The sequence below is a fragment of the Myxocyprinus asiaticus genome, chromosome 30, assembly GCF_019703515.2.
Source record: "Myxocyprinus asiaticus isolate MX2 ecotype Aquarium Trade chromosome 30, UBuf_Myxa_2, whole genome shotgun sequence".
Lineage (NCBI taxonomy): Eukaryota > Metazoa > Chordata > Actinopteri > Cypriniformes > Catostomidae > Myxocyprinus > Myxocyprinus asiaticus.
The window spans coordinates 43793778-43865866 of NC_059373.1; the positions used below are offsets into that span (position 1 = coordinate 43793778).

The 72089-nt window shown below is 39.8% G+C and overlaps 2 protein-coding genes across 2 annotated transcripts; both read left to right on the top strand.

Annotated features, from left to right (window-relative positions):
* The first annotated feature begins 10639 nt into the window (after positions 1-10639).
* Positions 10640-21972, top strand: spaca4l (sperm acrosome associated 4 like). The gene is made up of 3 exons (XM_051664684.1): positions 10640-10805; positions 19100-19210; positions 20218-21972. The coding sequence occupies exons 1-3, from the start codon at positions 10754-10756 to the stop codon at positions 20442-20444; spliced, it is 390 nt and encodes a 129-aa protein (XP_051520644.1). The 5' UTR covers positions 10640-10753; the 3' UTR covers positions 20445-21972.
* Positions 21973-43035: 21063 nt separating this feature from the next.
* lye (lymphocyte antigen-6, epidermis) lies at positions 43036-46990 on the top strand. The gene is made up of 3 exons (XM_051664050.1): positions 43036-43188; positions 46168-46278; positions 46541-46990. Exons 1-3 carry the CDS (start codon positions 43134-43136, stop codon positions 46753-46755), a joined length of 381 nt encoding a protein of 126 aa, XP_051520010.1. The 5' UTR covers positions 43036-43133; the 3' UTR covers positions 46756-46990.
* The last annotated feature ends 25099 nt before the right edge of the window (positions 46991-72089 follow it).

The following is a 72089-nucleotide window of genomic DNA, read 5'->3' on the forward strand; positions in this document are numbered from 1 at the left end:
CTTGGAGACAGTGCTTCCTTTCTGCTGTGCACCAAAGCAGACAAAAAGCTGCTCAGAGATCCTAAAGCTCTGCGTGCGATCCAAATAGATGCGTAAAGCACGCACCGGACACAGCAACGACAGGGCTGGGTCTGCCTCCTCCTGGGGCAGTGCTCGCAGATTCACCACCTGGTCCCTAAAAGGGGTCGTGGGAACCTTGGGCACATAGCCCAGTCGGGGTCTCAAGATCACGTGAGAGTTGCCCGGACCGAACTCCAGGCATTTTTCGCTGACGGAGAACGCTTGCAGGTCACCTACCCTCTTGATGGAGGTGAGCGCAGTCAGGAGCGCAGTCTTCAAGGAGAGTGCCTCAAGCTCAGCTGACTGCTATTCTCACGTGATCTTGAGACCCCGACCGGTTCCCACGACCCCTTTTAGGGACCAGGTGGTGAACCTGCGAGCGCTGCCCCAGGAGGAGGCAGACCCAGCTCTGTCGATGCTGTGTCCGGTGCATGCTTTACGCATCTATTTGGAATGCATGCAGAGCTTTAGGATCTCTGAGCAGCTCTTTGTCTGCTTTGGTGCACAGCGGAAAGGAAGCGCTGTCTCCAAGCAGAGGATCAACCACTGGCTCATTGACGCCATAGCTATGGCATATCACGCCCAGGATGTGCCGCCCCCGGTAGGGCTACGAGCCCATTCTACCAGAGGTGAAGCGGCCTCCTGGGCCCTGGCCAGGGGTGCCTCTCTAACAGGCAACACCCAACACCTTTGCGAGGTTCTACAACCTCCGGGTGGAACCGGTTTCATCCCGGGTAGTGGCATGCAATACAATCGGATAAGCCCGGGATAGCCGGCCATGTTTGTAGTAACTCCTCCCCCGTAGGGTTGGACCTACCATGAGACTTCTCCACATGACATACTTCCGACATAGTTCGGCAAGACCATGTGACGTATTTTCCACTTAAATATCCCCCCTCTCTCTGGGTGAGATGTGGTCCCTGCAGTGTTCTTCCCTTGGGATGGACACCCCCCAACTAGACCTGGTTGGATATTCCCCCTTTTTTTAGGGAGTGGAAAAAAAGAAGGGGAAAAGAGGCCACGACTGGCCTAGCCTGTCTTTATCTTTTGGGTAGTCATCTTGTCCCCAAAGGGCGATTCGACACTCATAACTATGTTGGGGAGGTTATGTGTCAGCCTGGTGCGCTGGCTACGAGGCACACAGTTGTCTGCCCATCACACACAGCCAGTTCACATAACACAGTTCAGCCAGTTGTGGTGTTTTGTATAGGGACACCTAGTGTCACTACATCGACACAACGTCAAGTTAGTGACAGATAGGGAAAGTCATGGTTACTTGCATAACCTCTGTGCCCTGATGGAGGGAACGAGACGTTGTGTCCCTCCTGCCACAACGCTGAACTACCCGCTGAAATGGCTGGACCTTGTCTCGGCTCCTCAGCATAAAACCTGAATGAGTGGTTGCACGCCAGCTCCTTTTATACCCGTATGTCCGGGGGAGTGGCATGCAAATACCACTCGCCAATTTTCATTGGCCTTTTATCAAAGACCAGAGGTGTCTCGGGCTCCCAAGAGTGACCCCTAGTGTCACTTCATCGACACAAAGTCTTGTTCCCAACAATATTTTCACAAGTGGATGTGTCGCTTGGAGACCGTCTTATATCACAGAGTTCTAGCACACATCCTTATCGATGCATAATAGAATGACTTACCAATTATGGTAAAGATGCCCTTGAAACACTTTTGTCTGCAGGGCTCTTTTACAAAGACACAGCTGGTCATATGGATGTGGCAGACCCCGCTGGGGGTAATCGCGGTCTGACAAAGAGAGTGGGCTTTACCAACGGCAGTAATGTGGTTGAGCTACTCGCACCCATTCACAGTGATATTTTCTTTCAAGAAAAACTGATGTTTAACAGGGTGGACATTAAAATTTGCATGACGAGAGGTAAAGATGAATTCTGTTTGATGAGGAGTAACGCTGTAGCCTATAAACTAAACATCCTGTCAGCCTCGCTATTTGTGAAAAAAGTGTCTGTATCACCAGCTGTAAGACTGGTGCATGCACAAGCACTGCTCTCAACAACTGCCAAGAACCCCATCGACAGAATGTGCCTGAAAAACTTCTCAATTCCGGCAAGCTCACGTGTCTGCAATCAAGAAAACATATTCTTAGGAACTCTACCAAAATCTGTTGTTCTAGCGATGACTGATAATGATGCGTTTACAGGATCCTATAATAAAAACCCATTTGCATTTAAAAACTATGACCTACAATTTTTGACCATTTATCTGGACGGACAACAGCACCCAGCGAAGCCTCTGCAGCCTGAATATGAAAGTGGTTCTGCAGTGTGGGAATTTTACCAGTTAGCGTTGGCTTCTGGAAATCATCTTAAAAATCAGGCTCTATTTATTGATAGGGAGGACTTTCTGCATGGCTATACCCTCTACGCATTCCATTTCACACCAGATGAGGAGTGCAGTCAGCACATATCGCTTATCAAGTCTGGAAATATTAGACTAGAAGCTTGGTTTAGACAACCGCTACCCCGAATGATCAACTTAATTGTTTATGCCATATTCGACAGCATCATCAAAGTGTCAAATCGCCGACAGATCCTGGTTGATTACTATTAATATGTAAAAATGGACACTGTCCAGCTTACGACTATCATGGATAAGATCTCATGCAACATCCATTTTCTCTGTGTACTCCCGTGTGACTATCTACCAAAAGACCCTTTAAAAAAATTACCATCAATGGTTATAATCAACACACATCCTTCAGGACTCCCAGGTGAACACTGGTTAGCCATCTACATAAATGAGGATGGTGTGGGGTGTTTTTTCGACAGCTTTGGTAATAAACCAGATTACCCCCGTTTTCGCAGATTATCAAAAACTTTCTAAACTGCAATTTTAGTGTGGTAGAGCATTCATCAGTGCAAGTCCAAGATTTTTCATCAGAGACTTGTGGTCAGCATTGTGTGTTCTTTCTCTACCACATGGCAAAGGGGTATGATTATGCTTATGTGTTGAAGCTGTATACCATTGATTTAATTAAAAATGACAAAAAGGTGTCAGCTTTTGTGAAAAAACTAAAACTAAAACAATCTCATTGTAATTAAAATGTTTTCAAGCGTGTTCAATGTGTTCAGACAGGTGAAATGTTTATGTCTTATGCTTAATATTACCAATAAAACAACTAAAGAACAGAAATTTCTTTATTATACATACAACACATTCAACAATACAGATAATAACAAGATCAAAACATGAGAACACAGAACATACAAAACTCTGAGATTAAAAACTTAGCCACTGACACTGTCTTGTGATGATGAGCGTCATTGGACGTGTACTTCTCCAACACACCAGTGCATGACCTATGGAAGACCACTATTTTAATGTGTAACAACTGTTCAAACCGTGTGATATCATTAAACGCTATCTTATACTGTTCTGAATATCCCGCCATCTTCTGCATCGCCGCTGCTATAGGTTCTAGATCTGTGTGTGGTTTTTGAGGGTTTAGAAAATGTGCCAAGCAGATTGCAAAACACAGATTATTTGATTTGTTGATGGGGCAGAACAGATTCATCCTGTTTCTGGTGATCACTTCGTTATGGGCAAGATCACGTATCTTTCGATACACACCCCATTGTTTACTCCTTGTTATAGTCACAAGTAGATCCAAACTATCATCAACCTGCAATTCAGAGTTACTTTGCATTATCTTTTCAATCTGATTTGTGAAGACATCCACACTGTAATCATTGCTAGTTGACAAGACAGTGTTAACATCAGTGGTTAGACTAGGACCTCTCAATGTTATGTTACTTAACCCGTCATCCCCAGCCAACAGTCTGGAAAATGACACTATTTCGGACAAAATATCATGCAAAAATATAGCGTAGGCTGCTAAATCTGTGGCAGATATCACACGCAGATTTATACGCCGAAGTAACTCCAAACTATTGAATCTGAGTCTCGGGACCACAATATAACCACCAATGTCACCACCCTCTCTTACAAGCATGTCAATATCAGTGGGTGTTAATCCCATATTTGGTGCTGTAGGATCAAATGAATGATACGGATGGTTATCTGTATCCTCGCCCACCTGGTGAGAATTGAAAACACTGTCTAATGCTGAATTTGGATCTGGTTGATCGTCTGACATTGATCTCACAATGTTTAATAATTCTAGCAATGTACCAGTTGTAGACTCAGATCTGTTCATCTCCTCCATTGTCTGAATTAAATAGAGCAATGTTTCTGTGTTGCTGCACAGTTCAAGGGAGATCTCACTGTCGTCGCATCATCTAAACCTAGCTGCCGGCCCCTGATCACAACATCTGACTCCCGACAACGTTTTGCCATTTTTAAATCAGATCATTTTTTATTTAAACCACACTTAGGGGTGTACACTTAAAATAACAAAGGATACAACTAAGGAAATAAAACTAGACCCATACAGTAAAAACAAAAACAGTACTGAAAACATCAACTATTACAACCAAACTAAAATGACATACAGTGGGAATAAATATTGAAAAATAGATGGTATAAAATATACACAGTTAAAAAATAACGTTTTTACAACTCACCCAAGTTTCTTTTTAAGCATAAGTATGACCTACTTTAATAAGTCCGTTGTCAGGTTCTGATCGGGGGCTGCTCGTTGGCTCGCCCCACCATGCAAATGCTGCGTCGCTATCACTTGTTTAATCCAGATACCTTGTTGTTGTAGCCATCACAAACTGTTTATAATAATCCTGCTTCTTCTCAAAGGTATCCAAGCGCTCCTCAATGGCGTTAAAACGTCCCTCAATGGTCTTGAAACCGTCCTGTATCAGTCCGATTATGTGTTGATTGTCTATAACGGGATGTGTTCCCCGTCTGTAAGCCTCCTGATTTGAAGGCAGAGCCTCAGGGTCGGAATCTGCCACAGACACCACGCGTTCATTGGATTGATCATCCCGTTGTGTTTCTTTAGGTACCTGGGAAAATGCACAGGCTTCCCATAATTCTATCAGTTCATCACCCTCATTTACATCGGGTACCGCATGGTCATCCACAACCAGCTAGGGAGGATATATGAATTAGGAAAAAGATAAAATAATGTTTTTAACATATTTATTTATGTTGGCTTTGAGAAGTCGTACATATTGTTATACTATTTAAGACTTCAAGCCAACATCAGTGTTTGTTCACAGACTTTAGCATCTAGTTACACACACACATACCAGCTGATGCTCTGAGTGAACGTCTTGACCATTTCCGTTCTGGTGTCTGTGGTATGAAATCAATATTTCTCACACCCCCATCAACCGGAGCGTGCACCTGGGCGACCATAAACGCTTTACGTTTGAGTCTTTTCGGCTTTGTTGCAACGCCATGGCCGCTAGCCCTCATCATGTGATATTCGCTTCCAGACGCACCGATCTTGTTTACAAGGTTTGATAAATCTTCTGGAAAAAAAAAGAACACATAAGAACATTTTAAACAAATCCAACAAATCATGTAAATAATGCTGCATTACAAACACTTACTGAGCAGCGGGATGTTCGTACTGTCTCGCGGAGATGCACGCTCTGATGTTGAACTATGCTCCGGATTCGGCCCTGCTGGTAAATACTAAAAATATGATCATTCTACACATTCACAACACACTATACGTAGACATGTAACGTATATAATTAGGTATATATACCACTCGCATGGTTCAGGAATTGAATTTCCTCAACAATGACAGAAAAGTCTACATCATCCACAGCACCTGGAGCGTTTGAGATCCTGTTTAAGCATTGTATCAGAGCCGTGACTCACTTATAAATAAATGTTCTTAATAATAATACGAGATAATAAAACACACTTACTGTTAAGATAGACAGCCATCTTCTCTTGAAGTACAATTACATTTCAAAATAACAAAACTTGCCGTAAAAAAGTAATTTGAGAGCGAAGATTCACTTATACCTCACAGACACTAACACAACTGTATGGTTTGATACTGACCGGTGTGTCTGACTCCGTTTTTAAACACCACATGTATGCACTGGGGGGGGGGATAAACTGTGAAAAGCAGGGCTCACAATTAAAATCATTAACATAAACACACCATAAACAATCGCTGACATCCAACGACTGGCTAATACACTCCAGGAAGAACTTCACAAAGCTTTTCCACAATGTAAACTTTGTCACGCAGTTCATGCATAATAGTGTCCACCATCCCCTGAATCCTCTGGGGGTGAATCCTCAAACCACACCGGCTCAATGCTATGATGTGTTTCAGTCCAGGTTTAACCAGATTATGAGACAGGTCCTCAAAGTACGCGTCAAAGAAATAGGCGTCAGGTTCAAACAAGCAGGAATGTCTAATCTGACTCGGATGGTCCACCTCGCAGCCCAAACAGAGATCTTTCAGCTTTTTGTTGATGAGATGTTCCAGAAGGACCACGACAGTCGCTTTTATGATTTTGAAGCCGTCAGAGCGGATACAACTGTCTGTGTCATCAATCCCAACATAGGCCGCAGCTCCAGCTATTGCTCCAGTGTTGCCGTATGGTGTTGTAAGGAAGGTCAGGTTGTGATACCCCAGATCCTTGCAAAATGTATCCAACCAGTTGTTGTCACCAGTTTGTGGGTGGGGCTCCAGTGGTGTTGCATTGTCATCAAGCATCGCCGGTGTAGTCTCAGGAGTGTTGGTGTAGCAGTAGACAGTCATAGATTTTTGAGACATGGTGAGTGTATGTAGCGAATGTACCGAACTGCTGGCGTATTTAATGGCTGTAATATGGGGGCAGACTTAAGAGGCGGTCTTTGGGGTTGTTGACGCATTGCTCAGGGTGAAACAATATCGTCTTTACAGAACTGTAGCGATCATACATGTCACACCATCTAAACATCTTGTCAATACAGGTAAAAATGTCATCAAGCATACGAACATCTTTCCACTGAAAAAAAATGTCATGTCATAGTACATGTGATGTTCAGATTCAGGAATAGGCCATGCACTTTCGCGGAGCTTTGTCTTGTCGTTGCAGCAACCGATGTACAGTGGCTCATCGCCACAGTCATTCAAATCTCTCCAAATGTAATTGTAAAACATAAACCAGTCTTTGGCAGGGAAAGTCAGGCAGGGTTCCTGTGATGTAAAATCAGCTCCAATATCCACAGCATAGAGTTTCACAGTCCGCATTACCTTGTCAAACATATATCTTCCTACACGATTACCAGACAATGAGAAATCACGTTTCGCAAAAACCACATCTTCATGAAGAAACTTTGTCAAACTAACATTTTGTTTTTTCCTTGACGCAAAAGTCAGTTCCTCTCTCATTTCAACAGGTCCTCTTGTTGGTGAAATACACATCACTCTTCTAGGGGTTTTAGGAGTTCTCAGAGCAGCCATTTTAGCATAAAGTTGCAGAGTGTCTTCTGTGTTTTAACTATGGCTTCTTAAAACGTCATGGTTACTTGTGTAACCTCCGTTCCCTGATGGAGGGAACGAGACGTTGTGTCAATGTAGTGACACTAGGGGTCACTCTTGGGAGCCTGAGACACCTCTGGTCTTTGATAAAAGGCCAATGAAAATTGGCGAGTGGTATTTGCATGCCACTCCCCCGGACTTACGGGCATAAAAGGAGCTGGTATGCAACCACTCATTCAGGTTTTATGCTGAGGAGCCGACATAAGGTCCGGCCATTCCAGCGGGTAGTTCAGCATTGTGGCAGGAGGGACACAACGTATCGTTCCCTCCATCATGGAACGGAGGTTACACAAGTAACCATGACGTTCCCTATCTGTCACTCACTCGACGTTGTGTCGATATAGTGACACTAGGGGTCCCTATACAAAACACCACAATTGGCTGAACTGTGTTAACGTGAACTGGCAGTGTGTGGTGGGCAGACTACCGTGTGCCTCATAGCCAGCACACCAGGTCGACACGTAACCTCCCCCAACATATTTATGAGTGTCGAACGGCCCTTTCTGGGGACAAGTCATGGCCTCTTTTCCCCTTCTTTTTTCCACTCCCTAAAAAAGAAGGGGGATTATCCGACTGGGCCGCCAGGCCTAGTCGGGGGGTGTCCCTCCCAAGGGGAAGACACCGCGGAGACCACACCTCGCCCAAAGGGGGGGGGGTATTTAAGTGGAAAAATACGTCACATGGTCTTTCCAACCATATGGGAGTCTTCAAGGTAGATCCTGCCCAATGGGGGAGGAGTTACTACAAACATGGAGACTGGGGCAGAGGGGCTCTGCCCAAGGAAGATGCCGTTTGCCAACAGGGAAACGAATTAGCAGAAGACATAATCGCATGGGGTTAGCCTTACAGGGAACCATCACATGCAGAGCACCTACCCCAGAACAGGGCTCTTAGTTAGCGCGTTGCCATGGACATATCCTCGCAATGAGAACATGACCATCCACGAACGCTGTCTCTGCTTGAGCAGTGCCCAGACACGAAAGACAGTGATCGTGACCGTCAGAAGGCGAAAGATAACGAGCGCAACCAGGAATAACACACAATCGGAAAAGCATCTTTAGAAAGACGCGTCTTTAAAAAGACGTTCCATGTGTGCCGCTCTTTTAGAGAAATATACTCTTTTAGAGAAATATGCTCTTTTATACCTGTCAATCAAGGGTGACGGGGGGGGGGGGGGGGTCATAAATCACATGTCATAAATCAATCAATCTGACATTTTGACATATAGTATAGGTTATAACTACTTATATATATAGAGAGAGAGAGAGAGAGAGTATATTGTGTATTCTATATATACTTTTTTCTTTTCAATATTTATCTATTTTTTATTCAATTTTAATTATTTTTTAAAAGTCTTGTAACTGTTTTTGTATTGTTGTGTACTGGAAGCTCCTATCACCAAGACAAATTCCTTGTATGTGTAAGCATACTTGGCAATAAAGCTCATTCTGATTCTGATATAGGCTGATAAACAGCTCTCTCAAGAAGCAACATAAAAGTTTGAATAACTAATGCTAATGATTTTAACAAAGTGTTTCTAGGGCTGCTTAATTTTGGTTTAATGGAGACAATCTACACATTTTAGCCCTATAAGAACACTTTGTAGTACATCGCCCAACCCACCCAACAGGGAACATTTAGACATTTTTTGGCTAACTTTATGTAAAGCTTGTGTAGCTACATGTTAGGGACAAAATTATTAAAATAATGTTAATTAATTAATCCTTATAATGTTATTGGTATTTTCGTAATATTAAGAGAAAACGTTCTTAGCTCAACATAGTTTTGATGATCCTTTGAACGTTAACATTTAAAGCTGTTTAAACCAAGTGCTATGCTAAAATAATATAATTGTAAATGTGATTTTACTGTTCCCAGTAATAACAAACAAATAATTCAACATATTCATATAGATTCAACAGGACGGCTCATTACTATAACATTTCAAAGCAAGTTTAGAATAGTATCAGAGGCTTTTCTAGGATTTAAAAATATCAGGGGCTAAGGGGATGGGCATTTAAATGATCCCATTACTGTTTGACGGTGAGAGAAACCGCTTCAAGCAATTCAGTCTGTGCAAGATACATCCGAATGATTCTGAGTAAATTGCGAACTGATTTAGACCGTTTTACCAACCCCTTTGAGCAATTCATGAAAAGAACTGACGAATAATTTGTTTGCGAATAATTAAAAAGATAGGCGACAGAATTTATTTAAAAAAGATTCTAGCCAGTCAACAATCCGTCTTTATGAACAAATTACTGAGTAACAATAATCAACATTTACTCAATAACTCCCTTCAGTTCTATTCAAAAAGGTTTCGACAAAAAATATTCGGGGCTAGTCTAAAATCATTCGGGGCGTTTTGCCTTAGCGGCGCCCCTGAGTGTTGCATCAATTAAAGGAATATTCCAGGTTCAGTATAGATTAAGCTCAATCGACAGCATTTGTGGTATAATGTTGATAACCAGAAAAATTTATGTTGACTCGTTCCTCCTTTTCTTTAAAACAAAAATCTGTGTTCCAGTGAGACACTTACAATGGAAGTGGGGGCCAATCTGTAAACATTAAAATACTCACTATTTCAAAAGTATAGACACAATACATAAACAATATGTGTGTAAACATGATTTTATTGTTATAAAATCACTTATTAACCTTTTGTATAAAGTTACTTCCAGTTTTACAACTACGTTGCCATGACAATGTAATGTCAACAAACCCTACTTTAAAAAACTTTACAGCTCAAATAATACACAAGTGCTTTTATAAAATTATAAGCTTCACATTTCTGCCTTTAAACCCTCAAAATTGCCCACCTTTCACTTCCATTGTAAGTATCTCACTGTAACCTCCATTTTTGCTTTTTTTAAAGAAAAGGTGGAACGAGTCGACATTAATTTTTGTGGTTATCAACATTATGCCATAAATGCTGTTGACTGTGCTTAACTTGTACTGAACCCGGAATATTCCTTTAATTGGGAGTTCTAACTAATTCACATTATGAAAACCGGACATTTCCACATTCCCACAACCAAAACAGAATGTTTGGAAGACGTTTAGACCATAATGTGTTCTCTGGTATGTGCATCATCAGTTGGTCGCTAAGGCTTCTTTCGCTTCCTCGTTCGGCGGTGGAACTGGCGGTGCTGTGGGTGTGGACGTATAAATCTAGCGGACCACTGCCGTTCACATCAGTCTGACTGGAGCTTAACGGTCCTCTACAGAACATTCACATCTACAGCAGGAAACATGAACAAAATAGTTTTCAGCTTGTTTGCAGTCGCCCTGTGTTTGGCAGTGGGTAAGACGGAGTTTTTATGTTTTGAACTGGTGTGAGATTACTGAGTGTTTAACTTTATATCGATTATAAATTCATACTGAGGGTGTTCAATTAAATGGAATAGGAACTATGTGATGCTGGTAGATCATCTGTTATTATTTGGTTATTTGACGTTGTTTTGTTTGTTTTTGGGATGAAATGAACTGTTCTCTTCCCACAATGATTCAGTCCTTGTGGAACATCTGTTACATCTGAACATATTAATTTAGAAGCCTGTGGGTTATGATTCACACTGCAAAGATTCCAGTCAACATCCAGTGAGAGATATTCTGTGGTAACTTTTTCCATCATGTGATGTGCACTCCAAAAAATATTTTAGCCTGTTTTTAAGATTTATGCATTTCAATTTCATAACAAAACATCAAATCGAACTGTGTAATGTTTAACAAAATTACATTAATAAAACTTAAAATATTTCGTTATTTTATTTTATTAAAGATGACTTATTTCAATTTGATGGATTTTTGTAATGAAACTGAAATGCAAAAATCTTGAATAATTTGTGTATGTGTGTGTGTTTTTATGGAATAATTTGTGTGTGTGTGTGTGTGTGTGTGTGTGTGTGTGTGTTTATGGAATAATTTGAAATAGGAAATTATGAATATGAATGGTAATGCTGGCTTCCCATGTGTCGTATTTAAAATGATAATCATAATCATATTATATATGCAGGGTTGGGAGGGTTACTTTTGAAAAGTATTCCACTTCAGATTACAGAATACATGCTGTAAAATGTAATTTGTAACATATTCCGTTAGATTACTCAAGGTCAGTAATGTATTCTAAATACTTTGGATTACTTCTTAAGCACTGGTAGATTTTTTCACTTGTTTTGACTATAAAAACTCTGCCAGTACAGTAAGACAAAATACACATGTTAAAACTACATTCTCTGACAAACCGAAATATCTTATGCAGTGTTGTTTCTAAAACAAGATAAATCAAATTGATCTTGTTTTAAGGATTTTTAGATATTTTTACAGGAAAACAATACAAATTATTATCAAGAATATGATTTTTGCCCTAATATCAAAGGTCTTACTAGAAAAAAAGGAATTATGATCCAACGTGAATTTTCTTGATAATAAAATATGATTGTGCCTGGTAACGTGCATGTAAAATGGCTAGAAATAGCATTTTATCTTAGTGTAAAGCTGACAATTTACACAAGGTTTATTTCTATTTCTTCTGCTCCAAACTTACTTCAAACTTACTTCTCTGTCTGCTCGTATGAATGTAACACATCATAAGAAAGTGTTTCACTGCTGTTCAAATGCACTTTGGATCATATCATTTATATGTATAAATGTTTTCCATCTGAAAGGACTAAATATTAAATGAAACAAATGACAATAAAATGCAAAGTAATCTCTTCAGTAATCAAAATACTTTTTGAATGTAACTGTATTCTAATTACCAATGATTTAAATTGTAACTGTAGTGGAATACAGTTACTTATATTTTGTATTTTAAATACGTAATCCCGTACGTTATAAAATACGTTGCGTTATAAAATACGTTGCATTATTCTTGATTTGAGCCATTGGTTGATAGGATATCCTGAGGCAGAGAGACCCACCCAGATGACAACAGCCCTCTGGGCAGAACTTGCCCATTGATGTAGAACCTGTCTGTTTACCTTTAAACCACAAAAGTCCTGATATAAGATCTGCCCTGCCGTTATTTTGAAGAGTACATGGAGCAAAAAGTCAATTAACTGGGTGTTCCTTTGTGTTTGAATACATTGTTTATGACTTAGTTTTCAAAACTCATGGATCCATGTAATCCCATGTTTTTTTATTTGTTTGTTTGTTTTGTGCCCCCTCGTTTTTTTTTTTTTTCACTATTGATTTCCATGGTTGAAGTTTGGTTGGTAAAAATACAGAAGGTGTTTGTCTAACTGTAGCTTATCACACACACCCAACAGCATGCACTGATAGTCATGTTTGTATAAGTCACTTTGGTCATTTGCACAAAAGCTCAAACAGAACAAACACTGAGACTGTTGCAACAGGTTTGATAAACCTAATACATCAATAAAGGAAAAATGAAAAAGAGCAAGAGCAAAGAATGAAAGTTTACATTACATGTAGGCCATTTATTGTATATAATTCAAACATAAAATTTTGGTTTCAAAGTATGTAAATATCCTTGACAAAAAAAATAAAAAAAATAATAAAAATTAAAAAAAAGAGCTATTCACTTTAAATGTGTGTTCAGTCCCTGATGCAGAAGTTTAACGAGGACACTGTAACTTACAAGTGCCCTCTATCTTTGGATTATTACAAGCAATGCAACATTTTCTGGATAAAACTCTTAAGGTCATTAGTTTTAATTTGGGGTTCATTATTTGGGCCGTGAATCTGAAACTTGTAATATTCAAGTGATTGTCCCAGAGGGCGCTGTTTGTTTAATGATCGGGAATCCGAAGATCCATCAAAGCACCCAAAGCTTAGAAACTGTGTTGGGGAAGCTACTCGTTAACACTAACTTACCAAAACTACAAGATAGTATACAAGACTAGAATAGAATAGAATAGAATAGAATAGAATAGAATAGAAACTACTAACAAAAGTATTTCATAAATAGATTCAAAGTAAGCTTATTGAAGCTATTTAAGTTTTTTTATTTTTTTTTAAAATTCAATAGGCTAATTCTATAATCACATTGTTTTTGTACAATCAGAGCAGTATTTATCTGACAGAGTAACAATGTTGATCTCCATTACGATGACAGTATGTAACCTGCAATACACCCAATTTTATGTAACTAAATTGAAAACAGAGATAAACAGGCATATTTGATTAAATAATACATAAAATGCTGCACGGTGACATCTGGGAAACCCGTGATGATCGCTCTCTTATTTCAACATGATGACTCATGGATCAGTCACGCAGACCTCCTAACAATTATTTCAGAGAGAGAAAGAGTGATGTGTGATAATCCCATTGATAACACAATGCTCCCTCTCTCTCTCTCTCTCTCTCTCTCTCTCTCTCTCTCTCTCTCTCTCTCTCTCTCTCTCTCTATCTCTCTGTGTCAAAATGCTGATGCTATCCTGGCTTAATATGCTGAGACAACTATAAGTAAACCACCTGAAGATTAATTTTCCAGAAAACTGTACACACTGTGTCTTTGTTTTGAGAGACCCGTCCAGACTGACACAAGAACACCAACTCGAGCAATGGCATTAAGTGGGGGCGGGACTATTTGTCTGATCAACAGTAGATGGGGGCATATTAGGAAAGCAACATTTTTATATTTGCAGTTCCATTCAGTGGCGCAGAAATGACACACTTCAGCTTTAGAGGAAATGCAAGAAATCTTGTGGAACAATGAAGGGACCCAAATGATTTAAAATAGTAAATGACTTCATATCACATACAAGTTTGAGAGCTGCATTTATGCTCATATAGCACACATTTTCTTACTAAAGTAACAAAAAAATCAAGAAGAGTAAGTTTAAAAATACAAAATGCTGAGATTAGCCATCAACATCCAAGAACACCAACATAGTGCAAAAAATAAATAAAACACAAAATGTTTTTATTTGCATAGCTGGCCCATTATGATCACAATAGAGTTTGAATTTTACATTTGAAACATTTGAAAACATACTTTTAAAGGTATCATTCTTATAGGGACATGTTAAAGATTTTGTATAATTGCATTGTTATATTTAAGTCAGTACAGGTCAAGCTAAATTATTTCAGATGTCCATTGGGTTAGGTGGGCAGGGTAGAAAATGACAGGGTGAACATTCAGTGTGTAAAATTAGCCACTACATGTTTTGTGAAAGATATCCAGAAACTTGAGGATTTTATAACATTTTAAAATTGCATTAATTTTCTTAATATCTTGCCATAAAAGGGTGGATATGTTATGCTTGACCAGTGACCACAAGTTACAGTATACGCTTAAAATAAATCCAACATTATTTTGCACTTTCAAAGTGTGAGATCATTTATAGTAATTCAATTTGATTAAAGGACACAAACAAATCCTCAACTATCAGTGTTACAATTTCACATTTACCACAAAAGAATACATGCTATTGAGAGAATACAGTACTAAACACTTTTTTTCTTTTCTTTTTTATGTGAATATGTAGCACTTATTTTTGTCAAATACATTCAACATGAGGCCCTAAAATTTTTTAACTAGATTATATTCTTTTTAGCAAACTTTTTCAAATTGACTGGAAAGTCACCAAATTGTAAGAATGACCAGACTATCAGAATGAACAACAATTCAGTGATCCACTAGTCCATAGGATTGCCCTTTTTGATACATCTCAGAGATTAGCCATCAGGGGATTAGTAAACGATGCCCTTTCAGAGAGTCAGTGTGTGCGGTGACTCTTGCAGTATGCTTCAGCTGGATCTGTCTCCCACATACCAGGTGTCATTTTAACACCACTGAAAATATGGCTTGTTGCTCAAACAGAGTAAGCCAATCTGGAATGTGAGGTAGCTGTAAATCTTTCCTTTAACAACACATTTTCCATTCATCCATGACTTTCATGATGCACATTTCAAGTAGGCAGCTTTGAAAACTGGTTCAGCAGCAAAGTTTTGTAAGCTGTTGGGTGGCTGTTTTGCACAGTGCCACACAACTTTTGTGCCAAAACCACACACCGTCATTCAGACGAAACTCCATGTGCTGCTTGAAAACTGGTTTAACAAGGACCGAAGTGAGAATTATGAAGAAGTTTCACTGAAGAACTAATTAACAGTCTGTTTATTGATCACCCAGAGCACACGCATCCAGGAATACAACACTCTGAAGGAAGTACACTTGATAGGATGCAGTGACCAATATGTTTACCTGTGTTAGTGACTCATTGTGTAACGCACACAATAGTGGCTATCTGAGGGTGTTAAAGATTTTACAGATAACTGGCCTCTTATCTCTGTGTTTCATGCTGTGGTTTTTATCCCACTAGAATGGTTTAGTTTAATTGGTTCATGTTTCAAAAACCTGTTCTTTAACTATGTGACAATGACAAACTCACAATAACTGTCTGTGATGTAATGTTTCATCTGGCATTTGATCTGAGTAGAGATTTTCTTCTTGTATATGTAGGTACAAATAGATCCCCAGCATTTTAACACAATTTATTTCAAAGTATCTGTGGTACGTCATCATTTATATAGGTGTGTGTGTGTGATCCTCAACGCCTAAAGGTCTTTAACTTAGGGTGTGACCGAAATTAGTATCGTTTGTTATTTCAACTCGTTCCTCCTCTTCTTTAAAAAAAAAAAAAGCAAAAATCTGTGTTCCAGTGAGACACTTACAATGGAAGTGGGGGCCAATCTGTAAACATTAAAATACTCACTGTTTCAAAAGTATAGACACAATACATAAACAATATGTGTGTAAACATGATTTTAGTGTGATAAAATCAATTGTACAACTTTGTTGCCATGACAACTGAACATCGTAAACTCTAAAACGACTGTTAAAACGACAATTTAAAGAACTTTACAGCTCAAATAATACATGAGTTTTAACAGAAGAATTAATGTGAGTGCTTTTATAAAATTATAAGTTTCACATTTCTACCTTTTAAACCCTCCAAAAAGGACAGACGAGTCAATACATTTTTGTGGAAATCAACATTATGCCACTAATGCTGTCGATTGAGCTTAACTTGTATTGAACCCAGAATATTCCTTAAAAAGAAAAGGAATCAAAAGCAAAAAGTCATAAATTAAAAAATCTACTTTTGTGTTCATTGGACATAATAAAAAAAAATACAAATACATTTTTAAAACAACATGACTGTAAGTCAGTTATTTTTTTGGTTTGGGTGGGGGGTGAACTATTCCTTAAAATGAACTTTTGGCATTTCCAGTCACCTTCATGGCTTGAAGAATTTCACATACACATATGAAAATCACATTACATATTTTTTATTATAGATGTTTATTGTACTCCATAAACCAGACCAGTACAGCCTGGTTTTGCTGCAGTTTTTCCTTTTTTTGACCTCAGTATTTCTTGAATACTTCAGGTACTTCACATAACTCGAGCATTTTTCAAGTGAGCGCACACTTGCCTGGACTCAACACTCACATCTAAAGGCTGAAGCATGCTTTGATTTTCAGTCTGCCGCTTCCTCTTGTGTGTTGTCTGTGCATGTGCCTGGAGTGAACTAATGATACTCTTTCTCTCTCTGCCCTGTACAGATATGGCAGAAACAGAAGGGTAGTATGGTATTATGCCTTTCACAACTGAACCAGAGTCACAGGGCAGTCGTAGTGTGCATGTAGGGCAGTCTCACAAGGGATGCGTCACTCTAGGGACTTTTTACCTGAACCATGACAGAACGCTATGTCCTCAGTTTGGGATTGTCGTCACTATTATTCCACCATAGGCTCAGCAGTTTTTGGTTATTGTTTGTGTTTAACCACGATATGCTTTATAATACTTGTATATTAGAAATATATTATTTTGGTGATTATACTACTTTTCTGTAATATAAAAGACTTCATGTTTATACGAGTGCTGAATTGGATATGGTGGATGGTGACAATGATCAAGACTTAAATTTGGGTCAGTTCCTCACACAATGCCGTCATGTGGCTTCCGAAGACTTGGAATCAAGCACACAAATTGCATGGATTATGGATAGCATGTTTATGTTACTTTTTTTTATCAAATTCTTCAGACATTCTGAAAACTCCCTTTGTGTCAAACAAAACAATGAGCAAATAAGAAATAAATAAATAAAAGGACAAATAAATAATGACAGAATTTTCCATTCATTTCATGTTTAAATGTTGCCTTGGGCAAAGTATTGAAATCCTCCATAATAGACCTTATTCACAGCAGCGCCATGTTTGATTTTTAACGTGAATGACAATGGGGCTGTGAGGGATAGACTTACAGTCTCTTCAATGGCACGAACGGTATTAAGCTGTATAAAGCTCCTAGATCACATCTGATTTTACACAACTCATGTTGTCTGGAGTTCATTATATACTGAATGTTCTTGGACAGATATTTTTTAAATGTTTTGTCTGCAGAACGATCCAAAAACACTTTAAACTGAAGTACAGCCCATTGAAGAGACTGTAAGGGCATTTCCTGACCTGTAGACCGTTTGCTTTGTTCCAAAACGGTGACTAAATTGTTACAATGTTGCATTTTCTTCTTGGCTCGGTTCGCTTTCACAAGGCAACATTTGAAAACAGACCAAAACTATGTCAATAGTCACATGTGAGCAAGCTGTCCCCTTATTGGTCACTATGTTTGTTCGCTGTTCGAGGATTAAGCTCATCCATTGATATACCGGTTAAAATTATATGCCTGTAAAAAATGTGTCAACCATTAAAAATTTTAGAGTCACTCAGATGGATATGAGTTGTAAAGTTTCCGTCATGGTTATTTTTATCTGTAATTTTTTGCTTTTGCTTTATTTCTCAATTGAAACGAGCCTGTTCTCACAGATCTCTCTCTCTCCCTCCCTCTCTCGCATGTACACACACACACAAACAGCAGAGTAAAGCGCCCTAAGTCTATCCCTCACAGCCTTGTTGCATTCTCATTAAAAATCAAAGATGGTGCTAGCATGAATAAGGTCTATGAGTTGAAAAGGGAGTTACATTTAAAATGCAGAACAAGGGGGACATTTTGCTGGTGCAGGCAAAAACTCTGAATTCCGAATTGCAGACTTTGGTGTGTTGACAAATCTGAGTCCAGTTGGAGACATTGAGTCTGATCTGAATCTCTTAGTGGGTTTTTTTTTTTTTTTTTTTCTCTCTCAGGGGAAACATTTGAGAAGCAGGAGACTTCTCTCTTGGTGAAACCATTGAGATATTAAGATCTAATTTGTGAACTGAGAGCATAACGGGACATTCACACCATTAATTTAGTGTTGACACTAAGAGGTTTACAACAGAACTGGACATTAAGAATAACTCATGTAGAGAATCAAACTGGAAAATATCTCCACATTGTATGAAAGCAGACACATCAGGGTTCGCATATTTTAACCCATTCATTTCCTTGACATTTACAGTTGTTCAGTATTACTGAATACAGATTTGTTTGTCTAGTATATTAAATATTTTAGAGCAGAGACTTTTCCATGAATTTATAACTTTGTTGTTGTTGTTTTTTATTTCCACGATTTCTCCAGGGTTGGAAATCATCATTTTAAACTCTCCTGATATTTATGTCACTTAATGTTGTTGTTGTTTTTTTTGTTTGTTTGTTTTTTTTGCATCTCTCTTTATGTTGGTCAGGTCAGGCTCTGCAGTGTTATGAATGTACACTGGGTTTTGGGAATATGTGCATCACAACCCAAAAGACATGTGATGCTGGGACCCTCTGCTTCACTGGTGTCGGGATGGCTGGTAAATTCATGCATTTATTATTATTATTATTATTATTATTATTAATGTTATTATTTTTATTTTACCTTCATTTAACCAGGCATGTCACTAAAGAACAATATTCTTTTTCATAATGATGGCCTGACAAAGCTTGATCTTTTGAATTGAGCTTTTGAATTAAAAGAGTTCATTGTATAATGAAAACATACTTTACCCTTCAGATCTTCCTTCCCAGTTTAAAAAGAGTTATAGAGGGTTCCGGAAGTGTTTTTCCCATTAATTTCTTTCAAAGGGCTTCATAAAATCCTTCATAAATAATTGTGCACTATGAACCAAACCAACCAGCTCTGAGGTGAATTAAAAAAAAACTATTTGAAAATATGATAAGAAGACAAAGATACAAGACTGTGTACTTAATGTATTTCATGAGGGCACAAACAATAACACATGCCCTCATGATTATTCAACATGTTTTTTAAAAATCTAGATGAAATATCTGATCGATGGCTTCGACAGAAGCACATTGCATCGATTAACAACCTCGGAGCTCATGGCAGATCTGTCTTTTGTTTATAAGTTATTTCCTTTACAGCAGTGGTTCTCAACCTTTTTGACTCCAAGGCCCCCCACTGTCCAAGACAATATTTGAAGGCCCCCTCGCCTGAAACTAGATGTGTCTGATTAAAATAATTAATCACGGATAATTTTGGATTCTTTCAGAAAGAGTCTGTTTATAATTTTTGGTCATACATCTTTAAGTATTTGTAGCATTTTAATTAAGTTGGATTATTTTAATATTTCTTGTTTTAAATGAATTTAAAGTCATCTTAAGGCCCCCTTGTGGGTCCCAGACCCCTGGTTGAGAACCACTGCTTTTCGGTCTATTATTTTGAGGGAGATTAATTCCTTACGCTTTCTAGCAGGAAGAATGTTTGCCTAGCATTAGTTACGTCACTTGCAAATCAGTCAAATGCCTGTTCTGACTTTTTCATTTTAATCTGTTTTTTTCCTTGTATCTCTGACTCTAGCTAAATTCTTGGAGATTAAGATGAAAGGATGTCTCGAAATCACCAAATGCAACCAAACTGAAAATGTTAATTTTCCAGCTAACTCAAACACCACGTTGTACAAAATGACCAAGACATGCTGCAGTACTGACCTGTGTAACTCGGCTATGGGTCACCCACACCTGTCTGCTGTCAGCTTGACCTTTGCCACTATCTCCTCTGTGCTCATGGTCAAATTCCTCATGTGAGGAACACCATTTCAGCTCTCTATCTCACACACACACAAAATGTTAAAACAATTTACATTTATATGATCCTCATCAATCATATTTATGCACATTCAACATATTCCTGAGAAAAATGTACTGTACATCCTAAACTGGTCAAATTAATATTTGTTTTCCCCTGTTGTCAAATATTTAAGGGACTTAAATTAAGGCAGTTATGAACTTAATGCTTAAAATTGGTCTGTACACTGGAAATTTGTTCAAGTTTTAAATATGTAATTATTTTACCAGGCAACTATTAACCTGTTTCATGTGACGTCACTGTATGACAGCGCCACCATGTTTGTGATCAATATTTCATATACCTTAGACAGGATCATCACAGATGTTTTTAAGTACTGTGACAAAATCAGACCAGAAAACAACGCAAAAACATTTGTAACGTCTGAATGAGAGATGTTTATGTTGATGTACCGGTGGGCGTGTGTACTTGCCGGTCACACATCAGACTCGCCTGTGTCCGTGGATGAATCGTGGATAAAATATCTTTAAATGTCCTCGAAAGTTCAATTTGGCAATATTTTTGTAGTCTTCAGACCCGTATGAACTTTTCCTGGGACTTGGCATGGATCAAAAGCAATTTTTTATGTTTTTCTTGATATCGTTTTTCGTGTTTTTCCATTCACCGGCATTGTTTCCTCCCGCTGATGGTCACAAATATGGCGGCTGTGGGGAAAAGTGACAACACTGAAACAGGTCAATATATAGAGTAGAATATCAGCAATGAAGAACATCCAGCATAAAATGACTCCACACAAAATCAACACAAAAAACATTAAACATCTATTAAACCCAGTCATATATAGTTAGATTGTGTCATTCTAGCTGTTAATATACACATTCATACAAACACACACATTTCCACATGCACTAAAACCTTGTTAAATAAACTTGTTGACAGCAGGTTGCTGTGTATGTTTATGACTTTATTTCTCATTATGTTTTTGTCGTTTCAGTTTCATTTATGATATAGGTCTCCTGTTTGAAATTAAACTAGAGGTTGTCAGAACATGAATGCATGAGCAAAGTTTATCATACATGAGTTTATTAAATCACTTAATCAGAAAAATTTGGGGATTTTTCCATAGTATTTTATATGTATTTCTATTCATTTGAAAAGGTCATTTTGTTTTATAATAAGCTTTTTTCACATAGGCAATTTTGTAAAAAAAAAAAAAAAAAAAAAAAAAAGTAAAGCTTTGACCACTGTTTTGTGTTTGCTTTTCTTTTTTTTTTTTTTCTTTTTTTTTTTTTTTTTTATAATTATTATTATTATACAGCCTTTGTTCTTGGAGAAAAAGAATGTAAATTTTTATTTTGTATACCATCATCAGTTTCAGTCAGGACTGAGATGATGTGAGCTGTAGTCACACTGATCGAGTGCCGTGCCCTGCATTGACAAACGTTCTGTTGTTGTAATTGTCATCATAATGTGTGATGTCATTGCAAATGTACAAGCAACAGAATTGTAATAAAAGAGTTCAACAACCTCTGTTGTTTGTGTTTGATGTCAGTTTCATTGTGACCGGACGAGACCAGCAGGTCCAGCATGAAACATGTTCTTTTCTAACTAAAGCTGATCACTTCTAATCACCACAGCAGCTTGTGCTAGTTCACAGGAACATTATCCATATCTGGATCAATGATGTGGAGCTAATTTTTTTGTACAGATCTATTCAAAAATACATTCTAACGTAATTCACACAAAAAATGACTCAATGATGAACATGTTTTCAAATGTCAGTCGGTGTGGTGTCACCAACATGTAGGTAAACATTTTGTAGTCATGTGACAAGAAAACCATACAATAGAAAAATAAACAATACAATCTTTGCTCAAAGGACGTTGTACAATTTGCTATTCCTGTGTTTGGTCTGAGCTGGGTAAAAAAAAAAAAGTTTTAAGTTTAACGCCCCAAAAACAAGGAACAACTTACAGGAAAACTAACAAATTTACTAAGCTCCCTCTATTGAGTGAATTTACGAAGCATTTAAATAACCTTAAGTATAGTAATATTGTAAATTGCCTTTGTGATATTTATCTGCAAATACTTATGTATTTTGCATATAGTACTCTGTGTAAACGTCAAGAGCAAGGAAGTGAAATCAAGCTTCAAATCATGATTGCACCTGGAGACTGCAGATGGCACGATTTATAGTGGAAAAAGAGTTCTGTTTTGGTCTGTTCTCACCCAAAACCGAGTGGATTGCTTCAGAAGACATGTATTAAACCACTCCAGTCATATACATTACCTTTATGCTGCCTTTATGTCCTTTGGAGCTTGAAAGTTTGGAACCAAGTGCGTAAACTTCCATGTTCTTGCACTGATTTTCTAAATAAGACAACAATGTGTGGTCATATACTGTAAATGCATTAAACAGCTTTCCTTTAGTGGGGAAAGGTCATAAAGGCTGAAGAATAATCGTCACAGGTAGATTTTTGCCTATTACACAAACAGCTTTACCGGTGTTGTGGAATTGCAAAAACAAACCTGATACTAGCCACCACCCAGGTGAAGATGGAGCAGTTTCATTCAGCATTTGACCATAACAAAAATAATTTAAAAAGGGACACAGGGTAAAAAAATTACTATGCAATGTAAACTCTGCCTTCTGAAAAATCCTGTCCACTGCAAACAATTCCACATCAAATCTAAAGAAGCAGTTGGAGGTGTGCTTTACATTGCATCTAATAAATTCCTGATGAACACGTTACCTATAATTTGAATTATGAATCTGTATGTTATAAAACCATGTGTTGCTATGTCTTTGGAAGGGTTTTATTCATCAAAATGCACAAAGACACGTCATTTCATACTCACAATGAAATCCACACATAAATGCAGAACCGATTGCATTAGTGAGGTAAAGTTAGTTTTAGTTAAAAAATGACTTTCGTACTCCACTTCAAAAATGTACATGAAGGTGCTTTTGCGATCAATTTTCAGACCATACATTTACGATCCATGCTTCTAAATGTTTGGACTAAAGCGCCACTCAAAGGATTAGCTTTCTCATGATGAATAATAATGCAAGTTACTAAACACTACTGACAAGGGCGTAGCAGCCGCGGGGGATGTGGGGGACACATCCCCCGCACTCTTTAAAACGTCATGGTTACTGGTGTAACCTCCGTTCCCTGATGGAGGGAACGAGACGTTGGTGTCGATGTAGTGACACTAGGGGTCACTCTTGGGAGCCCGAGACACCTCTGGTCTTTGATAAAAGGCCAATGAAAATTGGCGAGTGGTATTTGACATACGGGTATAAAAGGAGCTGGTATGCAACCACTCATTCAGGTTTTACGCTGAGGAGCCGATATAAGGTCCGGCCATTTCAGCAGGTAACTACGTAACTACCAGTGTTGTGGCAGGAGGGACCAACGTCTCGTTCCCTCCATCAGGGAACGGAGGTTACACCAGTAACCATGACGTTCCCTATCTGTCACTCACTCGACGTTGGTGTCGATGTAGTGATACTTGGGGTCCCTATACAAAACGCCACAAGGCTGAACGGTGTTACGTGAACTGGCGGTGTGTGGTGGGCAGACTTGCTGTGTGCCTCATAGCCAGCACACCAGGTCGACACGTAACTTCCCCCAACACAGTTATGAGTGTCGAACGGCCCTTTTGGGGACAAGTCGACTACCCAAAGATAGAGACAGGCTTAACCCAGTCGTGGCCTCTTTTCCCATTCTCTTTTTCCACTCCCTAAAAAAGAAGGGGGATTATCCGACTGGGCTGCCAGGTCTAGTTGGGGGGTGTCCCTCCCAAGGGTATGTGACCCAGGGAGGAAGGAAGCCGCTCTTTTGCTGAACTGTTGGGTACCGCAGCCAATTGGGCGTGCAGCGAAATCAAACAAAATGGCAACAAAAGATTTTCCACCCGGCCCTCTACCGGGGGATGGAGTGGTCTTTCTACCAGCTCCACGTGAGTGGGTTCCCTCATCCCTGGGTTGCCCGTCTCAGTGGTGCTTAGAGGACCTCTGTGGGTTCTTCGGTACCGGCTGTGAGACGGGTGGCGTCGGCTTCCTGCGGTGGGCTCCACGCCGGGGCCGGGCCGGAGGGGCGGGCTGCGGCGGAGCCGGTGCTGTCACTGCAGGGGGACGCCCTTGGCGACGAGCAGATGGGGTGCGGGGTCTTGAGCCGCGCCGGGGCAGGATGTGCCGGATTGCCTCCGTCTGCTGCTTTACCGTCTTGCGGTACGAAAGCAAGCCGCGACCGCAACGTTGCCATGGTCATGTTCTCGCAGTGAGAACATGAACCATTCATAAACGCTGCCTCCGTGTGGGTCACGCCCAGACACAAAAGACAGCGATCATGACCATCCAAAGTTGAGAGAAAACGACCGCAACCAGGAATAACACACGATCGGAAAGGCATCTTTAGAAAGACGCGTCTTTAAAAAGACGTTCCATGTGTGTGCTCTTTTAGAGAAATATACTCTTTTAGAGGGGAAAAACAGTCTTTCAGAAGATATACTCTCTAGTTTTTCTGCCGAAGCGCCCAGGGGCGTTCTCTGCAGTGCACCAGTGCAGAGGAGGGAGAAGCCGCTGAAATGCGCCATAAGATCCAGCAGAGGTGAATGAACAGTGCTATTCAGCTCAATGAGCATGACCGTTCGGCTCCGAAGAGAAAATCTGAATGAGTGGTTGCATACCAGCTCCTTTTATACCCGTATGTCCGGGGGAGTGGCATGCAAATACCACTCGCCAATTTTCACTGGCCTTTTATCAAAGACCAGAGGTGTCTCAGGCTCCCAAGAGTGACCCCTAGTGTCACTACATCGACACCAATGTCGAGTGAGTGACAGATAGGGAAAGGTGATTTTTGTCCCCTGCACTTTTCCATGCTAAACCCATACCGAGTCCAAATGGTGGATTTGTATACAGTATTCTTTGCATTTTGTTACTTTCATACATCCAGCCAATCACAGGTGAGTTTCATGAGCCGAAACAACCCTTACGTAATAGGCCATCAGTCAGACAGTCTAATCAATGCGGCTCTGTTCATTTCTACAAAGTTGCTTTCAACAATGCTCATTTATCCATGTTTTTATTTGCACTGATGTTGAACTAAATTAATAATCTAGAGATGAGGAACACACAAACGAGAGTTATTTATCGGCATATCATTCTTGATTGGCCGCATTATGTGAAATGCACTGCAGGAAAAAAACAAAGGACTATCCTTCTTTAAAGCACACATTGTAAGTGGAGTTTATTAGTGATCGACCGATATGGGTTTTTTAATGGCCTATTTTATATCCAGAGAGCAGGGTGGCCGATAGGCCGATACTAGGGATGTGCCTGAAGTCGAATACCTTATTTGGAAAGGCGCAAATAATGACTTCAAAATTAATAATATATAAAAAATATATTTCAGTAATTTAAGATCGGATGGGCGCGGTCTCGATTAATTGTGCACATTTGGAGCTTATCAAGTGTAACATTAAGTCACATCATATACACTTTCCACTTTTTTTTCCCACTGGAGGAATAGTCTCTGGGGGCGGAGCCGTTGAAGACTCTGGGGGCGGAGCCATGGGAGGCGGCCGCAGGACCGAGACTGGGTCAGCTCTGATCTGCTCTGGTCTCCTTGGTCTCCTGGCCATCCGCCTGATCTGCCCTGGTCTCCTGACCATCCGCCTGATCTGCTCTGGTCTCCTTGGTTTCCTAGCCGTCTGCCTGATCTGCTCTGGTCTCCCTGGTCTCCTGGCCATCTGCCTGATCTGCCCTGGTCTCCTGGCTGTCCGCCTGATCTGCTCTGGTCTCCCTGGTCTCCTGGCCGTCCGCCTGATCCGCTCTGGTCTCCCTGATCTCCTGGCCATCCGCCTGATCTGCTGTAGTCTCCTTGATCTCCTGGCGTCCGCCTGATCTGCTCTGGTCTCCCTGGTCTCCTGGCCGTCCGCCTGATCTGCTCTGGTCTCCCTGATCTCCTGGCCATCAGCCTGATCTGCTGTAGTCTCCCTGATCTCCTGGCCGTCCACCTGATCTGCTCTGGTCTCCCTGGCCTCTTCGCCGCCCACCTGACCTGCTCTGGTCTCCCTGGCCTCTTGGCCGCCCACCTGATCTGCTCTAGTCTACTTGGTCCTCCAAGCCTGCAGCATCGCTCTGGCTCTCCATCCCTCTGGCTCCGCCTTAGTTTCAAGCCTCCCTGACTTTCCCTTGTTCCTCTGCTCCCCTTGCCCCTTGTGCCCCCTTGAACTGCCGGTTTACCCCTTGTGCCCCCCTGAATTACCTTTCTTCCCCCACACTCCATGGACAATTTGTTTTTGTTTTTTGGAGCGTCTGGAATCCGCTCCTTAAAAGGGGGGCTCTGTCACATATTCCCTGTTTTTGTATGGACATATGTTGAAATTCTTGTTTAGTTCCTGTTTCCTGTTAGTTTGTAGTCCTTTTGTAGTTTCATTTTATGATTGGTTTTCCCCTGGTTGTATTCCCCAGGTGTTCCTCGTTCCCTTGTTTGCCCTTGTGTATTTAAGCCCTTGTTTTCCCCTGGTTACTTTGTCAGTCTTTACATGTGTTGTCATGTTCTGTGCCTGGTTTCCCGTGTTTTTTTGTTCATATTTTGTTCTTATTAAAGCTGCATTTAGATCCTCATTCCTCGTCTGCCTCGTCACAGAAAGACTGACCGTCCAAAATGGATCTAGCAGCATCCTTTGTCCAGTTGTGCCGAGCGAACTTACCAATTAGAGAATACACTCGTCTGTTTGGCACCGTTGCCTCATTCCTTGTCTGCCTCATCACACATTCAAAGAACTAAAAAAATAAATAAATACATTTAAAAAAAGAGCCAAATTCTGTTGAAATACCTCTTCAAATATGTTTAAATGTTCAAATACTGTATATTTATAACATATCATTAGAAATATGCCAGTCATCTTTTGAACTACAAAAGTGGAAAAGGAGCCATTTCAAATGCCAACTTGCTATCTGTGTGCCAGAATCAGAGTAGGCAGAGTATTGAAACAGTGTGTTTGGGATGTATGTTCCACTTGGAAAGATTAACAATTTAATGATTGCTGAATACTATTTTGTTTTAATATAAAAGTAAATTTCCCGAAGGCAAAAATTATTTTTGCTGTAAAAAGTCCAGGCCTTGTGGGTAAAAAAAAGACAAGAACATGCCAAAATGGTCAAACTGTCACTACCTGTGATGCAGGTCTAGTCAGGAGTGGAATGGAAAAACCTAAAATCTAAAATGGAAAACATAAAAGAAAACATTAACGTAATGGGCAATAAAGGAGTCAGGAGGCAGCGAGCTGTCGACTTGAGTATTTGTTTATTACTCTTCAGCACTGTACATAAACTTAAACAAAAAGTCACTCAGTGGCCAAGTAGTCACACACACAAATGAGTAAGGGCTTCTTATCGAGCACACACAGGTACAGTCTCTCTCTGGTCTCTCTTTGTCACTTTGATGCCTCGTGTGCCTTTTTATGTCTCCCTTCGCCATCACTACAAAAAGAAACAGGTGACGAGCCTTACCGCTCTCTCTCTCTCGTAGACAGACACATGATCATGCCCCCATCACCATAGTTAAGTAAATTGTGTCAAAACTACATGGCAAAAGCAACTGATTATACTACACTCTAAAAATGAAAACATTTTAATTACACTGATTATGTGTATGCAACTGTATAATTATAAGAGAAAGAGATACCAAGAGCTGTGCTTTTAGGAAAGTGTTTTTTTCTTTCAGCAAGAACAGAAAGTATAGTGAATGAGTATGTCTGTGTGCAAGGATTTGAGAAAGACTGCAGAAATTAGAGTATGTGTAAAAGAGAGAGAGAGAGGGAGAATGTTGGAGCCCTTGAAAGATATTATATTATTTATATCATCAGTTAGGATTTATTTAGATTATATTTGCTTTCTTTTAATGTTGTTATTGTATAGCAGATGTGGCGGAATGATCCGCCCCTCCGTCTCGTCATCGTCGCCCCGCCTCTTAGGGCTGCCCTTCAGCCAGGCTCACGACGGGAGTTGGGCGGGAGAGCGAGAAGAGGTGCATAATTAATAAGCCTCGTTTAGTCAATGGTGAATGAAGCACACCTGATGGGAATAATGCGACTGACTGACCCAGCCCGTGCCTGGGCTATCCTATGGACACTACCCCGCCCTTTCACGGAGCCCCGTTTCACCGCGAGGATGCCAGATTCCCCCTTTATTATGAACACTATTCCCCCTTGGACAATTTATTACCCCTTTTGGACATTTTACGTTTATTATTATTTCCAATAAATACCTGTCAAAGAGTGCCAATAAGTGTCTGTCTCTTGCTCACCCTGCCACACAGTAGTGCTAGTGACATGTATACTGTTGTTGTACGACCCTTGGTGTGCAGATAGGTTACTGTGCCTTTAAGGTATAAAGGAAGTCGGTAAGGGTTGAATAACTTTCAACCGCACACTCACCGCATGCACGGAGAAGCTAGAGAGAAAGCGGTAATCTATGTATTTGTTTTATTAGTTTTGAATCGATGGTCTGACTGTATTATGTTTGTAAATCAAAATAAAACTGAAACAAAAGGATGAAGAGCGAGTTGTGACTGCAACCCACAAACCTTAGATATCAGCTGGAACAGAGAGAGAGAGAGAACTCTCAAAAACAATTTACACATGGACTCAACTGATCTTTTATATAAGCAGACAATTGTATTAGAGAGTTTTTACATGTTTTAAAATGACAGCTGGTACCATAACTTTATTCTACTCTAAACGGAAGCAAATGCGCAAATGTGAGTGTTGGTGCACGTTACTTGCCTAGATGAAATCCCACTCAAAATCAATGAGATTTTTTAATAGAGAGGTGACCTTCGGATTGACTGTTGCAGACTTTTTTATAATGAGCAATAATTCATGGCAGCAAAATTCTAATTTATAAATGTAGATAATGAACAGCGAATGGCTGAAAAAAGTAAGGAAAACTCTCAATGGATGAATTCTAAGGTGCAGCAAGCCTCCTCCTGGAATTGAAAGCTGAAGACATAATACATGGCAAATGCTGTCGCAACGCCAGGCAAAAAACGTAGAATGGACTCCTTTACAATTAACAGTGCTCTCTAGGCTTAGCACTGCAGCACTGGTCTGCTCTGACATACCTAGAATGAAAAAAAAATTTTTACTTAATGCTTTCAAAAGAAATGTTGATTAATAAATGCTGTGAAAGTATCGTTCTTGGTTATGTTCAGTAATGTAGCTAACTAATGTTAACAAATGGAACCTTATTGTAAAGTGTTACCATTGTCATTGAGAAAACATAATTTCAATAGAAACCATAGGAATATCAGTTTTATGATACCTCCCTAATTACTCAGTGTTGCTACTCCTCAACCTAATCATGACACTTACCCAGCAAAATCAGTCGAGGACTGGCAGGTACAGTACTGTGCAAAAGTTTTAGGCACTTAAGATGTTTCACAAAAACATTTGTCTTAAGATGGTTATTTATATCTTCAGCTTTAGTGTGTCAATAGGAAATACACATTCCCTATCTGTCACTCACTCGACGTTGTGTCGATGTAGTGAGACTTGGGGTCACTCTTGGGAGCCCAAGACACCTCTGGTCTTTGATAAAAGGCCAATGAAAATTGGCGAGTGGTATTTGCATGCCACTCCCCCGGACATACAGGTATAAAAGGAGCTGGTATGCAACCACTCATTCAGATTTTCTCTTCGGATCTGAACGGTCATGCTCACTGAGCTGAATTCCCACAACTGTTCATTCACCTCTGCTGGATCTTATGGCGCATTTCAGTGGCTTCTTCCTCCTCTGCACTGGTGCACTGCAGAGAACGCCCCTGGGCGCTTCGGCAGAAGTAAGAGTATATTTTTCTAAAAGAGTATATTTCTCTAAAAGAGTGGCACACGCGGAACGTCTTTTTAAAGATGCGTCTTTTTAAAGATGCCTTTCCTTTGTGTGTTATTCCTGGTTGCGCTCGTTATCTCTCGCCTTCTGACGGTCATGATCACTGTCTTTCGTGTCTGGGCACTGCTCACGCAGAGATAGCGTTCGTGGATTGGTCATGTACTCATTGCGAGAACATGTCCATGACAACGATGCGGTCGCAGCTTACCTTCGTAAGAAAGAAAGCCACCCCAGAGGCTCCTCGCCTCGGTCTTTCTATCCAGGGGTATGAGGCCAGCACGGCTAGCACTGGGGGTGATTTGGGGACCCCGATGGGACCGCCTCCGCCGGGTATCCCCCCGTGGACTTCCCATTCCCCAGCACGCTCGTCTGCCTCGATCGGGCTTCTGGATGAGTCCGCCGGCTCGTCTCACGGCAAGTTCGACCTCTTATTCGGAGCCTGTGAAAGTGATGAGTTCTCGAGCGCAGCATCAGAGAGCGGGCTCATCCAGTCAGACGTGGAAGGCTCAGCTGGGCTCCTCCCTTTGGGTGCAGTCACCCAGTGACAGGCTGATGCGGAGATGATGACATGCTTTCCCGGGCAGCCGCGAGCGTCGGGCTAGAGTGGAACCCTCCGCTCTCCCCTGAACCCTCGCGGCTCGATGATTGGTTTCTGGGCTCGCGGCGCCGCTCAAAGCCACACCCCGCCTCCATTCCTTTTTTCCCGGAAGTGCGTGAAGAGCTGACAAAGTCGTGGGGGGCACTTTTTACTGCCCGGTCCCGATCTTTTAGCTTCCCCACCCTCACTACCCTCAATGGTGGGGCGGCCAAGGGCTATTCGGCAATCCCCCGGTGGATAAAGGCGCTCACGGTGCACCTACGCCCACAGAGCGCCGCCACATGGTGCGGGTGCCCAAAGCTCCCATCCAAGGCCTGTAGGTTTACGTCGTCTCTGACGGCCAAGGCCTACGGTGCCACTGGACAAGCCGCCTCCGCCCTGCACGCCATGGCTCTCCTGCAAGTCCGCCAAGGCGCTAAAGGAACTGCACGAGGGTAGTTCCGCCCTGGGATTGATGCAGGAGCTGCGCTTGGTGACCGACCTCGCTCTCCGGGTGACGAAGGTCACGGCGGGCGATGTCCACCTTGGTGGTCCAGGAGTACCACCTTTGGCTCAACCTGGTCGAGATGGGAGAGGCCGACAAGGCACGGTTCCTTGCTGCCACCATTTCCCAAGTTGGCCAGTCCAGCGACACCGAGGACTTTGCCCAGCAGTTCTCAGCGGTGAAGCAGTAGACGGAGGTTATCCAGCACATCCTGCCCCAGCGCGGCTCAAGATCCCACACCCCATCTGCTCATCGCCAAGGGCGTCCCCCTGCGGTGACTGCACCGGCTCCGCCGCAGCCCGCCCCTGCGGCCCGGCCCCGGCGTGGAGCCCACTGCAGGAAGCAGACACTACCCGTCTCACGGCCGGCAAGAACCCATGAAAGGCTTCAAAGCGCCCCTGAGACAGGCGACACAGGGACAACGAAACCCGCTGCTCTGGAGCTGGTAAGCAGACAACTCCATACCCTGGTCGAGGGCCGGGAGGAGAATCTTTTGTTGCCTTTGCATTTAATTGTGCTGCATGCCCAAGTGGCTGCAGTTCCCAAGAGTTCAGCAAGAGCGGTTTCCTTGTTCCCTGGGTCACGTATCCAGTGTGCACGGCCGTCATCACGACCACCGTCTACCACTCTATTTGGCAGGTTTGGCGCTCCAGCGGCAGTCTTCCCGACCCTGAGTGCCCAGCTGTGGCACAAATCTGCCCCCAATGTGACAGTCTCCACAGGTCATGAGGACAGGTCTCTTCCTCCCCCATCCCAGGCTGTTCCGGGGGTGGTCACAAGGAGCCAGGTAAGTACTTCGATGTCCCTGAACTCAGCACAGCCATGTCATGGTGTGGCACCTCGAGCTCCACCCCGCCGTGAGGCCCCACCCGCAGGTATGTCCGACGAGATTGTCCCTTTGGTCCCCCTCACACAGAGCTTGGATGCGTGGCTTGCGCTTTCCAATCCGTCGCAATGGCTGATCCAGACCGTCCGACTCGGCTACGCCATTCAGTTCACCAGGCGTCCGCCCAGGTTCAGCAGTATCCACTTCACCTTGGTGAAGGACGAAAATGCTGCTACCTTGCACGCGGAGATCGCCACCCTCTTACGGAAGGGTGCAATAGAAACTGTCCCTCCGGCCGAGATGAAGAAGGGGTTTTACAGCCCCTACTTCATCATACTGAAAAAAGGCGGTGGGTTGCAGCCAATCTTGGACCTGCGAGTACTGAACCGGGCTTTACACAGACTCCCATTCAAGATGCTGATGCAAAAACGCATTCTGGCGAGCGTCCGGCATCAAGATTGGTTCACGGCGGTAGACCTGAAGGATGCGTACTTTCACATTTCGATTCTACCTCGACACAGACCCTTCCTGCGGTTTGCATTCGAGGTTCAGGCGTATCAGTACAAGGTTCTCCCTTTCGGCCTGACCTTGTCCCCTCGCATCTTCACGAAGGTCGCAGAGGCAGCTCTTTCCCCGTTAAGGGAATTGGGCATTCGCAACTATCTCGACGATTGGCTAATCCTAGCTCACTCTCGGGACATGTTGTGTGCACACAGGGACTTGGTGCTCTCGTACCTCAGCCGATTAGGGCTTCGGGTCAGTTGGGAAAAGAGCAAGCTCCTCCCGGTTCAGAGCATCTCTTTTCTCGGTTTGGAGTTGGACTCAGTCTCACTGACAATGGCCTCACGAACGAGCGCGCACAGTCAGTGCTGACCTGTTTGAAGGCATTCAAACAGAAAACAGCGGTTCCACTGAAACTCTTTCAGAGGCTCCTGGGGCATATGGCATCCTCAGCGGTGGCCACCCCGCTCAGGTTGATGCATATGAGACTGCTTCAGCACTGGCTTCAGACTCGAGTCCCGAGATGGGCATGGCGCTGCGGGACACATCACGTGGCCATCATGCCGGTCTGTTACCATCTCTTCAGCCCTTGGACCGACCTCTCGTTTCTACAGGCAGGTGTTTTCCCTACAGCAGGTCTCCAGGCGCGTCGTGGTCATGACAGACGCCTTCATAACGGGCTGGGGCGCTGTTTGCAACAGGCACGCAGCCGCCGGCTTATGGACAGGCCCATAAGCTGTGTTGGCACATCAACTGCCTCGAGTTGTTGGCAATTCTGCTCGCCCTGCGGAGGTTCCGGCCGTTGATCCAGGGCAAGCACGTGTTAGTTCAGACAGACAACACAGCAATGGTAGCATATGTTAGCAACGCCAACATTCTGAACAGCACTAACGAAGGAAAGAGAAACACCTGCTCAGCTCCAGCATCAGTTTTAAGACTTTACACATCTACACATCAACACCTTTACTAACATTTATACTAGTTAACTGTAACAGAATTTTTCATTACAACTGTGGAAGTTGTAGCCAAGAAAACCGCAGATAGCACGGATAGTTGGAAACAAGTCATGGATATATAAGTATTTTGAATTGGACAAAACTGGAAAATTAGCTGTCATCAAACAAGTGATTTCACACATCTGAAGTACCTTATTTTGTTGTGGATGTCCCAATGTGTATACAGAGAGCTAAATAAAATAATCAGATTATATTTTGGTTGCATTTGAGGACAAAAAATAATGTACTATCGAAATATCGATCACAGGCCCCTGAATCTAATTGTATCATGGCAGACTTTGAAGTATTGGCAAATATCAGATTGCAGGCCAAGAGAATTGATTCAAGATCATATCATGATGAAACATCCGATTTTGTAACGATGCTGGCACTGGCAATGACGATGATGAAGACGATAATGATGAGAAGAACCCTCTGATGAGAAGAAAAGTGCAGTTTATTAACAGACGTGAAAATCCAAAAACCCTGACTACAACGTGATCAAAACATAAATGTGAAACATGAACTTGACTTGACATAAACATAACATGACTTGACTTGACTTGACTTGGCTAGGAGCAAAACACATCCACGTACATTCAATACTTGACAAAGACACAATGGAAAACATGAGGCTTAAATACATGGACATGGGGGAACATAAACCAATGAACAAACAGAACTGATAACAAGATAATTAAACAATAAACCAATAAAAACATGACACATGAACATGGAGGGAAACAGGAACTAAACATTTCAAAATAAAAGACATGAATCAACAAAATATACATGACAGATTTACACCCTTAGTAGATTGAGGGTCCTTTCAACATCAGCTGGAGATGCAGCAACCTGAGAAGTATAAAAGAACATCAAATGAGGAATGCACAATACACGATTTTATAACAGCATCTGAGGTGAAAAGAAATAAAAACAATTAACAAAATACTCACATCTGCATGCAACATCAGTCCATTTTCATTTTCCTGAAAATGTGCCATTCGAAGCTTGATAATAAGGTGAATCATCTCCATGCTGTCAGCCTGGCACAGGACATCCTTCTTGTCATTCGATTTGCTTTTAAAATACTCCACATTCTTTCATGGATATCTCCAAATCATGCAGTATATCAGTTTCAGTGAGCAAGTAAAAACTGGCACAGATAGACTTCTGGTGGAACATGTAAGGCCGATGATTCCTAATATCTGATTCCTAATATCTTCAACTGAAGGTGCTGGAGTTGAATTTAAATGCTGACACAGAAGACAGAATGTAGTCTTCATGAGATTCTTTACTTCTGCGCTCTCTACCCTGCCAATCCCCTCATGGCTATAAATGTCCTGTTGTTGCTGACGTTTGGGCTCTATCGTCTTCTCTGTCTCTTCTGGTGGAAGCTGTGGCTGAAATCGCACACATCCATAGGTGTCAGTTGGTCCTCTCTTGCATGCAGAGTTTGGCCTTGATCTATGACTGACAAAACTGCTCTCGCGGTTCAGATTTTCAACTCGCGTCTTCACTTGTAGCAGGAGTGATGTATAACCTCCTCCAATTAAAAAACCATTTGGAAATTTGTCTCCGAAGCTGTCAGGGTACTCCCTTACAATCTTTTGACAGATTGTAAGATATTGAGCTTGTGTTGGGCAAAGTTCAAATTTGTGGATCTCATCAGCCAGAACTCTCACCATCTGGCACCTTTCAGCACATGTGGGTCTTTTTCTTGTAGAGATTGCCGTACGGATTTCAAGAGGTATTTCATCCCAAGGGACTTGAAAAGTCTCTGGCCATGTCTTGGAGATGATGGAAGCTTGTGTAGAGTTTAAACTTGGCCTGGCTGCATCAAAGTAGGATGTAATGCAAGACAGGCCAGAATGTGTTGGACCTGAGAGAGAGGATGAAGAGGAACAATCAGGTGTGCTTGACATTTGAGGTGGACTAGAAAATGTAGACAGACTTGAAACTGCTTCCAAGTTCAGAGTAACCACCACAGTTTGTGAAATTAAACAAAAGTGCTCATGTTTATCATACTATAAATCACACTTGTCATAACACATGCTATCAGAATCATGTGGACAGCATACTTAAAGCACATTACATAAAAAAATGTCTTACTATAATACATCAAATAGAAAAAAACATCACTTTTTCAATTAACTTTACAATGTTTTTGCTTCATTACCTGATTTAATCATTTGAAGCAGTTTTCTGAGTTGAATAACTAGTAAAATATCATTAAGGTCTTCTTGCTGGACAGGTTTTAAGTCTTCTTTGCTTTCTAGTCCAAAGCTCTGAAGTTTCTCTGAAGTAGAAATGATCTGTTGCAGAATGTCTGCGTATAGATTGGACAATGCCTGCAGAATTATGCCCTCTAACTCTTCAAACCAGGTAGGCATTGTTCTACAAAAAGAGAAAAGAGTGATGAAGAATTAGTTCAGGAATGCCACCAGGGGCAGACTGGCCATCGGGAGAACCGGGACTTTTCTCGAAGGGCCGGCCACGAAACGGGGCCGAATGGGCCACATTAAGCTGAAATGGGCTGCCGCGTTATGCAGAATGGGCCACAAAACGGTGCCGCGATATGCCGAAGGGGGCAGCGATATGCAGAAAAGGACAGTGACCCCCCCACCCCCCAATTTGATCTTTCCAACAACAAGCACTTCATCTGTGTCTCTGATCAATACCAACATTTTATTTTTTTGTATGATGTGCCTCTGACTGTTACATCATTGGTTATATTGGTGTTCATAGGTTCAAAGTTCAGATTTGAAACTGACTGTGTGATCTCTGCATTGTATTCTCTGAAATAAAACTGTGCTTTTCTCCACTACAATGTTTTGTGGGAAGAAGTTGCCAGTATACAGATATGCCTGAAGAAGCTGATGTTTCTCAGCAAGTGTTTGACATAAATTCTTAAAGTAATAAGATTTTTGAGCACACTCTTTAAAATGTGTGTTTTCTCTCAAATCTTAGTGTCCACAGACGGATTAGGGCCAAAGTGAAAAATCAGGTCAGGATAGCGACTCACGTAATGGTGCTTTGGTTTTAGTGGGTGACTGGAGAAGGTTTTCCATCGAGAATCCAAATACTCAAATTAAAACCTCCAAATAAACTATCTGGCCAGTGGAAACAGCTGGTGCACATACAAGTTCTACTATTTGTTGTAGAAGCAAAACTAGCTGCCACGCCTCATTTTTAGATGGATTTTTAATTGAGTCTCCAATCAAAATTGGCAACATCATAGGTAAACACAAGTTTTGCACTGCATGGCCAGAAAGTTTGTCAGCCCCTGGAGCAACATCACTGGGTTTGTTGTTGGCATCACTACCCAAGTATGACAACTGATTTATTTGTCGATTTAATTCCTGGTAACTAAACTGCTTCTCCACTGTGACAAGATGATTAAAGTATAAGGCTAAATCATATGATGCAACACCTTCAAAAATATTATGGCCAATGACAAGGCGGTAGCCCAGGCCGACATACGTGAATGTAGTTGAGTCCACTGAACACAGCCAAATTTGACATCGCAAATGGAATTTGATATAGCATCACTCCTCTGAGCTTCAACGTGATTAATATATGACTGTACTTTGCGTTTACTTCCTTTGGACAGAGGATCTTTTTGTCCCCCTGTCTATATTGCAACATCTGCAAATATTCTAACTCTTTGTGAAATTTTCCACAAATCCACCAATACAATGTGAGCCCAGATTATCCCCACAAATTGCAGATAATGTTTCCCGGATCACCTGTCCATCAGGCAGAGTTATGCCACTTGCCTCGATATCTTTGAGCTCTTTGATGAGAGGGCTGAACACTTTCTCTTGTCCAAAGAAATAAAAAGCTCTTCAATGTTTCACACCTGACTTCACAGAACTTGACGTGACATGTTAAATCTGAGGTGAAGAGTATAGGACTGAATTTAGATGTGAGTTTAGAGTTTTAAAAGCAGAAAACTTTTTAAGTTTTTTTTCTTTTCAAGCAGGCAAAGCACAATTAAACCTGACATTGGCAACATGAATGTGAATTTGTATGTGTCTCACATATGCAGGGACCAGTGTTGCCAATTTAGCGACTTTGTCGCTAGATTTAGCGACTTTTTGACCCCCTTGGTGAGTAAAAGATCCATCTAGCGACTAGCGACAATTTGAGTAACTTTTGTAGTCTGCTTTAGCGACATTCTTCCACATCTGTGACACAAAAAACATCAGCTCTATCGTGAATGATGTCTCATTTTTCTCGGTGTTCTAGTGTTTCAAGTAATATGACTGACCTGCATGCCATCAGGATTTGGATTTATGTGCATACGGATGTTCTACAAATCAAATGACAGTTGGTATTTGAACTAAGCTGGTATTTGTTGCGACAATCTCAACCTCAGTTCACGTGCATGCTCTCTGTTTAGAAAAGTCAGCGATACAAGAGCACTGAGAAATAATCTAGCAGGGCGAGAGAGAGAAAGAGAGAGAGAATGGAATGGATACGAACCCCTAATCTATAATAAAGTATAGAGGTAAGTGATATGAACAGATGAGGTGTCACTGTCAAACAGTCATTGTGACACAGTAACACTGGCACAAGTAATACACACTGATGGTTCAGCATCACACAACAGACATGTTAAAAATAAATAAGAGATTTTACATATTATCTCCAAAACAGCCCAATGTGAGGCATTTTAAGACATATAGATCCATGTTTAAAAATAAATAATAATAAAAACATCCCCAACACTACACCACTGCCTACCCATGGTTGCTACTGCTAGGATAATTTTGGACTTTGACATTGTTCAATAATGCAGTTTAATAAAAAATAAATAAATAAATAGAAATCCCCCACTGTCTGAATGTTTGACATGTTCAGTTAGTGATAGCGAAATGATTAGTAGTTAAATACTAATTGTTCAATCATTAGTTAAAAAAAGGAAAAAAAAAAAAAGCATGGTTCTACACCTTTAATAAATGATATCATCATGTGATTTAGCTACTTTTAGTGACATTTCAGCAAGACTTTGGCGACTTCCCATGAGAAATAGTTGGCAACACTGGCAGGGACAGTACAGCACCGTGAGCACAAAGCTTGCTAGAAAATATTTGGCTACTTGCTGGCTTTATGTAATGAAAGATCAAACAACATGTAATTAAGTTTAAGATTAACTTTGATAAACAAGTCGTTAGAAGTCTTAAGTAAACAAGCTACCTTTGTTAAGCACGGTCTTTGTAGCCAACTGCGCACGGTTGGCATGAATTTTACATGTGCAGTCACGTAAACCCACTATATTAAATACTTACCCTTACAAAACAAAAATATATGTGACTATATTGGAAAATATAATGTGATATATTAAATAATAAATGTTCATATATGGGAATCTAGTGCCTATATTTTTCAATATTCTGCAATATATGCATGAACCATGTATGGCAATATATTGATACATATAAAATATATATATAGCAATAACAAGACAAAATCTGTACTACATTTTTACATGTAATAGCTTTATTGAAACACTCAAATCATTTCTCTTTCATTAGTTAAAGCATGGGTTTACATACAGCATTAAATGTCTCAAAAATATATTCCCAATATGCCTACAAAGGTCCCCAATTCTTTACAGATTCAGGCAAATGAAGACATAAATGTAAATTCAGTGACAGATTTGCTTTCCACATAGTATTTCAAACTGTTGGACAAAATCTACAACCATTTTTTTTGTTTTTTGTTTTTCACACATTAATATATATATATATATATATATATATATATATATATATATATATATATATATATATATATATATATATATATATATTAGACGGTTTAAGTTGTGTTGGAAAACCAGTATCTACCGTCCCGTCAAATTGTCACTTGTTCACAATGGGCCCAGGTTAACGACAGTCTGTGTGGTATCCAGCCAGTCAAATGCAGGCACCTGGCGCCAATAAAACAAACACAATTAAATTAAAAAGATAGTGCTCACGAAAAACCACTTAAACTGTTATATACAGACGCATTTATTTTAGCTTTTCCCTCAACGTGAGCTGCTATCTTAAACGAGATTCAAATTATGTTGGAAAAATGCAGGGATACAGCATACATGTGCACAAATCTTACAACAAAAAAAAAGCTAATATATGCTAGCACTAATTCAACAGGTAAAATCATTTAAAATATTGTATATTTTTATCTCTTACCTTGACGTGTGCTGATATCTTCACAGTAGGTTAAAACTGAGATAAAAAAATAAAATAAATACAGCTTCTATACATGTGAAAATGGCACCCCTTTCAGGAGGACATCTCCAACACCCCACGTCACCACGTTTACAGTATGAGACTGTATTTGTAAAAAATGGTTCCATATTGTTAAAAGGTTGTACATTTACAGTAATTTTTTACTGTGTAGGGAAAAAGATAGATATGCTGTGTTCTTAGAACATTTTACTGAAGTGAATAGATATGTAGACATGCTTTTTTATACATGAAAACTTACGTACGTTATTGAAACTCATAATTATTATAAGACTATTATTGTTGTCTTTTGATAAAAGTCATGCTCAGCAGCTCACAAACTGTAGGGAAATAATAGATTTGCTTTGTTCTTATTATGCTTAAAACCTCTACTAAAGTCTCTCTGTAGGTCTGTAGACAACCAGAGGATTAAAATGTTGTTTTGATTGTTGATTCAGTGACTAACTCATTTCACACAAGATATCAAACGTGGCATCACCAGAAATGGTCACTGAATCATTAAAAGGATCTGTACGAATTTTTGGGTACGTAGTCAAAACACTCAATCGACTTGGATACATTTAAATCCCACAATGCGCAAGCACAGTGCAAAAAATAAAATTGTGCACATGCACATTGTAACTGATTAAATAATTTATTCAAGGACCAGTCTTTTATTGTCATGTGTGAAACAGAAGCAAGTGCTCCACAAGATGCCCTTTATTTGTGCAGCTAATTTTGCAAAATTATGCAACTATTTAGCAATACTTGAATCTTTAAAATACTACAAATATTAAAGGTTGAATCCAGGGTGTGCTGAGTGACTCCAGTCAGGCTTCCTAAGCAACCAATTGGCCAGGTTGCTAGGGTGGGTAGAGTCAGGTTGGGTTAACCTCCTCGTGGTTGCTATAATGTGGTTCTCGCTCTCGGTGGGGCGCGTGGTGAGTTGTGCATGGATGAATAGCAACTGAGATTCGTCCTCTGCCACCCGGATTGAGGTGAGTCACTATGCCACCACAAGGACTTGGAGCACATTTGGAACTGGGCATGCCAGATTGGGGAGAAAAGGCATACTACAAATACTACAAATATTAAAAGTGAAAAATCATATGTATATATTAATATAATACTTATATCATACTTATATATTAATGTATACTGTGATATATTAATCCTGCACTGTAAGTGTTGGGCCTGTGCGAGCCACCTACTGACAGCTGTGTCCCCCCCCCCACTTTTAAAATGACTGCTATGCCCCTGACTTCTGATGTGTAACTGTGAGTAAAAAAAAAGTCTATGTCATATCCACTGACCTCCACTTATTGATTCTGGATGTCTGGAAAAAAAAATACTCTCATATTCTGATTCAAGTAAGTTCAAATTCATTTAAGTGACATTATGTCTACTGCTGTGCATTTAAAAAACTTTCTTTTAAAAATATGAAGAAAGTTGTAAAACATTTACATTTAGCATATGCTTTTATCCAAAGTGACTTACAGTACACTTATTACAGGGACAGTCCCCCCGGAGCAACCTGGAGTTAAGTGTTTTACTCAAGGATACACTGGTGGTGGCTGTGGGGATTGAACCAGCAACTTTCTGCTTACTGGTTTTGTGGTTTAGCCCAGTATGCCGCTACCTCTCCCCAAAGAAATACAGTGAAATTTAGTTTGGCAAAGTTTTGATTAGTAATAATCTGATCACAGAGGCAGCAGTTTTATTTATGAATGTGATGAATCTTCCTTATATTACATATTGCATGACTTCCTGGACACAGGCATGTAAATCCGTCCTCAAGCCTGTTAAAACAGTGAACAAGCAAGCTCTTTAGGTACTAGACAAAAAGCCAAACAGAGTTTATCACTGTTGTGTCAAGTATAATTTCTTGAGTTGGGAAAACTTGATTAAATCTGTAGGTGTAATGTTGATTTTTATTTATTTATTTGTTTATTTTATAGTCTTGCCCCACCCATATTTAAACAGTTCATTAATAAAATTACAGGAAAAAATCACAAGGGCTGGTGACCATAAAATACCATTAAGAAAGAGTGCTTTTGGTCAGTGAGCTTTTGCTTTAAGAGCAACCCATGACTGGAATGGACTTCCAGCTGATTTGAAAGATCTAACAAATCATGACGTTTTCTCTAAAAAAATTTTTTAAAAAGCTGGTTATTGTCAAACCAGAATTGTCAACATGGTACTTAATATTATCGATAATGTCTTATGGATATACTGTGTTTTTGAACATCATGTTCTTAGGATTTGTTGATTTTGAATGTTATTGGTATTTTTAAATTATGTACAGTGTGCATAGACTTGAGCACCCGTATTTTAGTGTAATTTTGTACTTTGACATCAACCTGTCCATGGACAGCAGATGCAAATTTGCCATTTTGACGAAATCCGGCACAATAAAATCTATGAGATGTTTGATTAACGTGTATTGTCCCTGACAAATAAATAAATAGAATATGTAATTATATCAGAATGTGTTATGGATATGGTTTTAATTAAAAGATGATCATTTATTTTTTCTCTCCCATTTATTATAGTTTCTATACTTGTAAAACACTAAACATTACAACTAAGACAAACTTTCTAGGAATTGTATGTTTGTTTTGTTTGTTTTCTTTTGTTAGATTTGCCAAAGCTTCCAAAGTCTATGGCATTGAATCTATAAAGGAAATTTATAGATATATAAATATCCCCCCACGCCCCCCCAGTGACAGCATGCAAAGAGCATTTGAAATCTGAATTCAGCAGAAACTATCGGGTAATGTTGTAACACTTATGACAGATGTCACTGCCTTCAGCTCACAGCAATTGTGTGTGTGTGTGTGTGTGTGTGTGTGTGTGGACTGTCAGGTATCTGTCCTCAGTTTTGAGACCTGTAACATAATGAGTACTCTGTCTCTGTGTTTAAAACTCCCCAAACCAGATAGTACTTCTTTCCTCATATTCAAATGCTTTTTCACTTCACTGGTTCAATTCATATTCATTGTCTCCCATCTCTCAAACACCACACCCTCTTCATCGGCACCATATATCTGGACGTATCCAACCTGATCAACTAGATTTTTAGAAGTTTGGAGAAGAAGCACTGGAAGATTTGCTGTGCTGTGTTTGGGTGAACACATCATCAACATGATGAACAGAGTTGTGATTGGAGTCATCGCTGTGATTGGACTCTTCACTCTGAGTAAGTCATTTCTTGTTTAATTAGATGTGGACCATTGGGAGCCCATCAGATTGGGGATCTGAAAAAAAAAAGCCCTTTTTCTAATAACCAAATATTTATATATGACATTCATATATTGAGGAATTTATATTTTAATTGACAGTATAAATTTGATGATTTAAAACACAAGGAGATTGTAACTGATTGTAACTAAAAACTTAACTAAGACCTCTAGGTAACAACTCATACAGAAATTTGATATAGGGCAATCTATTTAAAATGCTTAAATGAAATATATGTTCTTATATGGTTTTCACTGGTATTAAAACCTGTACACATATGGAGCATAAAATACTACAAAAATGGCTGTTTTCATGTATGCACCATATATTTTCCCAAATATTAGTGTAATTTTAATATGGACATATATGCTCAAATACTGTATATGAACTATAATTGTATATATGTGTCCAACTTTTTTATGACTTTTTTTTTCATATATTCTTTATGGACAATAATAAAAGACCACAAGAAGCAATCCTGTATGATATTTGCCAACTAAAGATTCAGTTTCAGATAAGTTTTGTAGACAAATATCAGTAGTGCCTATGTATGAATTTCTTCACTAAACAAAAATAGAAAAGGTCACTGAAGGAAGAGCAAGTGTCCTGCACACATGTGAACTCCTTCAAAACCAGTTTAAAAGCCTCTCAGGATGAAGCATTGAGAGAATGATCAGAGTGTGTTGAGTTGGAGTCTACACACAGCATCTCAAATATAGGATAGTTTTCATTTTGTTCACTGCGTACTTCCATTTGTGTTAATTCATATTCCTGAGGACATCATTATTATTATAAAATGTGGTGAATGATGATAATATAGAATTATTAGGTGTGTCCAAGCGTTTGACTGCTAGTGCTGGTCACAGGCAGTCCTCTGACAATGTGGACGGGTGTCCGGACAAGTGCGTTTTACCGGTGGGTTGAGGTGTGAAGTGACATTTAGGGAGGCAAAAGTCAAAGGTTTCTTTAGATGCGTGAGGACAAATTTTACTCTTCCTATCTTCATGTGGATTCCAAATGAATGACTGATACTCAAGCCAAACTATTATTACTTCTCAGGATTAAATGAAGTGTCAAGATGAACAACCCTTTGTGGGCAGCTGCTGCTCTGCTTTTCTACAATATTCTGTAGAATTGTTAAAGGTGCACTCAGTAATTTTTTCTCCATTTAAAAAAAGTCTTACTCCTCAAGAAATAAATAGTCATTTTGAAACATATGTATAAAATCAAGAGCACTCACATGAGATGAGGACTCTAGTCATATCAGTAACCTTATAAAAGCTGTTTTATTCTACATGGGGGAGGGGCACCTCATGGGGGCTGCCATTTTAGGATCATATGACCAGCTGAATACTACTCACATAATCTCAGTAACAGTCTTATTGGACACTTTCACGCTTGTCTTGGATTAAATTAATCATGGCTGTTTGTGAATAGTGAATTTCTACAATGGCATCTGTAACTGAAAACTATTGACTTTGAATGATGCTGCATCCACACCACTAGGTGTCACTGGAAGTCCAAGATGAAATGAACAAAAAGTTACTGAGTGCAGCTTTAACATGAGAGGCATTTGTTTGGGGGTATTGTTTAAGCAATGGACTAATAGTAGTATTATCAAGAAAATTATTTAAAGTTTTTTTTTACAGTACTGCAACAATACAGAAAAGGGGTAGTTTCATCAAATGAATTCTGATAGCACTTAGAACCAATGTCATTAGTCATTAACTTGAATGATATAATACTTAAGTTTAGTAAATTAATATATATGAAAATATGTTAATGCAATCAAAAAATAAATGATTACATAATGTTTGTTACAAAACAGCAGAGAGTTTTTGAAATACAATTTTCAAATATACTAGGAGTGATTTTAGTAAAGGTAAATATAGTGACATTCTGATAATGCTGTGCATCTTATTTATGTGTGGGGTTTTATCCCTAGATTTTTGTACATACAAAAAAAATGTGTATAACTTTTAAGTATGTTATTGTCTTTGAATTTACGATCAACATATAAATGTGGACATCTTGTCTCATCAAAAAATAATCTTTATATAATCAAGTACAATGTTGTACACTTAATAAAGTACACTTATAATTCTGCCTAAAGTTATGAGCTTTAACTTAAATCTTAAAATTAAATTAACTTCCCCATATAATTCATATTCAACACTGTAAAAATACTTTTTTGTTTTTTAAGTATTTTTTTGTCTCATTTTACAGAGAAAAAAAAAATTACTTAAAGGAATATTCCAGGTTCAATACAAGTTAAGATCAGTTGACAGCATTTGTGGAATAATGTTGATTACCACACAAATTAATTTCGACTCCCTACTTTTCTTTAAAAAAGCACATTTTGAAGTTAAAAGAGGCACTTACAATGGAAGACAATGGGGCCAATTTTTGGAGGGTTTAAAGGTAAATGCAAATGCTGATGATTCAGCTTAACTTATACTGAACCCAGAATATTCCTTTAAGAAGCAGAATGACATAAGATATTAAGGCTTGCATTCAAAAGAAATCTAACAAAATGTAGTGGAGTTTATGCGTACAACAAGAAAAAATATATTTGCCAGTGGGTTAAGAAAAATATACTTCCCTTTGAATCAAGTTTTTTTTTTTTCTTTCTCCATTGGCAAATAGTTTTTTCTAAACTTCATTCAAATTTGTTAGATTTCTCTGAAAATATCTCAAGTAAGTGTTTCTTGTTTAAAGAATGTTGAGATATTTTACTGGAAAACAAGACAAAAATACTCAGTAAGGATGTTTTTTTGTTGTTGTTGTTTGTTTGTTTGTTTTTTCCAGAGAAGATATTATATTTTAACAGCCAGTGTGTCAAAAAATAATAAAATAAATAAATAAATACAAGCATCATTTATGAATGGTTCCAGGGTTGTGTTAATGCTAATGTCATGTTCTGTCTGTGTTTCTGTAGGTGAAGCTCTGACGTGTAATACTTGTAAAGTTGGCATTCTGGGCAAATGCTTTTTCAGTTCACAGGTGACATGTGTTGCATCAGAGACCAGCTGCGTCTCTGCTAAAGCAGGTGACACACACACACACACACAGTTTCTATTATACAGTATATTCAATCATTTCAAAAAAGCCAGGATGACATTTACATGGGGTAAATGGGGTTGTTGTTGTTGTGGTTGTTGTTGCCCTTTTTGTGGAACATTTCTAAATCCAATCAATGCCAATGCTAAATATATGAATTATATGAATCATTTTTGAGAACTAACAAAATAACATTTGACATCCTATCTTCACTTGTTGCTTATGCCGCTTTTGGATATTATATTTGACAGAGTTCAACGTCACTGGGTTTCTGAGTCTGTCCACAAGCGGCTGCACTTCTGATTGTAATAACACCGTCGGGTCCATCCTGGGTGCGGGATACTCCATCACCAAAACCTGCTGCACCACAGACCTGTGCAACGGAGCGAGCACCACACACATGTCCATGACTGCAGCTCTCAGCGCCGCTCTGCTGGCCTCTGTCTGGGGCAGTTACATGTTGTAGAAATAACACTTAACTGTCTGAACCGCATTATGTTCAGCTAGCTCCTTGAACCAGATTCAATGTGTAAAGATAAACTCCAGTTTACATCAGAGTTGGATCTCATATGTACCTGTAACGTTATTGTAACTTTTGACATAATATGCTTACCTTTCTTAATGCAAATGTTATTTTATTTTTGATTCAGTGATTACTTTTTCATTAACAATTACATACATTATAAACATTTAATATTCAACACCGGCTGAACATATTTTTTATAAAATCAGATTACACATGTGGGCTTCAGAAATGAAAATTCTCTTATCATTTACTCACCCTCATGCCATCCCAGATGCAGGGCCGTAACCACAATATACCAATAATCAAACCCCCAATAATCAGATGTCCAGATTGCCCCCCCAATAATTGATATCCTTGTTGCTGTTCTGCTGCAGTCCATTATGCACAGCTGTCTAATTGTCATAAGTTGTTGCAGGAATAACAAAGGTTTAAAAAAATGTTTTATTTTTTACCGCGCTCTGTCGTCTAATACCGCTCGTCAATGTTATTTGAGCCAATCAAATCGATGAAGGCGGGACTCTAGTATAAAACGCTAAATGGGAACCTCGTGGATTATTGCGGCGCGCATCAGCAAGCAGTCCAGTTTAAGAGTGTTTGTTTCATGTTAGATGTAAGTAACTAAACATGCAATATTTGACCACTGTTTTATGATTGAAATGTTGTACTGACCAACATTAATTTCTAAGGTTGCAAACTATTCACTCTTTAATTTAAAATATGTCATGTACAGTACGTGATTTGGATGTCATTCATAATTGTGACTGTGAAAACACAAACGGAGCAGTTTTCAGCATGTCAGGCTTAAAATAAAGCACGAATGTGTGTACATTAAGGAATTGAATGCATGTGGTAATCTGTAGTGCTTTAGAAAATTCACTTGACATTGTCTATGAAAATGGTCCATAAAACACAAAGTAGAGTGTTTTCACCCACAGATTAGCACTAGAACATGGTAAGACCTAAATTGTGGCAAGGACAGTGTCTTATATTCTCAATGCAAATATTATTCAATAACAATTTAAAATCAATTCAATTTAATTGAATTCTGAATTTTGTACATCATCTCCCAAGAGTCTTTTAAAAGAGACATTTTATTTTGAGTGTCTTGTCAGGTTTGTGCTCAAAAAATGAGCCCCCAGTTAAAGTAGTCCACCTAAAAATGGAAAATGTACTTTTACTCACTCATTTACTTACCCTTATGTTGTTCAAAACCCATATGCTGTTACTTTTTCTTGAAACATAAAAATAGTTATTTTTAGCAGCTCTATTCCATAGAATAACAGTTTATAGTGAGCAGGAGCTGTCGAGCTTCATAAAGGTTCAGTATAAAGACATCATAACAGTAGTCCTTATGACTTGTGCACTATGTTCCAAGCTTTCTGGGGCCATACAGCAAGCTATGTGTTATATGGAGTACTTTTAAAATATTTTTAGAATTAATTTTTTTTCGTAACTGTTGAACTATGAACTGTTTTGTATGGAAAAGAGCACCGTTAGGATTCTTGAAGAAAATATTTTGTTAAGATTCTACTGGGAGGAAAAAACAATGAGGGACAACTTGAGAGCAGTAAATTATTTTGTGTATTTTCTTTTTGCTAGCCAGCTGACATGTCATTTTACAGATATATCAATGATGAAGAGAAATTCAAATTATGATCATATATTCTTTGAGACAGTACAAAAAAAGAAAGAAAAGATGACTGTAACAGGTTAACTGCTAGCAATACAGACACATTGTTTGTCTTTTACTGTGTGAACTTAAAATACATGTATCTCTTAAAACCAAAAATTATCACATTTCAAGCCTTTATTCAGGAAATGATTGCATTCAGAGCCTTTACTATATTAAAGGACCAAAGAGGACCATTATACTTGTGACCTAAACACCCGTGACCCCCCGCCCCCAAAATGGTATTGGTGGCATGTTATGTCTGGTGCCGATCTCGTTAAAGGGATAGTTCACCCAAAAATGAAAATTCTCTCATGATTTACTCACCCTCCTGGCATCCCAGATGTGTATGACTTTCTTCTGCAGAACACAAATGAAGATTTTTAGAAGAATATTTCAGCTCTGTAGGTCCATACAATGCAAGTGAATGGGGGCCAAAATTTTGAGGCTCCAAAATCCACATAAAGGGATCATAAAAGTAATCCACACGACTCCAGTGTTTAAATCCATGTCTTCAGACGTGAGATCAATATTTCAGCCTTTTTTTTTTATTATCATAAATTCTCCTCTTTACCCAGTAGGGGGCGATATGCATGAAAAATTTGAATCGCCAAAAACAAAAGAATGTGAAAGTGAAAGTTAAAGTTGAGATTGACAGAGCAGGGAGGAGAATGTATAGTAAAAAAATGTCTCAAATATTGATCTGTTTCTCACCAACACCTATCATATCTCTTCGGAAGACATGGAATTAACCACCAGAGTTGTCTGGACTACTTTTATGATGCCCCTATGTGGATTTTGGAGCTTCAAAGTTCTTGTCACCATTCACTTGCATTGTATGGACCAACAGAGCTGAAATATTCTTCTAAAAATCTTCATTTGTGTTCTGCAGAAGAAAGAAAGTCATACACATCTGGGTTAGCATGAGGGTGAGTAAATCAAGAGAGAATCAAGACAGTGTCATTTTTCTGGCTTTTACGTCTGTCGGTGTTGCCTTTTTTGTCATGATATCAAATAATTTCAATTTATATTTCTTACTAGGAAAACAATTTCTCTACACTAAACAGAGATAAGCGCATTATAGCACACCAATACAAATAACCTTAATTCATATGTATAAAATATAGTTTAAGATAACGAAATTGTTTGCCACTTGATCTTAAATTTAAAAGGTCTTTATTGCGGTAGATGTAAATAACTCTGAAAATAAGTTCTGTTATTTCCTAAACTATTAAAACTGAAATTAAAATATATAAAAACAAAACAGAAGTGCGTCCATAAAATAAAAACTAAACCAAAACTAACAAAACCATTAATGAAATGAACTAAAACTAAACTGAAATGTATTTATTTTTTTAAATGTGAAAACTGTCACACTCACAGATGAGATGAAGGACCCAAATGCAGAGATGGAGGCAAAAAGCTTTAATTAACAGAAAGACAAAATACAAACAAAAACTCACAATGGAAACAAAATGAAAAGCAAAACCGAAACAGTACCAACTAGTAAACGGTAACCGACCGAGAGCTATGAAAGCCGACCCCACACTCTGGAACAGGAAACATGAACTCACAAAACAAACGAGCAGGGAACACGAGACAGAGGAGAGTTTATATAGAGGAGAAAATAAGGGGACACAGATGCTGCAGATCTGTTAACGAGCTATGGCAATGCTGATTGCAGCACCTGTGAGAAATGAGAGGGAAACACACAGGCAAACGTAGACATGACACACAAACAGTCAGGGGAGGCACAGTCAGGCCAGACTGTGACAGTACCCCTCCCCTGACGGACGCCTCCTGTCATCCACAACAGGCAAACCAACACAAGAGGGACCGACCAGAGAGGGAGGGTGGGGAGAAAGACAAGACAAGACATGGAGCATGAATGTCTAGATCCCGACAACAGAACCGTAACTCTCACAGGGGTCTACTTTTCTAAATTCTTGTATATGTGTGATAGAACTAGAGTCAGAAATCAACTTTTCCATTAAGGGGCAATATTTGATTTCCAGGGAAATTTTTTTCCTTTACAAAGGGCATTTTTAAAAAATCGATTCTTACCTTATAAAATGACCCTGTCATCCTTTTATGTTATAATTAAGTACATTTTAAAAATGGCATGTTTCTGTGATTACAAAATTGCATGATCTGTACATGAAACAAAACTTTTTTCTCATTCCCATATTTCCAGATATTTTGTTTATTAAATTAACATAGCCTACAAATGCACGGACACAGAGGAGATGACAGCATTTCTCCAGATTTGAAATGAGGAGCGCTTAAAAAAAACTTAGCAACTTCATGCCAATTGATTTAGAAAATGCAAAAATAAACATTTCACAATGAAAATGAGTCAGAGATATGATTCACACACAAGTGGTTAAAGTAAAATTACTATTGTATCATTAATAACATTTTAATTAACATCAAGGCTATTTATCCAGATATTATTTTTGTTAATATTAATATGTACTACACTGAATCATATGGTTACATAACATTTTGTGTTCTCTCAGAACTGATTAATTTAATAAATATATAACATCCATCCATCCCGCACTTTTGGCTTCTAGCTGGTGAGGAGGCTTTTCAAACAAATAGATCCATAAGTGAAATGAGCCGATGGGCAGGGAAGTAGGCTAAAGCACAGGGAGCGACAGTGTAACTCACAAGGACAGTATATTTTGAATAAATAGTCCGAACTCCGAATAGTCACGTAATTTAGCATGTGAGTACGACACCGAACTGATGCGGAGCGTGGGAAGCGAGTGCCCATCTATGCATGGTTATGGGGCAAGCATCCACCACTGACTCTGACTACAACATCTGCACAACGGACGGCATGAAACAAATAATGATCAGTGAAAATTCCAATGAAGGTCGCAATGTATGTATTTTGAGCTATATCAGATATTATTAGTAAAAAAACAGGAACTCTTTGCGGGGGCATTCTTTTTGCCCCCATATTTTGAAGTTCAAGTGCATTTTTTCCCAGAGCTCCCGTTAATTTCCGACCCTGGATGGAACACTAGAGAGATGGAGGTGAGAGATGTAACAGGTGTTTAAGTATCTCTCTTCACTATGCAGCTGGTACACAAAGCATTTTTGTCAAATGTGCTGCATTATGACTCAGGCTGTGTGTCCACCAAAGTTTTTTTTTTTTTTTTTTTTGCAGCTAAAAATGCCAGGTGCTCTTCTGAAAACACCTAGCTGGGAGCGCTTGAGAGCGCTTTGGAGTTGCAGCTGAGACGCGCGGAAGTAATGTGTTGCAAGTACGTATTTTCGCAGATAGTTTGTATTATCAACAAGTACTGAATGTAAAAATGTCAGCACAAGGAAGAGTAGTTGCTCTGGCCCTTGCTCTGGATGAAGGCTGAAGCATTATTTTTCATATTAATATTGTGATAGTCCGAGAATGTCATCTGGTACAGACATGAATACTCAGAGACCAGCAAACTTCTCCTTCATTGTTGTTCAGTCATTGTACAAGTAGGGTGTGATGGTTAGTGTGGTATTTGTCCCGCCCCTCCTCCACTGTGATTGGATGGCAGGGTAAAAAGTGACAGTGACGAGCGCTGCGTTTTACCCAAGTTGAACATTTTTCAACTCTTGGCGACCAGAAAAAAATGCCAAGCGTGCAGCGCTCAGCATGGAACAGATGCTCAGTGTCTCGTCACACTGCTGGCTTTTTTAAATATGTGGCGCTCCCTTTGCAAACAATTGAAAAAATACACTGACCTCAGGAAAAAAATGCTTTGGTGGACACACAGCCTAATGATGAAGCGGCAAGATATGAAAGGCGTCAAAACTATAGATCACTCCAAAGTCACGCTCTTGCAATATTAACAGTTTTGTTCTTTATAAACAGGAGCGATTGTTTTATCGCGTTGCTTGCTTACGGATACGCGGTATAACGCCATTTGCATGTCGAATTAACAGGTTTAAAAAAGTTTATACATCTGTAACATCTTAAGTTCAGTAACTACTCTATGTGACAAAGTACTCCTCACTGCGTGAGCTCACACTAAATTCAACAGGTGCTCAAACATGCTGCTGACAGCTGCACGAGAGAGAGGGGGAGAGATAGAGTGGATTTACTCACACATCTTCTGGAATTTCAGTTTGATACAAAAACAAGTTTATTGATTTGATTTGTTCATCTGTATCTATTGGTTTAATAATTTGCATCTGCGGGGCCTGGGTAGCTCAGAGAGTATTGCCGTTTTCTACCACCCCTGGAGATGCGAGTTCGAATCCAGGGTGTGCTGAGTGACTCCAGCCAAGTCTCCTAAGCAACCAAATTGGCCCAGTTGCTAGGGAGGGTAGAGTCACATGGGGTAACCTCCTCGTGGTTGCGATTAGTGGTTCTCGCTCTCAATGGGGCACGTGGTAAGTTGTGCATGGATCGCGGAGGGTAGCATGAGCCTCCACGTGCTGGGAGTCTCCGCAGTGTCATGCACCATGAGCCATGTGATAAGATGCACGGAATGACAGTCTCAGAAGCGGAGGTAACTGAGACTTGTCCTCCGCCACCCGGATTAAGGTGAGTAACTGTGCCACCATGTGGACTTACTAAGTAGTGGGAATTGGGCATTCCAAATTGGGAGAAAAGGGGATAAAATAAAATAATATCATTTGCAGCTGCACTGTAAAGTGAATAAAAGTGTGCGGGAATTTCCCGCTCTATGAACGTGGAACTTGCAGGAATTATTTAAATTGTGCACAATACCCGCAATCCCGCACCAAATTTCAGGCCCTGGGAGAGCGGCCTCTAAAGGCTGGACCGGCTGGAGAGCGGCCGTTAAGGCTGGACAGGCTGGAGAGCGGCCGCTGAGGGCAGGACAGAGTCAGACACGGTGGTGGGCGCTGGGTAGGGGTCAGGCTCAGCGGTGGCTGCTGGACAAGGCTCTAACTTGACTTGGGCAGCCGCTGAAGAGGGGTCAGACTGGCTGCTGATGTTGGATGGGTGCTGGTAACTGGACAGAACAAAGGGCTTGTCGGTGTCCACTAGGGACTGGACAGGATAGTCGACAGCCTCAGGGAACAGGACAGACTCAATGACCACAGAGAACTGGAAAGGCTCATTGACAGCCACTGTGAACTGGACAAACTCGATGAACACAGGGAACTTGACAGTCTCATCGATGACCACAGGGAACAGGACAGGTTCGTAGACAGCCTCAGGGAACTGGACAGACTCGATGACCACAGGGAACAGGACAGGTTCATCGACAGCCTCAGGGAACTGGACAGACTGTGCAGCAGCCACCATGCTTGGGAGCACTGGCAAAGACTTGGGAATGGCGTCTGTGGCCAGAAGCACTGGCAGCGACTGGGGAATGGCCTCTGTGGCCGTGAGCACTGGCAGCGACTGGAGAACGGCCTCTGTGGCCATGAGCACTGGCAGCAACTGGGGAGCAGGGGCCCTTCTCCTCCTCTTTCTCTGGATGTTCAGAAGCACTGCTGCGGGAACGGCCGCCACCTCCTGGAGGTCAGCAGTGGGCTCCTCCTCCTCCTGGCAGTCAGCAGCAGTGGGCTCGGCCGATGGACTGGGCTTCTTCTTCTCCTCCTCTTCTGAGGTGTGGAGGCAGTGGCTGAGGCGTCCACTTCCATGTGGGGGGTGTTCCCATCCTTGGATTGGGATGAGGATTGGAAGTCTTCCAAGGCACAGTCTGTGATGAACTCATCCCATTACATGGCCAGCCTGATTGTCTCGGGAAGGCTCCCACCCTCACCCTGATCTGGAACACAAGTCCGTCCAGATTCTATGCTACAAAACTGTTTTGATCACATGGACTGGGAGATGTTCCGGTCCACCTCTGATGACGACATCAAGGTATACGCTGATAGCGTAACGGGTTTCATCAGGAAGTGCATAGAGGATGTTGTACCGACCAAAACTATACGGATCAACCCGAACCAAAAACCGTGGATTAATAGCGATGTTCGTACGGCACTTAATGCGCGGACCTCCGCTTTCAATTCCGGGAACGTGGAGGAGCATAAACAAGCCAGCTATGCTCTCCACAAAACTATCAGAGCAGCCAAATGCCACTACAGTTCAACACCACTGACTCTAGAAGCATGTGGCAGGGAATTAATATCATCACGGACTTCAAAGGGAATAAAAACTCAGCCGTGAACACCGCTGCCTCTCTCCCAGATGAGCTTAATACTTTTTATGCACGTTTCGAGAGAAATAAGACCGCCCTCACGGAGAGAGCTCTCGTGGCCAAAGCTACAGAGGTAGTTCACTCACCATCTCTGTAGTGGATGTAACCCGATCCTTCCGACGAGTGAATATCCGTAAAGCCGCGGGTCCAGATGGCATTCCGGGCTGGGTCATCCGAGCGTGCGCAAACCAACTGGCTGGTGTTTTTACGGACATTTTCAACCTTTCCCTCTCCTTGTCTGTGGTCCCCACATGCTTTAAAACATCCACTATTGTGCCTGTACCAAAGCAATCCAAAATCACTTGCTTAAATGACTGGCGTCCTGTTGCTCTGACCCCCATCATTAGCAAATGCTTTGAGAGACTAATCAGAGATTACATCTGCTGTGTGCTGCCCTCCTCACTGGACTCACTGCAGTTTGCATACTGAAACAACTGCTCCACTGATGATGCCATTGCATATACACTACACACTGCTCTCTCTCACCTGGAAAAAAGGAACACATATGTGAGAATGCTGTTTGTAGACTACAGCTCAACAACCATAGTGCCCTCCATTCAACACCATAGTGCCCTCCAAGCTTGATGTGAAACTCCGGGCTCTGGGCTTATAAAAGCTCGCTGTGCAGCTGGATCCTGGACTTCCTGTTAAGCAGATGCCAGGTGGTTAGAATGGGCAGCAACATCTCCTCATCACTGATCCTCAACACTGGAGCCCTGCAGGGCTATGTTCTCAGCCCACTCCTGTATTCCCTGTACACACATGACTGTGTGGCAACACACAGCTCCAATGCCATCATTAAGTTTGCTGATGATATGGCGGTGGTAGGTCTGATCACTGACAATGATGAAACAGCCTACAGAGAGAATGTGCACATTCTGACAAGCTGGTGTCAGGATCACAACCTCTCCCTCAACGTCAGTAAGACCAAGGAGCTTGTGGTGGACTTCAGAAGAAAAGACAGAGAACACAGTCCCATCACCATCAACCGGTGGAGAGAGTCAGCAGCTTCAAGTTCCTGGGTGTCCACATCACAGAGGAACCCACATGGTCCGTCCACACTGAGGCCATTGTGAAGAAGGCTCACCAGCGCCTCTTCCTGAGACAGCTGTGGAAGTTTGGAATGAACCACCACATCCTCACACGGTTCTACAGCAGCACTGTAGAGAGTATCCTGACTGGCTGCATTACTGCCTGGTACAGCAACAGCACTGCCCTCAACCGCAAAGCCCTGCAAAGGGTGGTGCGAACGGCCAGACACATCATCGGAGGTGAGCTTCCCTCCCTCCAGGACATATATACCAGGTGGTGTGTAAGTAAAGCTCAGAGGATCATCAGAGACTCCAGCCACCAGAGCCATGGGCTGCTCTCATTGCTACCATCTGGCAGGCGGTATCGCAGCATCAGGACCTGCACCAGCCGACTTCATGACAGCTTCTTCCCCCAAGCAATCAGACTTTTTATCTCTTGATCTCTCACAATCAATATACATCAGCACTGCACTTTTTTAATCTTATTATCTCACACTGGACTGTCATAAATAATATTCTCTCTTAACAACACACTGGCAACTGACTATCAACCAACAGCCTGAATGCCAATACAGCACAATACAACCTACTGTATATTTTATATCTACTATTTTAATTGTATACTGTGTATTCCATATTGTATGTATCATATACTGTACATTGTATATTATTATTTGTATATTGTGTTGAGTAATTATGTGTATATTAGTTTTGTAAATTGTGTTGTGTAAATTTATGTCTCATCACTGTCACGACTGCTATGTTGCTCGGAACTGCACCCGAGACTTTCACCCACTGTTGCACTTGTGTATATTTTTGAGTGACAATAAAGTGATTTGATGTTGATTTGAAGTTTTAATGGGCTCAGCCAGACCTGCCTTAAAACGGACTTGTCCTCCTGCCATAGCCCATGAAGACTCTTCACGTGCTCTGCATGCTGGCGAGCAGGAGTTCAGTAAAAACTTCAGGAATTAAAAAAAAAAAAAAAAAAAAAAAAAATCCATCTCTGCTGGGTCTGACTTGGGCTCGTTTGTTATGTCACACTTACAGATGAGATGAAGGACTCGGACGCAGAGATGGAGGCAAAAAACTTTCATTAAAAGAAAGACAAAATTCAAACAAAAATTATCACAATGGAGACAAAATGAAAAGCAAAACCAAAACAGTAAACGGTAACTGACCGAGGGCTATGAAAACAGACTGGAACAGGAAACACAAACTCACAAAACAAACAAGCAGGGAACATGAGACAGAGGAGAGTTTAAATAGAGGAGAAAATAAGGGGACACAGATGCTGCAGATCTGTTAACAAGCTATGGCAATGCTGATTGCTGCTCTGCAGCACCTGTGAGAAATGAGAGGGAAACACACAGGCAAACGCAGACATGACACACAGACAGTCAGGGGAGGCACAGTCAGGCCAGACTGTGACAGAAAACAGTATTACAAATAAAAACTAATTTAAAAATGTTAAACTATAATAACCTTGGTTGTAACACAGTGTTACCTTTGTCCCCCGTCTTGCATGTTTGCCTGATTTTATCTGTGACCTTGCATAGGATGTCCCAAAATACATTATTGAAGGTAGATAAATCAATAATTATAACAAGCAAAGTTTGCTTTCATTCAGAAATAATCATTTATTCACAAGAAAGAGGAGTATGAAAATAAAATTAAAAAAATTAACCCCCAAAACTGATGCTCTTTAGTAATTTCTCATCAATGTGGACTATGTTCTTCAAATTTTCCACACAGAAAGAGGATGTTAATGTGAATGTGGTAACACTTTACAATAAAAATTGGGCTATCCAGTCAAGCTGTTGGTTGGTTTGCCAATTACCCTTCTGACAGATCCCGGTGTGTGCAGATACTGTAGATGGCTCAAATTCATCTTTGTTTCCTGTTGTCAAGGGAGTTCCTCAAGAGTCAGTTTTAGGTCCAATTTTATTGTCTATATACTGTATACAGAATAAATAATATTTGTGAAAGCATACCAAATGCTAAGTATCATCTTTATGCTGTTGATACAATTATTTACAGACATGCATCTTCCATTTCACAGGCATTACAATATCGACAGTCTGCTTTTGATTTATTCCAGTCACGATTATATAAACTCAAATTGGTTCTAAATGCAGATAAAGCTAAATTAATGATTTTTTCAAATAACAAAATTTTGTCATCAAACCTTACAAATATTTAAGCTTTCAAAGCACAAAAATTGAACCTGTTATAAATGATAAGTATCTGGGCATTGTACTTGATAATCAGTTGTCATTCAAGTCTCATATTGATCACATTGATTTGAAACTCAAACAAAAATTTGGTTTTTATTTCAGAACTAAATCTTCATTTTCTATCAGTGCCAGAAAGTATCCGGTGTCTGCAACATTTTTATCCATTCTTGACTATGGTAATTTATTGTATATGCATGCCCCAGTGCAATATATTAAAAAAAAAAACTTGACACCCTTTTTCATAGGGCCTTATGCTTTATCACTGGATGTGGTTATCAAACAGAACTGCTGCCTCTAGACTCACGACCGTGCTCACAATGGAACTGTTTTATTTATAAATCGGTATGTGGCCAGTTAACTATTTACTTATCATCTTTTATATCTGTAAAAAAATAAATAAATAAATAAATCCTTACAATCTTCGCTCAAAGGACATTGTTCAACTTGCAGTTCCCCATATTAGGTCTGAGTAGGTTTTAAGTTTAATTCCCCAAAAACTTGGAACAACTTACAGGAACACTTAAAACCTTACAGTAGCCTAGTTTCCATCCACTTTTCACGCTATTTTGTTATCGACAAAGTGAAAATGTATAAAAAATAGTCTTCTGCCTGTTTCCATTCAAATGGCCTTTTATCGATAAAAATGGTGTGCATGATGACATCGTCTAAAAAAAAAACACTTTGTCGCATAAGTTTTGGTTTAGCACAAAATAAATCTGCCCTTAAGCCGTTTCCATACAGAAATGTGTGTTTATCACTAATTCACCTCCCTGATGTCCCTATTTTTTTTCCTCTGAAGTTTTGGTAAAATGGGGAGAGTATTGAGACAATTCATTGAAATTAACCAGCTTACTGTCATCATAATTTCACAAATAAATGCAATCAGAAGATGAGGAATTGCAATCAAAAGAGAGCAGTTACCCTTCTGATAGGACTGTAATATTGGTCCTGATGTTGCGCCTATCGCAGGTTGCCACCGGTTCCAACCCGAAAGCAAATCGTCATTGCCCTGTTCAAGCTGGCATCCTGCACCAAGTAGTGGGGGAAACTTTCGGTCTTAGTATAAGGACCATCCATCCATTGTGTATATACTGTGTGCACAGCTATTAAAGAAAAACTGATGCGGTGTAATATTAGGGTTTACATATGATACATTCCTGATATTCAATAGGCTATTTTGAACAATCATCTAAAGCATTGCCTCTCAACTGCATTATGTCCCACATATTTGTCCCGCAACTTTTAACGATCAACTGAACTTAATTGTCATCTCAAATTATTTTTTGTGTCATAATGCAATTTTCATTTTCTGAAGAAGCTCAGCAAATGCGATCCGATGTAAAGAGGAATAGATTTAAAATATTTAAAAGTTTTAAAATGTTCAAAAGCTTGTTTTCTGAAAGTGAACTCATTGGACAAATAGTTCTGATAGTTTATAGTCTTGAAAAAAAGTGTAGAACATTCTGAGAATGTCAATCAGCTGACTTTATTAGCCTACAGAACAGGGTAAGGCTAATTTAAGTTTGTGTAAAAACAAGGCATATATAGGTCTAAATATAATTTTTTTCGTTTGGTAATTTTTTTATTTTTTTATTTATTTATTTATTTATTTATTTGCGTTTTTTCATTTGGTAATTTTTTTTATTTAATATAGGGAATTTTGCCAGCATTTTTTCAAAAGTATAAACAATAATTTAATAAAATTGGGCTATATGTTAGTGTTCCAAAAGCACACTGAAGCTTTTCTTCTAGTATTGTGCATATATTTTTAATTTAAAACATATTTGTGCACAGAAATGATATGTTTTTTGTATTGTGGGCTAATTCCGTGACTGCCGTCTATTATTTTGATTGGTGTGAAAAAGCAACTTTAATAAATAAACGGATGGCTACCGCGATTAAATTAACCACAAACAGTGGCCATTCATTTGTTCTCCGTGCACTTCAAATGTGCATGTCTTGAAACGAGATATTTGTGTTGGCACTCCTGGAAGTGTCATGTTTGCAGTGATCGGATCTTTATGCCATTAAGATCAATCCATAATCACGTACAATAAATTGGCTTTCAAGGATCCTATACCTTGTCATCATGATTAACACAGGCAACGATTGGGGTAAATTCTGTCATGTGACACTACATTTTTGCGTTAATGGCAATTTTCTCGACAAAAAGTGTTTCCAAACAAGTTTTTCGCGACATTTGATGTATCGACATAGAGTTTATGCGCTGTAGTTAAACGGAAAAATATTATGTCAACACTTGTGAAATTTTAGCGATAATTTGCGTTTCCATCAGCTTTACTTTGATGCGCTAAAACTTTTTTAGCAAAAAATCCTTGGATGGAAATGTAGTTAATGCTGAATTTATGGCACTTGTAAACAACCCTGAGCACAGTTATGTTGGAAATTGCCTTTGTGATATTTGACTGATATGAATTTTGTTTTATCCTCTACTTGATTTATTTTATCATTTACTTTTACTTTACTTTGTGTGTGGGTGTGTGTATGTCTGTTATGTTATTTTTTCAGTGTGTCTTTTCTGCCTTGGCCAGGTCACTCTTGTAAAAGAGATTTTTATCTCAAGGAGTTTTTATTCCTGGTTAAATAAAGGTTACTGAACTGAATAAGGTTCCATTTGTTACATTCTCTGCAGGAGTTTTGGGCTGACACCTGAACATTAAATATATTTTATGACTACATTTTAAAAGCATGCCATTTCAGTTCTGTGTCCTCTGTTTTCAAGCAATAAGTCTTATTTTATTCGACTGGATGGCAGCAAGTACTAGAAAAAATAATTTATCACATTATACTGATCTGAAATGTAGGCGGTTCTCTTACGCATTTTAGCCCTCACCATTAGACAACATCTTTTTTTTTTCTTTTCTTTTTTTTGTGCTGAGAGCTTCCACACTGTTTTGTTGAATATCTTGGCTTCTGAGTTGTCTAAAAGCCCAATCTACGTGTTATTGGAAAGCAGAGAATCCCAGCTTTACAATGTGTAACATTTTATCTTCTGTAGATGGGAACCTATTTTACTGATGATTTGTTTCTCATACTTTTTCTACCATACTTCATAAATTGTTTTTACACAACATTGGATTATTCAAGCACGCTAACAAACAAGAAAACAAGTAATTTCTTTAATAAATTTTGAAGTTAACAACACAAGGTACAACACCAGTAAACACAGCCCAACCTAGGCCTCTTCGTGAAATTGGTTACTCAGCTGAGTGCCAAGACTGAAAACAGTTCCTATCGCGAACCAAGCAAAGTCTTTTGCCATTACATTCCGGCGCGCAACAAGCTACTTTAGTTTTATTTTCAGTCCTACTTTTCTGATAGCATAGCCAACATCTCTTAGAGGACTCTTCAAATTTAGGGACATGGGCTGTGTGGAGTGATGATGAAGGAGGGACTACAGGCTTTAGTGTATGCAAAGGGAAACTGACCCAGCTGACAAGCCAGGTTTTCTCTGAAATCTACCTGGGTTAAGTTCACCGGTCTATGCTCATCCCCTGGTGCCGCATGAATGTGTTGCCATTCCTTAAACAATATGAAACTATTGACAATGGCAATGTTTATGAAGTGGGGAAAAAAAAGAGTCTTCCACCACTTCTGAGTTTTTTGTAGGACGTTGTAAGATTTTATCATTTGGTCTGACCTATCAACATCACCCATGTTTTTGTTATAATCGCTGATGACAGTGAGCTGGAGGGCATCGCCATCATTTTTTACAAACCTTGTAATTTCAGTTGAGCCATTCGCATTGTGGAAATTGGAGAGGCATGTAACTGCACGCGTGTCCTTCCACTGAATTACAAGTATTCCCCTCAATCCTGCGTTCCCATCTTTTGATGTATTTCAATTCTGCAGGAAACAGTTTACGATTCACCCTGCATGTCCCACAGGCATTAGTTCTCATTTCTAACAACTTAACCATAAGAGCTGGGGATGAGTAAAAGTTGTCAAACCAAACATTGTGGCCCTGGTCTTTGAATGGCTGCAGTAATGATTCAACTACTTTGGTGGCCAAGACAGTGACACACCCATCATGACTACCTGTGTAAACATTAAGGTCGAGAGTATACCCCGAGTCTGATGTTGCAATTACCCATCATTTAAAACCCCACCGAGTAGGCTTGTCCTTCATGTATTGTTTAAATCCTGACCGAGCTTTAGACTTGACCATATGTTCATCTATTGAGAGATTTTGGTTAGGCTGAAAGAGCTGCTGGCATTTTTCTTTAAGGTGGTCCATAAGATAACGCAACTTCCTAAGGTGATCCTGATTATCCTCTGTGGTAGGGTCTACAACATGTAGAGCTGCTAAAAGAGCCTTGTAGCGGTCATGCGACATAAATCCCCTCGCCCATGAGCCCTGAAGTGACTTGGTTCCCCAGTGATGATGGGAATCAGGGAGAATTGAAAACCCCATGTAAATGAGCAACCCAAGAAATTTGTAAAATTCATCGGGGGTAACCTCCATCCAAGTTCTTTGGTAGCTGGAATATGATGGACAGTTTAGGACAAGCTCCCACCCCTGACAATTTGTAAAGCTGCATATGTCAGCAACTACAGCCTGAGTAAAAAACAGCATGAAAAAGTCAATTTCTCGCAACATCATATTGGAGGTTGACCGCACAGCCTGACGTACGCTACCTAAGTCAATACCGAATGGACGGCTAGGCTTAAATGAGAGAGGTTTTGGTGGCTGCGAATCGATGTCAGAGTATGAGGGATAAGAAACAGACTCAGGGAAGCATTTATGCTTTCTAGCTGACTTGGGACCTGTGTGAGAATGGCTAGCCATACCCAAAATAATAAGAGTAACAGTGTTAGTGTTACTGTGAGTATCAGTCATATGAGAAATAGAAACAAACAATACATACACATTCATACATACCCAGTTGATGGTCTTGGCTGGGGATCAGGTTCCATCTCATCCTCCATCTCCTCATGGTTCAGGTCTTCCTGCAGTAGTTCCTGGTCCAGCAGGTCTTCCTCCTGTGTGCTCATGCCCTCATGAGCCATGTCCTCCTCTGCTATGAACCTAAGCTCATCAGCAGTCAGCTGCCTCCTCCTATTGAGGGTGCTGAGCAGGGAGCCATAGTCTCTATTCATCTCTACAACAGAAAAAAAGTACAACATTTAGTAGCCAGCAGTGTGTTCCTCACAAATCCACACACTGATTTCCAAAGGCTTGCAGACTAAGCAGACAGCCGACAGCTGTCATGCAGCCAACTGCAGACAGCCCTCTCACATTTTCCTTGTGAACAGGAAGCTACACACAATCTAAAATCATGTCTGTGTGATGGATGTGTAAGGCTATCTGCTCAATTATAGAAATTGTATTACATGGGAAAATCAACAAGCTAGATAACTTATCTAACTAGCAGGCCAGTTTCCATGCAGGTCTGGAAAAAAAAAAAGGGTCTGAACAGCATATGCTCTCTGCCTCACATTACTTCTGGCGGATTTTTCACAAGCGACAAAATTGGCAAAAAAACGTTATTGATATTTAGTTACAAATGTACAAGTTTCACAGAAACTGCCAAAAAAAAGGTTGATATAAAAAGAGTCTCGCCGATGATGGTCATGTCAGTTTTTCCAGAAAAAAACTAGCTAGTGCTACTCCTATAAATAAATGTTTCATTACTAAAAAGGTCTGACTATCTTCCACATGTGACAAAATTGGCCAAAAAAGTTATTGATATTTAGCTAAAAATGTACATAGTATTGCTAGCTAATGTTTATTTAGTAAGTTTCCCAGAAATTTGCTTAAAAATAGAGGCTAGCTGCCTGTCCAATGAACGCAGACGGTCATGTCATTTTTTCCAGAAATAACTAGCGTTACTCCACATAAACTACAAATAAATGCTTCGTTACTAAAACGTTTTGACTTTCAATAAACAATATTGACAACACATGTTAAATAACTTGTCTTACCTCGAAAGATTGCCTCAGTTTTCAATCTGAAGCAGTAAATCCAACATTGGAGGTAATCTCCCGGCGTATCCTCTCTGGCTCCGCTCAGGCAAATGGAGGATGACAATGATGACGACACATTTATTATTCATGCCCAGTAACCCCTTAACCAATCATGTGTGCTTTTATCTTATATTGTCATGAGTATCTGGCAGTTTTCAGAAATAAAATCGGTGATTGGACGGCGAAGATACTGAGACAGGAACCATGGGAATAATAGTTCCCAAATTTGAATGCTCCGGCTAGTAAGGGTTAATGGTGTGTTCATTTCAGACAGGTTTGGTGCAAATCTGGACAGGTAGTTGACCATCCCTAGGATGGTTTCCAGCTCTGACTTGTTCCTCGATCTCTTTGTCTGAGATCGGATTTGATGCCTTCATGTGTTAGCTTGTGAGATCGGATTTGATGCCTTCACATGTAAGCCTGTGTCCAAAGTAGCTAACCTCTGGCAGACATATCACACTTTTCTCTTGATTTTTAAATTGATGTTGTTTCCTTAGTCCACAAGAGGGCACATTAAATACATAAACCATACAGCACCATTATATTACTGCAAATAACATTCCTGGCTGTTAAAAAAAAGAAGAGCATTCCATTTTCAACTAATGTACATATAATAAATAAAAGGGTTGGAACACTTCAATAGACAGTTCACATGTTGTTACACTTACTGATGCCACAGTATACTACCCCCGACTCAAACTTCATAATAACAGTGAAATACCACATTGTTTTTTATTCATTACAGTGTATGTAGGGTAGCAATATTCCCAGATAGCAGTGGTATTCGGCTGAACTCGGTGGTGCTGCAGCTCAGACTCTGAGCCCAGGCAAGGAGCTGTTCAAACAGATGGAACACAACAGAATGGAACCGAACTCGAGGATCTCGAGACAGACACACATTTCCAAGTTGAACTCCTCCTCCTTCTACTTTAAGGCGCATACCACCACCTACTGTACAAGAGTGTGTAAAATCATGTCATTTTACCCTATTTCTTAAATTCTACCCACTAGCCTTGTATCATTTAAGAAAGTAAACAGTGCGATACTTACACCCTCTCCCTCTCCTTCTGTTCCCAATATCCCCATCAGATCCAACTGCCGTCCTGCCTCTCGGACGTTATCACGCAGCCTTTCTCTTTCCACTCCATACATGGTACAATGCAATATGATATGATCAACATTTTCTATAACTCCATAGTTCACACACTTATCACTGCTCCTTTTCTCCAGTATAAACAGAGTGCCATTTAATCCTGTGATCCAATCTGAGACTTGTTATGATGATTTCCTCCCTTGTGTTCCTTTCTTTATAGTTCTTTGTTATGACTGACTTTTGTATTTTATGATATCTTCTTCCTTTCTGGTCTTCTGCTACTGAATCAGTACAAAAGAGTGCATACCCTATCTGGTCTGACCTCTTCAACCCATTGTAATCCAACCTAATCCAAATACTACTATTTCTGCTGTATATACTTATAACTGTTTGGACAACCTTTTGGAGATAGATATTTTAAACTTATATTGATATTTTAAAGCCAAGGGGGAATGCTACTAACTGGGGTAAGTTTAACTCCTTTCCTGAAAAAGCGTTTAAAAAACGAATTGCTTAATCTGAGAAATGCTTATAAGAGAGCAAGACGCAACGACCAAAGACCTCCACCAACTGTAAGGGGCTGTTCACACTGAATGCTTTTGCAACCATCCATTTGTTTTTAAACGTGCGCTAGACGAACGTCTTTGTTTCGCTTTGTTTTTCTTTATTCAGCATCTTTTTAGATGATGTGTCTAATTAAAAAGAACTTTAAAAAGCATCTTGAGACACCTTCTTTCTGTTAAACTGTATTTGTTCCGCTGTGTCTAGCCTTTATTAGCGCAAGAATGCGATCGATCTGAAGTTGTCGTCAGTGCTTGGCACAAATACAAAATTCTAATACACCATTTTAGCATTCGAATGTGCATTTCTTTTTTTTAAATTCACACATTCGATGAATATTCGAATTTTAATTTGACAGCCCTACTACATACCTTGGCAAAGTGGTTGAGTTTGTTGCAAATTTTGCATCATTGTGCATCGGCCTCATGCAGGGCACATGTCTTTCTGGCTGTGCTGCAGTGCACACTGACTGCATGGTCTTTCCTTGGTGATACCACTGGCGGTTTCTCTTGCTGCAACTCCATGCTTGTGTCGAGCTGGCATTCCTTTCTTGCTCGCTGTGAGCAACATGGCTCTGTGTTGCTGCGGTACACGAGTTTAGCATCTTTAGATGCTTTTGCGTGATTTTGTGCAACAGCGCAATATCAATGACTGTATCCAGCGTTAAATCAGTGCTCTAATTCAGCAACTTCTCTCTAACTTTAGGCGAATTGTTGGCGAAGACGATGCGGTCCTGCACCATCTCGTCACTGTTAGCATATCCACAGTCTTTTGCAAGCAGTTTAAGCTCTGTTACAAAGTGCTCAAATGTCTCATTTTCTCCCTGCATTTTCTCATGGAACTTGTACCTCGCGAAGATCTTATTAGTCTTTAGCATGACGTATTCCTCGAATTTGTCATAATATGATTTCAACTTTTTGAATTCCTCATTTGTTAAATCCCATGTGTTATAAACATCTCTCCCTTTTTCGCCTACCCACAAGAGTAAGTAGCTGCACATGGTTTCCTCGGACTAAGCTCACTCAACACCCAGCTGCACTTTATCAACTGAGCTCTTTACTAAGGTTACTGAATAACATCAATTAGTATGCAAATTAACAAGGTGAGCCACTAGGAATATTACATAAAGCATTTATTAATCTTAGTTAATGTTAGATAATAAAATACAATTGTTAATTGTAGGGCTGCCCCTGACCAAAGATTTTCCTAGTCGACCAGTATAGGCGTTAATTTAAGCCATTAGTCAACTAGTTGCACGTTTATGATGTTAATTTAATTACTTAAATATCAGAAAATGGTTTGAGTTCCAAGGCTGAGAAAGAATAAGTAACATTGCTAACACTGTTCTACATTACAGAGAAACACTAAACCGTAATAATGAGCCTTTAAAATATAAATTTTACAAGTGCACGCACGAAGCGAAACGCAGCGACACCGGCAAAAGCAGTAATGATTCTGATTGTGTCAGAAAAACCAGCAAGGAGACTGTCTGAACATTTTGTTAATTTATAGAGAGAAATGCACATTAGGGTTGTGCTGACAGACGATGATCTCGGGGATCGACGATGGTCAGAGTGATCGCCAATAGCTGATGCCTTTGATGATGTCAAGATGATATTTGGATTGTTTTCCCATGTATTAAATTATTATTATTATTATTATTATTATTATTATTATCAAATTAATATAACAAATAATTTGCCCGTAGACACACAGACACGTGCTTGAAGAAACACACTTTAAGAACAGATGACAGAAAAGCCATCTATGCGCATGTATGACACGCTGTTTGTTCAGAGGCGTGCAGTCTCGTGGAACACACGCATCTAAAAGTTTCCCACTCTATCTTTTTTTCTGTCTTCCGAGTTTTTTTTTTTTTTTTTTTTTTGCAAGAGCATTATCGTCTATGAGTGTTGCAAATGACCTCAGACATCTCAGCTCAGGAGGTGCTTTGAGTTCATTCGCTTTATTTCTACTGAGCAGTTCATTGTGAATGCAACTATGCAGCCTGTAAAATAATTCAAAATATATAAATTAATACAAAAACACATTCACCTCGAACATTGATTTATATTTCAGTGATTATTATCATCAATATAATTATTATTTTTACATTTATTTGTGTAAGTAATTTTCCGCCATGATGTTAAGACGGATTCTTGCCTGATGGTAAATGGAAAGGTGTGTGTATATATATATATATATAATTCTTTTATCACTTCATTATTTTATTTGCTTTTTAGTTTAGTTTGGAGTGCAATTTTAATTTAGAAATGTATTTGATTTAAGTTTTTCATTTTTTAAATAAATGAATTTAATTTTCAATGCAAAATCACTAAAGCAAGAATATTCACCGATCCCTCAGCCCAGGGGTTGCCGATGTAATTGGATATTGTTTTATATATATGTGTATGTATGTATGTATGTATATCGTGAAGGAGGGAACAAAATGAATTTACACATTATGTATTTTCCCAGACAACAAAATACCTGACTGGTAGAGAATGCACAGATGAAGTAGGTTCTTTGCCAGAGAGATGTTGCCCTTTACAACTGTTGTAAAGCCATCTTTCAAAAAGTTGAACAACACACATTTTAATTGCACTTATTTGTTTTCCAGTTTCATTTGAATTTTTAGGTAAAATAAATAAAAAATAAAGTTCAAAGTTTGAAATCAAGGTGTCTTGCTTTATTGTGTAGGCTTAACCTTAACCCTGCTTAATGAAAATTACCCCATAGTACCACCTACCATCGGTTTGTCGGTTTCCTGTGGAGTTTTTTCTGTGACCAACCGACCAATCAAAACTCTCATCGACTAATGTTTGGTCGACTATCAGGGGGCAGCCCTTGTTAATTGTTTGTTCATGTTAGTTAATTGTGAATTAGGCTAACTAATGTTAACAAATACGACTTTAGCAAATACAGCCTAGCAACCGCCTAGCAACCACCCAGAACACCCTGGCAACCGCCTAGCAACTGCCTAAAGACCACCCAGAACACCCTAGAAACCACTAAGCAACTGCCTAGCAACACCCTAGCGACCACCCAGAACACCCTAGCTACCACCTAGCAACCACCTAACAAAGCCCTAGCGACCACCCAGAACACCCCAGCAAACGCCTAGCAACGGCCTAGCGACCACCCAGAACACCCTAGCAACTGCCTAGCAACGCCTTAGTGACCACCCAGAACACCCTAGCAACTGCCTAGCAACCACTTATCGACCACCCAGAACACCCTAGCAACCACCTAGCAAAGCTTATCAACCACCCAGAACACCCTAGCAACTGCCTAGCGACCACCCAAAACAACCTTAGCAACCACCTAGCAACCATCAAGCAACGCCCTAGCAACTACACAGAACACCCTAGCAACTGCCTAGCAACGCCCTAGCGACCACCCAGAACACTTTAGAAATCGCCTAGCAAAGACCTAGCGACCACCCAGAACACCCTAGCAACTGCCTAGCAATGCTTTGTGACCACCCAGAACACCCTAGCAACCACCTAGCAACCACCCAGAACACCCAAGCAACTGCCTAGCAACCACCTAGCAACGCCCTAGTGACCACCCAAAACACCCTAGCAACCGCCTAGCAATGTCCTAGCAACCACCCAGAACACCCTAGCAACCACCTAGCAATGCCCTAGCGACCACTATCTATCTCTCTATCTATCTACAGTATCTTAATTTTCCAGACTAGGCTTTTTCAAGCTAATTTGAAATGAAGCTAATTTGAAATGAAAAAGCAAAGTCTATTTGCCATTACATTTCCCATGTCTCCAGTTATGACCCTGTCATGTGGAAATAGCAAAAGCATTACCCGTTTGCTATTTCACTTCCTCTGAGTCCTGTAAGGAGCCTGCCAAAATTTGCACTTGCATTTCCGATGCCTTACACAGACACCTGTCAATCAGTGTTGGAGGTGGAGTCTATACTGTGGGGTGTGTTTTTAGTTTGAAGTGATGACAGTCACAGTTGAACAGTGCGGGAGAATTTGGCCATGCGCAAGAAAGACCCAGCGTGTCCGCAGAAAAAATTATCTGCATGAGAGAGATTGAACCAATACCAAATGCATGTAAGAGCCCCATTGTGCATGAAGAGAAAGTGAAACTACGCGAGAGGAATTAAACCATATATATATATATATATATATATATATATATATATATATATATATATATATATATATATATATTATTATTATTATTATTATTATTATTATTGTTAAAGCTACACTATGTAACTTTTGGCCCTCTATCGGTTTAAAAATAAAACTGCATGCGTCTTGCAGAAGAACATTGTTTTGGTTGTGGTTCAGCTCTGCTCCTCTGTGCGGATGAATGTGGTTCAAGGTACTGGTGTACACATGGATACAGGACATCTTATCAGAGTGGATGAACAAATAAATAAAGAAAGAAGGAAAAAGATGGATATCTGAAAACGTCATCTTAGCAGGTAAGTGCCATATCTTATGTTGTTGTTTTGACTTATTGGAAACATTGATGTTCTGAAATAAATTACGTTACGTAAAAGTTAGGCAACGTCGTTAACATTAGACACAATGATTGCTAGTCTGATAAGGTCAAACTTTGTAAAGTTTTTATAACTGTAGGATATTCTGACCAAATAGACCATGGTAGTAATTAATTTATAGATAGTCATTGTTACCAACCAGTGGTCAACATAATTTCAAGACTCACATGTCCTTGGCAAGCTTAGAACTAAAGGATTTATTTATATAAATGATTGCCGCTATAAAGAAAAATACACACGTGTGCTAGCAAGTGAAAAGTTCTGCACCGATTACAGTATAATTATTGTATTTCACTAGATTACACAACTATACATAAACCATATCAATAAAATCTCTTACCTGTTGAGTAAGAAAAAAAGCCATCTCTAGGTCACTTTTAAATCCTTTCAGATCTCGAAGTTGTCACCACCTCTCAAGTCAATGTTGAGTAGAGTTTATTACTATATTATGTAATGTAAATATATATATATATACATATATATATATATATTATGTAGTAGAAGAGCATTGTATGCAAAAAAAAATTTAACAAAATAAAGGTTGCAATATAATGTGCAGATAATACTGTTCTAAAAGCAGTAAAATAGTTAAAATAAAGTACAATTATATTAAAAGAAAATAAATGTTGACTGATAAAAGATGGAAGTTCTGCAGAAACACACATTCACTCCTCAGAGTATATTGGCACTGTAGAGAGAGTGAGAGAGAGAGAGACTTTTACATCTCTTTATTTTCACAAAATTAAAAAATAATTCACATCCTTCATCTATATGCTTTCAAGAAATACAATATATACACATATACACATACACATATATACATACACACATACATATACATAAAAATAAAATGTACATTATGATCCTTCGTTTAAACATTGATCTTCAAAAAAAAACATCAAATTTCACAAATACATTGGTTTACTCCCCATATATTAATAAACGTTTCCAGGTCTTCAACCAAACGATAAAAAGCAAATTCCACTTTTAACCTTACTTTTAATAAACCCATTAAAATTAACACAACATCAGTTGACCCCTCACCATTAATTCTATTTTTACATGATGGCCAAATTGCCATTTTGGCTTGTCCAAACAAAAAATTATTAAAACATGAACCTCTTTTCTACTCCAATTATATTTGGGCCTGTAAATAAAAAACACAGGTGAAACCACTAAATCTGACACCACACCTCTAATTTAAAAAACAAAAGCTGAAATCTCACACATTGAAAAAATAAATGCTAAACAGTTTCTGGTACTCCACAAAAAGGACACCCCTCCCCTACCTGTGGATCAAGGTGTGCTCTGTGTCTGTTTGTAGCTATTATACCATGCACAGTCCTCCACTGAAGGTATCCGGACCTTTTCTTAATGGGAGGCTTGTACAAGGTCCTCCAGCACCCCTAGGGGATGTATCTGATCTGAAAATCTCCTGCCATTTAGATTCCTTATGTGTTTCCAAAGAATGAAGACGTGAAACCTTAACACACATTGTATACAGTGCTTTTTTTTTCCTGGATTCACTAAAAAATTAAAGTTGAAGAGTTCTAAAGGTAAGCAAAGCCCCCTCTAGTTCTTGAAAAGTCCCAACAGCAGGTGCAACTCTAATCTCCGGGAAGAATGAGACTCTGTCTTCATTAAGTGTTTCCCTAAGCAATTTTAAAATCCAGAGGTAAAAATTCAACAACAAAAAAAATTCAACAGTCTCTGTGTCAGGAGGATTGATCTAACACCAAACTTAGCAGCCAGCGTCTCAGCAGACATCCATCCTTCTGTTGTTGTCAAATGTCCAATTTTGGTAACCCCTGCACTTTTCAGAGCATTTCTCATAGAAGGTGACTGTAAAGTCTTCAATTCCATTACAGGATTGTACAACAATGGTTCTTCTTTCAGCCAAAGGCTTCGAGTATCTTTAAGATTCCTTGAAATATTGAAAATCCTCCATGCTTTCATCAATGAAAGATAAAAAGGTGTTTGTCC

Excerpts from the sequence above, each read along its gene's own strand:
- spaca4l (XM_051664684.1), top strand. The coding sequence starts at position 10,754 with ATGAACAAAATAGTTTTCAGCTTGTTTGCAGTCGCCCTGTGTTTGGCA. Across the intron at positions 10,806-19,099 it reads CGCCCTGTGTTTGGCAGTGG|GTCAGGCTCTGCAGTGTTAT; the intron begins GTAAGACGGAGT and ends TATGTTGGTCAG. Across the intron at positions 19,211-20,217 it reads CACTGGTGTCGGGATGGCTG|CTAAATTCTTGGAGATTAAG; the intron begins GTAAATTCATGC and ends CTCTGACTCTAG.
- lye (XM_051664050.1), top strand. The coding sequence starts at position 43,134 with ATGATGAACAGAGTTGTGATTGGAGTCATCGCTGTGATTGGACTCTTC. Across the intron at positions 43,189-46,167 it reads GATTGGACTCTTCACTCTGA|GTGAAGCTCTGACGTGTAAT; the intron begins GTAAGTCATTTC and ends GTGTTTCTGTAG. Across the intron at positions 46,279-46,540 it reads CTGCGTCTCTGCTAAAGCAG|AGTTCAACGTCACTGGGTTT; the intron begins GTGACACACACA and ends TATATTTGACAG.